The sequence below is a fragment of the Oryza brachyantha genome, chromosome 5, assembly GCF_000231095.2.
Source record: "Oryza brachyantha chromosome 5, ObraRS2, whole genome shotgun sequence".
Taxonomy (NCBI): domain Eukaryota; kingdom Viridiplantae; phylum Streptophyta; class Magnoliopsida; order Poales; family Poaceae; genus Oryza; species Oryza brachyantha.
Genome location: NC_023167.2, coordinates 11,450,953 through 11,511,900, shown reverse-complemented (window position 1 = coordinate 11,511,900; position 60,948 = coordinate 11,450,953). Strand labels below are relative to the sequence as shown.

The window sequence follows — 60,948 nt, the reverse complement described above, 5'->3', positions numbered from 1 at the left end:
ATAACTTTCGCTTTTAAATCGCTATAGACACGTATATAAAAGTTTTAACTATAAATTATTTTTCGTTTGTAAAAACACGTTTTCGCTTTTTCGAAACGATGGATGCATAATCTCTCGAACAATATATATCATCTAGAGACTCAGGACATGTACAAAGATAAATCTAAGCATCGTATCGTAATCAATACACTATTTTTTATTTTCATTCTTTCCTTTTTATCTATATTTTTTTATAAATATTATGAGTCAACTTTGAACCATTATTATGCATAGCAACAATATTTCTCTTTCCTCCTCTTTCTTTTTTTCATGTCATCATATTAGTTTGTCTGACAATAGAGATAGTCAGCTGATAAACACTTTGTACATGCTCTTATGCCTTACAGGATTACTATTAGAGATTTTCTAATGACTTCTTAATTTATGGAAATATTTCATCCCAAAAAATGGCGCTTTACTCTGAGTTTACTCGGCCGCCCCCTTCTTCTCCCCCTCTCCCTTCCCGCGCGAAATTCCCCGCCCAAATTTAAAGCTCCAAACCCACTCCCCGCCTTCCCCTCCCCAAATCTCGCCTCCCGAGGAGAGCACGAGAGATCACACGCCGGCGCCCGAGCTGCTCCCATTCCCCCCACCACACCGCGATCCATCCGAGCTAGGGATCTCATCTCGCCCTTCTCCCTCTCCGATGGGGCGGCCAAGGAAGACGAAGGCCAAGGCCGCCGCCGCCGCCTTCTCGATCGGTACGCGACCGGAAACCCTACCTCACCCCCACGCCTCAATCCAGCTCCAGTAATGTTCGCCTCTGTCGGGTCCGCGTGATAACGGAAGGCGCGGGTCTTGGCAGGCAACTGCAAGGTGGAGATCCATGGGGGCTCCATGAGGTGCCGGTCCACGGAGCAGGCGCTCACCGTCTCCGGGCCCGGGGGCGCGAAGATCGTGGTGTCTGGTCAGTACGCCGTGAGGAAGATCACGCCTCGCGCGTGTTTTTTTAACCTTTTTTTTGTTTTGGTAGTAGATCATCTCGTTGTTGACAACATTTTTTTTTTCTTTTTGTATGATCTTTGTGCAGTCGACGGGGCCAAGAGTTCTGCAGTTGGTGAGTGATAGAGTATCCGAACTCCAGGGGGAGTTGAATCATATTTATATTCATTGGTGTGGTGTAATATTTGAGTTTTCTGTAGGTGAGGGTTCTGATTTCATCCTTCTCGGTCCGAGTGATGTCGATGAGCGAAACAAGGCTTTGCTTCAGGTATTTGTTTTTGCTGGTAGAGCACTTGCTCGCACATGGCCACATATTGGCTGGGTGCACTACTGTTAGATATATAATTCATTTTTCCACAAAGCGGTTTATGAAAAAGAATAGCTTTAGCCATGGTGGCAGTAGGAGTTTCGAGTACTAACTCCCAGTTTGTGGCTGATGCCATATTTTGCGCGTTAAGTTCATTGAAAAATCGTTGATCATCATATATTCATTTCACAAATACTAGGCATAGGATAATTCATGAGCGTCCTTTTGCTCATTTTCAGGAGGTACTGTTGCTTTATAAGCAAGAACTTCCAGCCATGGATTACGCTGCTAATACTGGAAGGAAGTCAGGGTTTCTTGAAAAATGTGTAACAAATGGGTATAATCTTGTTCTGTTATTTTTCAGGAACTACTTCTATATTCAGATATATATTGATGTTGATAGTACTTTTAATTGTGTATTTTACACAATTACTGCATTTTGGTTGTCAAAGTATACATCATAGTTGCATGTCATGTCCCCAGGAAGTACAAGACTCTAGTTCTGAACTCTACCTCTGCTGCAGGGCATGAAGAGGTAAGCAAAAGCACCATTAGCATCCAACCATGTGCATCTATCTGGTAGCACAATTCATAAATACTACTGAGTATGGACTGATATCTCAGATCGCTTGTTTGATGTTAATAAATATCTTACATTTTTAAGAGAAAAGTGTGGCAAAAAATGATTATGACAACAGGACTTAGAAGATTTGAAGTGTCATACCTGATTTAATGTAAGATGGTGTTGCTTTTAAACCTTGTGTATGCTGTTTTCACTTTGATTAATTGACTGTCGACTCACAAGTAGGCAGTAGCACACATTTAATGATTACATCAGCACCAGGTATGAGGTGCTTACATGGCAATGAGGAAAACATCCATACAGGGGAAAGGAGATAAAGAAGTCTCTTAAATGATTACAGCTTATGAATCTGATGTTGTAGTTACCCACTATCTAAAAGATCTGACTATAGTGATTGAGCCGTCAATTCAGCAGTTGCATTTTTCACCAGTTACTGCACTAAACTTGAAGTTGGTTTCTAATGGCAAGTTCAAATCCAAGTATTCTTATTTTCCTTTACTCTTTCATGAGCATCCTACTTTGGTAGCGATGAATTTTCTGTTTGCTCAAAGACCTTCCAACTAACTTATATTTGATTAAAGCTAATTAATCGTTGGCACAGGTAATAGCTGCTGTATCATATCAGCTAGTGCCGGCCGACACACAGTATGCTGAAATACCTCTGGCAGTCGTGCGATCTCCTTATCAACATGTGGTATGATCAATGTAAACTGGTTTTTAGTATTAAAACTAGCATCCATTGCAAGCTTTTCCAGTCTTCTTTGCACTGAATAGTGTTAAATGTATTGCTTCTGCAAACTTTATTGGTACATTGCTGCTTTTCCTACATGAGACCTGCAAGACTGCAACACCCAGTACCAAACCTAAAATTAATAACTTTCTCCCCGCTAGTTGCTTATACTCTCTACTATGTATTTGCAGTCATTAATAAATGAAATTTATTGTCTGTTTACCTCCTAAAACTTCATAACATTGTAGTTCTTTAAATATTTATCTCAGGGTATAGGTCAGCTCTTGTACAAGGAGCTTAGCCAAAGGCTTCAAAATGTTGGCGTCACAACCATTTTCTGCTGGGCAGATCATGTCTCAGAAGGATTTTGGCTTAAACAGGCAAGTCAAAAGAGATATTTAAATAACTCCAATTGTTTTCGTTTTCATTTCCATTTGAATAATTAATATGCCTTTATTACTAGTAATATAATGCTTACATTATTGTAATGATCATATGCCACTTGCGAAAGAAAGCTACTGAGGAAGTGTGTGTCCTCTAAGCATCAAAATTTGGAAATAAAATAATGTGAGTTTTCTTATGGAGTGTTCTGCCATCATGTTAATGGATGCCTGACTAGTGTTTGTTTATGTATTCTGCCGATCCCTAGCTCCTACAATGTTATAATCCATCTATCATGAGTTAAAATTGTTGCCAACCAGTGCCACCAGTAGTCATACCTAATGGATATTTGGCTACCTACAAGCGATCCAAGTAATTTCAACCATGGGCAACTAATCTTCCTCTTTTTTGGCAATTTAGGTCCTTATTTGTTAGTGAACTCCTTTTCTTATAAACAGATATATCCTACTTAATCAGCACAGATAATCTATCAAGACTTGGAAGACTATGCTAACGAGATGTTTGGCTTTTGCTTGTGAGTACATTACAGGGTTTTGAGTCAATTGGAGAGGTAGACACTAAAGGCAAAATTGGGCGAATTCCGTTAAGGGCTGACATCAAGAGAGCATTATGTTTTCCAGGTGGTTCAACGCTTATGGTTTCACATCTTAAGGGGTTGCTAGCTCAACAAAAGTGTGTATTGTCATCTCAGCAAATGTCTCAGTTTCACGTGTTTGTACCAGATAGTAAGTATAAATGACTCGATATTTCTATGTTTCTTTTTCAGGTTCTGCTATCAGAACCGTTAATTCCTGGAAATACGTATCTAGGCAACTAAAATTATGATTTGTGATAGACCCACACAATGATATACTTCCCTCTGGTTCCATAATACTTGCCGTTTTGGATAAGGTTATGGTCAAATTTTTAAAAAATGACTATGAATAACTTTTTAAAATATTCTTTAGAAGCATAGAGACTATGTATAGATTAATCTTGAAGTTACTTCAATAAAATCATATATTCATTGATATATCTAGATATACTATAATAGGAAATAGTGATCAAGGTTGTTTTTTGGAGACCATGTCCTTGTCCAAAACAAAAGGTTTTATGGAACTGAAGGGGTGTGTATATTATACATGTTTTTGGCCCTATTCCTTGGTTGCAATTTTTTATAACTGCATGAATATAGTTAACCTAAGCAATTATAGTCTATAAAGAAGTAAAGAAAAACCTGCTAGTCTAATATGCCTCACATGGTAGACCAGTAGCCATTTATTATTCTCTTCATTTGTGTTCACATATTAGTTTTGACTTACCAATCAAGTATTGATCAGCAATACTTTAAGATGTCTAATTATGTAGCATAAAGTTGGTATCCTTAGATTTGTAACCAAGGTAAGTTTACTAAAATATTTTTATGCTTAAAAATGAAGAGTCACATATCCGCCAGTCTCAAAATTGGTTTATAAACATGTGAGCAGAGGGATTATTTAAAACACACTACAAGCCTAAATTACAGAAATTGCTAGTGAAATATGCTTTATTTATTCAATCTTGAGAGGAAACACTACCTGCATTGAGCTTAATGGTATGAGCACCATCCATTTGCAGAAAAATAAGTTCAGTTGATCTCTAATGATTCTTTGCGGTGTTTTTCAGGCATCTCTCCAAGTGATACTGGTACTTCAATTCCCTCCTCCTGTGAAAAACTAGTTCCTCTAAAGATTGCATGCCACAATGTCAGCAAAATGGCACCAGTGGAAACAAATGAAGATTTCCCTGGTAGCGGAGGATGTTCATTTCCTGATCAACAAGCAAAGAAGCGGGCACATGAAACCTCTTCGTCTTCACTAAAGTCAAAAAGAGTAAGATGTTCGCAACATGCTGACCATCATCAAGATATGAATCAAAATGAGATCTGTTGCAATCCCCTTTCTATAAGCAACCCTGTCAGACATGAAAATTCACTTCATCTGATTCCTGAAGAACTTTCTAATCCAAGTGCCGTAGCTTTTGTCAAAAGAAAAATATCAGGAGATGCAAAGGCCAATATCGGTTCCATTGGAAGCCCTTCTGTTATGCTCATGAATATTGCAGATGAAACGAAGAAAGCACAACTTATAGAGGTAATGCCTTTAACAATCTTACTCATCTTTGAGGAACAAAAATAAGCAACACGTATAAATTAAGGAATTATGAACGCATGAGTATTTACTCACTGTCTCATTTCACAACCCGGCAAACTTTGGTGCATTGAATAAAATGCATTATTCTCTTTTCCTCCTTTTCTGTTAGTACACTGCTATTCCCCTTTAATATGTGAGTTGTGAATCGTGTTGCAGGTAGTTGAGATGCTTGGAGGAGTAGTCACTTGTGAAGGAAACTCATGCACACATGTCATTACTGGAAAAGTTCGAATGACTTTGAATTTCTGTATTGCTTTGTGCTCTGGGTTAGTTTTTCATCTAACTTATCCTTCAATAACCCTTAGATGCCTGGTGCTTCCATCTTGTTTCAAACTAAAAGAAGAAATATGGTTCATTGTGTTTACACTCGCTTAATTCAAAATTTTATGTACGGATGTTCAAAAATCGTACTCACAGAAAGAATTTTGAAATAACTAAAAACCATATACTCCTTGCAGAGCATGGATAGTTTCTCCAAAGTGGCTGAAGGAAAGCTTCAAAAGGGGGAAATTTATAGGTGAGTGAAAACTGGGATAAAGTAACTAGGTTTGATGTGTATTGTGCAGTCAAATACATGGAAAACATGAGCAAGTATTCTCTCTTTTCTTTACCTCCTAGAGACTGGAGCTCTTATTGAAAATAGGCACTTAAACCCCTAGTATTTAATCCAAATGGAACAAATGTACTTCTTGAATGTTTAAAATGGAAAGCAAAATATTGCTTAAAAATCCCAGTATAAACAATAACTTACCACCTTCCATTCTTTTTCCACTTTTCTGTTTTCTTAGGTGAAGCAGAATATGTTCTGGAAGATGAAGAATTTAAGGTAAAATACAAGTCTGAACTGAGGGGTGCAGTTATGAGAGCTAAAGAGAGGCCTTGCTCATTATTTTCTGGCTACACTTTCTGCCTGACGAAGTACATCCAGCCGTCCGTCAATGTTCTCTCTCGCATCATTGAATCTTCTGGTGGCAAGGTAACTTTATATTATCAAGCTGTTTCAGAAGCATGTATGTCAAACTTTTAAAGATGGTACAATCTAGGAGATCTTTTTCCATTATTATTTTAGTGGGAATTTAATGAGCTCGCTGCTACGGTGTAGTTTATGTTAAGGGTATAGGTATAAGGACAAAGTAGCCATTTCCCATCTAGTACGTACACATATATATGCCCATTGGCTGTCGTCAATATACTGTTGAAATCCCCCAAAATCCCTGATTTGTAAGAGTTTACACCCTGCACCCATGCCCTTCATTTACGAAGGATTTTTATGGATAGATCTACAAAAGCATGTTTGTGTTGCTTAAGGATTTGCATTCTCTGCGCATGTGCTATCTAATATAATGTGAATGGGATTTTTTGGTACCTTAATTTTAGACGTTGCTGTACACAACTACATATTTATTTGAGATTCATCATGTCCCATGGGAACAACTATTATATTCCAGTGCCAGACATAAATTTTTGCAATGACTATAGCTTGTGTTACCAGTGATGTTCAAATGCAAAAAGTCCTGTACATATTGCAGTTACATAATGGTATAAAGTACTTAATAAAGATGGCATTTGAACTGAATGTGTGCTTCAATGGTTGAAATGTCACCATTGTTAGTTCTCAATTAGTAAATGCAGTTATACTATCATTCAATTATATTTACTTTACAGATCATCAATAAACTGGCTGACATAAGTGAGCCCTCGAAAACAATCTTCTTGGCGTGTGAAGACGACATGGAACTTTCGTTGGATGCTGCAAAAAGAGGCATCAAGACATTCAGCAGTGAGTGGTTCTTGAGCTGTGTCATGGCACAAGAGCTTGACCTCGAGGCACCTCAGTTTACTGAATCTCTCTGATAGGCCTGGAGTAAAGTCAAGGTGCTTAGACTGTATCTTCACCTTCTCTAAGTTGATACTTGGCCAGTTGGAACTGTAAATTCTTCTTTTGGTATCTCAAAGGCTAATATTTCTGTGTAAATATGCACATTATATAATCCCCTCCAGCAACTATCAACTATATGTATACTCAGAAAGTTTGATGCATTGATGCATCATTTGCATGAATATTCTTAGTTCTTACCGGGCTATTCTAGTAAATATAAATGCAAGAAGATTTCAGTTCTATTGCATATTGGGGTTTGCAAATTTTTTTGGGGCAAGCCATAGCTTTTGTGTTGCTAGATTAATCGGTCGCTTGGAGGGCATAAGGGAAGAAATTGCGATCTGGAGGCAAGCAAACATTTTTGGGAGAGAGCAGTCCTAAGGTGATAGGGTAAATGTCGTTGTGAGTGTACTGGTCTTGGGTGTGGCCTTTTCAGCCCACCGTCGACAACCTCTGTCGAATTTTCCGCTATGCTGCAACAGAAGGATGGTCGAAGAGGCAATGCAAGGATGTCGATGGATTGGAGACATCCAGGAAACTCCAAGCCTTGCTCGAATGTCTCAACCTTTGGGGCCGGGTGAATTCTACCATCATGGAACAAGAGCATGTTTAGCTGTAAAGATATGTCCTTTTCACTAGATTTTTTTTGTCAGTTTTCCCTTGGTTGTTCACACGATTTTCGAACTGCTGAACAATGTATATGTTTAGCTATAAGATATGTTCATTCGATCGAGTTTATCCAAAATGTACATGCTTATATAAATGGGTGGCAGTTGGACCATGTGCCTCTGGCTGTTTGGACTGATCACATCTAGAACCACCAGAGTGTTGGAAGGGGGAGGTGGCAATCGGACCACCTGTCCCCAAGGTGTGTACTGGTTAGACTGATGAGCTCATTTAATACTCCCCACGGTTATTTTTTAACTTGTTGAGAATGATCTTGCGTGGATTGACCTCTTGCCTACGGTCAATCTGGAAATAGGTAGAGTTGGGGCCAAATTTCACCCCAACGCTTAGTTGTGGTCGGTGGGAGTGTAGACATTCCCTTATCAACCACAATTACTCTCTCTTAGAACCCATATGAACACACCACGAGCTCTAGAACTCTCCTTCCCACTCATTGAGCTCCCTCTCTTCTTTTGTAAATGTTTGAGGATTGTTTTAGCCAAGACAAGTGCATTGTATCATTTGTTTAGCTTGGTGTGGTTACTTATTACTTTTAGAGGTTACTGCCTTCTAAGAGTTTTACGGTGATCTCTATGGAAAGATTGTGGAGAAGACCCAAGTGATCAATATGTCAGTGGTTTGGAGCTCAACACCTCTAGTGATTGAGGCTCGTGAAGACTACTTTGAGGTCCACTCCTAACCTTAGCCATCCTTTACAAGGAATTATAAGGATCGTTGGTTTGAGCGGTGAAGTTAGGCTCGTCTCAACGAGGAGTACAAAGCCATACCTAAGAGTATATTCAACATAGTTGTCGGAGGCTCATGCCCCGTGGCTATTGAATGCTCATGTAAGAAGGGTGAGAGGCAAAAGAGGAGAAAGAGGGGAGTAACAAGATAGGAGCTAGAGGAGGAAAAAGAGAATGAGCCCTTCTCCTCCTCCCAACTAGATTTGCCACTAATTATCATCAAGATATAAGACTATCTACTTAAAGTCATATATAATTTTTTTTATCGTGGTGGTATAGAAAGCATATTTCACCCTCTTAAAAATGAGTTTGCTTTTTAAGAGATGTGACACTAAAAAGAAATCTTATACAATTGACATTATAAATCTTCTTATTATTGAACTACGGTTAAAATGACTCATTAATCTAACGTAAATTTTGAGAGAAATTCGTATAATGGTGCTATGATTTTTAATTTAGCTAAATGTACAAAACTATAGCTATTTTTGTCAAAGCTAAACGTCGCGCAGGCCGGCAAAGGCTCAGCTGCCCCGCCCTCCTGCATCTGATCCTTTCGCTTCGTATATATTCTGAGCGGAGAGGCGAGCAACGAAGCAGGTGGCGTCGTGGCGCGCGTCGGCGAGTAGAGTAGGCAGGCAGGCAAGCTGCAAGCGGCTGGCGCGGGGTGGGGCTGCAGGTGGTTGGAGTTGGCCACCCGATCAAGGTCGCTGGGGAAGATAGGTGACAAGTGCAGCAGCAGCAGGCGGCGACACATCCAGTACAGTCGTCCAAGGTGAGTGACGGGTCAACGGCGCATCCAAGGTGAGCAACGATCACTGGTTGAGATTTGAGTGAGAAGAGGGATAAGAAAGACGTAGATTTGAGAATTTTGATAAGAGAAGGAAAGGGAAGGGCATTTTTTCTTAAAAAAATAGAAGTGGCAAATGCAATTGCTTGATCTTTATTCTTTTATGGTACTTAGCCACAATTTAAAACTTATTTCGGCACGCCTTTACGTTTCTTTTATATTTCTGCATATCAATATATCTATCTTAAATGTGAAAATACAAATATGTTGTTGTTTTTTTGCCTTGCAGGAGCAGTGATAAATTATTCATATATTTATACTCCTCTCCTCTAGCTCTTAGTGTTGAATCAGGTATTTTAAATTTAAGTACTCTTTGCAATTTAAATATTGGTTTTTTTATGAACCAGTCTCATCTTTTCATTTATGTTTATATTTATAAGCTAAAATTTAAAAATTTTAAATTTAAAGTTTATTTTTAATTTTTTAATTATAATTTATTTTTCGGTATTTGGTTCTTAGTTCGGTAAGAACAGCAGTGTATCTGGAAAGCAGCCTCCTAGTCGCCACCGTGGTAGGCTACTGGTTGCCCTCACTGCAGGTCTGCAGTACTACACAGGCGCACAGCTGCGCCTCGCTACCTCGGCGAGCGACCGACGAGCCGGCCGGGAGCCATGGCCACCACGGAGCCGCAGCAGATCGAGCACGTCCACCTCCCCGTGCGGGGGCTCACCCTCCACGTCGCGCAGGCCGGCAAAGGTTCGGCCTTGCCCACCCCGCGTCTTCTGATCATTTCGTTCCGTTCTCGCTTCGCTGCTCCCCTCCCGCGCCGCGCCGTGGCTAGGTAGCTGTAGGCGGCGGCGGCGGCGGCGGCGGCGGAGGGCGTTGCCTGAGGGGATCGACCGGTGTTGTTTTGTTAATTGTTGCAGGGGAGCTCGGGACGGTGGTGTTCCTGCACGGGTTCCCGGAGATATGGTACTCGTGGCGCCACCAGATGCTGGCCGTCGCCGCCGCGGGTTACCGCACCGTCGCGCCGGACTGGCGCGGGTACGGGCTCTCGGACCAGCCGCCGGAGCCGGAGGCGGCGGAGTACGACGACCTGATTGAGGATCTCCTCGGCATCCTCGACGCCCTCGCCGTGCCCAAGGTAAGAGCTTCAGCTTGTCAATCCGTCGCAAAATTTTAACCGCTTTTGAGTTTTGTGACTCCTAGTTCGGTTAACTGCGTAAGGCCTTCAGGCTTCTTCAGCTATAGCATGTAAATGGAAGGCATGATTGATAATTTGAGGATGATTTGTTTCTGCTGTTAGGTCATCAATTGATTCCACTATCATTTCTATCGAATTGATCTGAATTTTGTAAAAGGCTATGTTTTGTAGCGTCAATAATCAGTGCTGGTGCATTAGAGATCTGAAAAATACCATTTTTTTCTCTCTATAAAAGATAAGGACATCAATTTTACCATAATGAAAGTTGCGGGTAATTGTCTTAAGTCCAAAAAGAATCAATTTTCTTACTCCTGATAGTTTATTTGTTTATTGTCTAAGGCATTCCTTGTCGGAAAGGATTTTGGAGCCATGCCAGCTTATGATTTTGCTCTCCGTCACCCAAACCGCACATGTGGTGTGATGTGTTTGGGCATCCCTCTCGGTACCGCTGGTTTGTCCTTCAACACATTACCAGAAGGATTCTATATTTTACGTTGGGCGGTAATTCTCAAACTGTCATGCCAAAATATTAAGTGCAAGATTTGTTCAGAGTGATCACGAAGAAACTCATCCTGTAGCAACCAGGAAGAGCAGAGGCTGACTTTGGCAAGTATGATGTCAAGAGAGTTGTACGCACCATCTACATACTCTTCTCTAGAAGTGAAATCCCTATAGCTAAGGAAGATCAAGAGATCATGGATCTTGCAGACTTGTCAACACCCCTTCCACAGTGGTTTACCGAGGAGGATCTTTCTGTCTACTCATCCCTCTACGAGAAGTCTGGCTTTCGATATCCGCTACAAATGCCATACAGGTTAACATCTATCCATCAACTATCAATACTCAGCTGTACTAAGTTTGTCGATGTTTGATAGTTTAAGATCTGCATTATGCTTGCTAGGTCTATGCATCAGAGGAAAGCAATTGGTGATTCAAAATTCCAAGTCCCGGTGTTTGTTGTCATGGGGGAGAATGATTATGTCTTCAAGTTTCCTGGTATTGAGTCTATTATGAAAGACGGTATTATGGAGAAGCATGCACCAGACCTAAAGATCACCTACATCCCTGAAGGGGGCCATTTTGTGCAGGAGCAATTCCCAGACTTGGTGAATGAGCTCCTGCTCGGCTTCTTGAAAGACCATCCTAATATTTAGATGCCTCTATCATGGCACTCTTCAACCATACTACAATTTCGCCTGAAACATTATATTGTACGGTACAAATTATGATATTAATTATCAATGAACGATCTGTTACGGTCAATGTTACTTTTAGTTATGCTAGTTATGTGTGAACTTGTTATACCTTGTTTGTGTGGCTAGTGTTGTCAGCAATGGGAAGACAATACTAATTATTTTGTTCTTAACATGGTTGTTATGCCCTGATTCTATCAAGTCAAGAAGTGGGTATTTTAGGACAAAAAACTGTGTAGTGACCCTTGAGCCGTACTCCTCTTAAAATATAGCTACTTCTAGTATTTAAATTTGTTTCAAAATTTAACTGCTACCTCACCTGTTTTCTCATCTGAACCAACCAATCGTAACCATTTATCACTTCAACCTTAATCCTCCAAATAAAGACATTAGTCTCTGTTTTGAGATGGAGGAGCAGGATTCTCATAATCCGGGTGGTTCTAATGGCACAGTTTCCTGCAATTTTGATTACTCCGGAATTTGGTATTCCTAAAATTAACATTCCATGTGATTCTACGAAACATAGGAGTTAACTAAAATTAGCATTATTGCGTGATCCTTGAAAATCTAACTAACATCACTTCAGCTAAATGCACCTTAAAAGAACTAGCAATATACCCGTGCTAACGCTACGATCTAATTTGCAATTTAATAATGTAAATGAGATATTATAAATTCATTTAATGCAATCATATATGAACTAAACATTCGAATTTGTTTGTCTATCAAGCATTTATTAATTTGATTATTTAAACAAACTTTGACAAAATAGTAGCAAACCACCGGTTAACGGTGGCTATTATAGTTTTACATAATTAATTATATGTTGGACCATATAGTAATAAATTAAGAGTTGAAGTTTGAACAGTAATCGCAAAATATGTAATTACTAATTTCCGAATCACTTCGATATCAACAAATTGCAAGGATAATTTTAATATATTGCAAGGATAATTGATACACTAATTTCATAATCACTACAATACCAAGTTCATATATTACTAGGATAATTTTAATTTAATAATTTACTTACATTATTTGATATTAACATAAAATTTGAACTCTATGAAATTTAATGTAAACAACTTTATACAAACATGACTTGTATCACATACAACTTTTCGTCTTTCTATAATAAATGAAATTTTGCTGACGTTGTATATATCAAAAGTATAAAACAACTGTGCAACTCTCGAGTTTAAATTTATTATGAGTTTTAAAATAAATTTCTTCGTGTCTTTACATGAAAAGATATTTAAATTAAATGTTAAGTGATCATGAAATTCCTAGCAAATATTTATCACGCGAGTTCTTTGGGGTTTAAAAAAAATATATTGGTAGTTTAAAAATTTAGATTTAATGCATTAGATTTAATGTGGGAAAGATAGATGGAATGTTGCGTAATGTGGGGAGCCGATAAATAGAAATATGATAGATGAAACATGGACTGTCTGATTTGATGTAGATGATTTGAGCAGTTAGATTTGTCCAATGAATAAGACAAGTTTGTGTAGCGTAGGAAAAATAAACAAAATATAAATATAAGATAAGATAAGAATAGATTAAAAAAAGCTGTGAATTTGATTGTAAATTGCGAAATCTCTCATTTATTTGGAACAGAAGAAAAACGAGAGAGAAAAGGAACAGATGACCAACCTTCCTTCCTCCCTCACCTCCACTCTCTCTCTCTCTCCATCTCTCTCGCTTCGCCTACGTGTTCCGGCGGAGGCACGGCCATCCTTCTCCCCCGCCTCGCCTCCCCTCCACGGGCGCGCGGCCGGCGACACAGGGCTTTAAGTCCTCCTCCTCTTCCCCGATCCCGCCCCTAGCCTTCTCCCCCCTGTGCGTGCGCGGACGACGGGCATCTCGGTGGTCGAAATCGGGTCGAAGGTATACAAACACTTTTCCCCCTTGTAGCCCTCCCCCCTTCCTTCCTTCCGCGTCCTCCGCGTCGCTTCATGAGCTGGAGCGGTCGTAGATCGGAGATCCGTTCGGATTTGGATTGATCTCATCCCCACCGATGTATCCATTTAGCCAGTGCTAAATGACCTAGTAATACTGCTAGAATCAGGCATATCAGCTACAGTTTTTTTTGCAAGTTGCTAATGGAATTTGTTTAGGTCGAGCGAACTTACATTGCCCCTGTGTTCGAGTAGTTGTTTTGGGTATGTCCTCGATTTAGTGATGCTGCTATAATATTCAATCATAATAGAGCTCTTCTAATGTTGTTGAAGCCTTATTAAGTACTAACCGAGTGAATCTTACCATTCTTTATTAGCTCCTACCGTGAGCCGAGTGAGATAAAACATCGACCTGAGTGGAGACTGCCGATTCAGCATCAGGAGTGACGGAGAGGCTTGGCTCAGTGTGCCGTTCCTTTGGAAAATATTGCTCCGCAAAGCTTAAAATATCAAAACCAAGTGGAGGTTGCCGATTCAGCGTCAAGAGTGACGGAGAGGCTCACATTCGGGTGCATTTTGTTCGGGAATATAGCTTCCTCAACATTGGAGTGATCCAGGGAGAGCCCCCTGCTCATCACTGCAGGACGTAGATAGGGAGTTTTCTTTGCTCCATAACAAGAGGGCTGCGTAGTGGTAGCATGGCTTCAAAGCTTGTGGTTAGTGACTAATTCTTGTTTATGAGATTTTCTTTTTCTAGGGATGCCTTTCTTGGCGAGTAATAAGGCTGAGCACTTCATGAGCTTAGGTTCTTGGAATCCCCTGGGATGTGGATACAGAAGGATTAAGAGAGTACATGAGCAAGTTTGGACCCCTGGATGATTGTATCGTTATGAAGGTTTGTCAATTCAATGTTAATATTGAATTCGATGAAAGATGCTCTTTGTTATTTTGTGCCTTTTACTTACAGCTCTGGGGCTTGATATATGCTATGTTTATCTATCTTTAAGCCCTACTAGAAGATGTAACTACTTCTCATTTGATTGGTAGCCCATCACCCAAACTCAAATTCAATCTGTACTGTTAAAGGTACTGATTAATATACTTCTAATCATATGGTGCTTCATTTATCCTTTATATTTTTATGTTGTTTTTTTATCTTAAAGAGGAAACTTTGGTGTATTTTGCTGGCTTTTGATCAGCATAGTCGTTTACTCATGCAATTTCCAGTTATTTATTTGCTTATTTCCACACCAACTTACTAGAAGTTTTATACCAAAAAAATAACAGGAGCGCTCGTCTGGTCGATCTCGTGGGTTTGGATATGTGACATTCTCGTCGGTAGAGGATGCTAAGGTAAATCTCATACTTTTTGTTACAACTCCAACTATTTATGGTTTTTATATTTTGAGGGCATGGGAACACAGTGATGATATAACTTGGTTAGATGCTTACTTGCTAGCCTTTGCAGGACATTGCTTGGCAATTTACAACAACAAAACTTTATTTCTGTAGATTTTATTTTTTTTGACAACGTACAGAATCAGTCTTTTGGTTTATTCTGGTCAATTTGGCTTCCAGTTTGCTGATCTCTGAGTGCTTACTGCTTAGAGCAACATCGAGAAAATTCGGACTTATAAATTCCTTTGATTCATATTTAGTTTTTACAACTAATGCAGCAATTCATAATTGTTTGCACCATTATGAGCTACATCAGTATTACTTTGTATCTCACAGGAATCTAATTTACAGCCTTGATTTTATTTAACAAAACCCAAGAATTAAACATGGCAACTAGAGTACATATATATCAACAATAGTGTTGTTTAACATTTTTATTGTGACAAGTAGTTAACTAAGACTATTTTGATTATCAAATGATTTAATGATATCTTTTTGCCTAATTTAATTACACTTCAGTAATTTGGTTGTCTCCTCTTACCACCTCCATAAACTCTTATCAGAAAGTTCTTAAGGACGAGCATGTTCTTGGAAATCGAACTCTGGAAGTGAAGATAGCAACTCCCAAGGTAAAGTATGGAGATAACCATCCATAGGTGCACCAATTCTTCAGTGACAAATTGAGCATGTCTTCTCTTTCTTGGTAATAATGTAATAAGTTCTTAAAACAGGAAGAAATGCGAGCTCCAGGGATCAAGAAAGCTACTAGGATATTTGTTGCTCGAATTCCACAATCTGTGGATGAGTCAATGTTTCGGAGGTGAGATTTAGTTTACGTATCTAGCAGGACATCAATTAATATTTGAATTTTGGCTATAATGGGTTCTGAACAGGCATTTTGAAGGTTTTGGAGAAATAATTGATCTCTATATGCCAAAGGTGAGAAAGTTAAACTGATTTTAAATTGTGTTGAGATGTACTATCCTATATCTAACTAAGTGCTGTCTTCTAATTTTGATTTCATCTTTTCGTCCAAGTATTGACAATGCACACATAAAACAGTTTTGAAGTTCATTTTCTAAATGACATCATTTTGTTCATTTAATATGTAACTCCATTTGATATATCAGCCATTTTCTTTTCTTCTTGTACTAGAGCACTAAAAACAATACTCCCTCCATTCATAAATACCTGTCACCTCTAACCAACATGGATAGCTAGGCAGTAATTTGTTTTATATAATTGAACTATGTTCCTCCCAATAAGGAGACCAATAAGATTTATCTTGGTTTTATGGGATCAGTTTTTTTGGGAAATATGACAATGAGCCATGTGTCTAGTGTGAAGTACTGAAGGCAAACAATCTTCTTCTTTTAACTCAATCTTGAGTGGCATCTATTAGAAATTAGAATGTTTTTGTTTGATCGGTTATACTCTTTCTTGAAGCATTAAAATTTAAGCACTGATTCATATCATTGTAGTAAATATGCATTGACCTAAAGGTATCAATGAAAACGACATTAATTTTGGAAATGGCTGCACTTAATGACTATATAATTCCTGGAAAATGACTAATTACTTCTTGGAAAACTGTGAGCTCATACAATGATAGAGGGGTAGTTTGGTCAACCATATGTGCATTACATCAGTTATAATTGGGAAGGTGGGCAAATATGGGACCTCTACATCCTCAAATTCTGATCTAGCCCTTGTAGTTACCAAAAGTTCCATTGTTTGCTGCAACAACCTCATCATTACACATGAACTTCCAAGCTATCCTGCAAGGGCTTGAGCCTTTGGGATGATTAACCTCTAGTAATGTGGACACTGTTTTCCCCCTATCTCATGTAGGAACTGGGTTCAAAAAGCCATCGTGGAATTGGATTTATCACTTTCCGGAGTGCAGGTATGTGTATGTAATACTTGAATACTCATTTAGATTACCAGATTACCATTGATCCTGTAGATGAACTTACTAGTGGTGGTAATAATATAGCTTGTGCCCTTCCATTCAATGAGCATAATGCTCTCACATTCGGACCACTGGCATGATAAATATGGTGTTTTTGATGCTGGTAGCGATGGCAGTGTGGCGCACCAATGCCCTGCATGTGCTCATTTCCATAGCTTTAGACCCATGCATAGGGTTGGCTCTTGGCAGTAATGGGCAGCTGTTGGGTGGCAAGGCTGTGCAACCTGTGCTTGTGCTGCCAACTGCAGGTGGGAAATGTTTAGCCATTTACCAATTTCGGCATGTAGCATGCCCATCCAAAACTGCAAATTCCCCTGATCTGTTAACCAAAATGGTGGTTGCAACAAAAGCCGCCCAGTTTTGGGGCTCGAATTTTGGCATGGAATCTACATTCTACAATTAATTCATATATGTCCTGTTCTAGGTTTACTTTCTAGATTTTTTTGTCTTTCTGCTTATTTTTTTTTCATAGGTTTCTTTTGCATGTTATGCCATGATGCCAATTTAAAGTGTGCTTGCAACTTCCATTTTCCACTACATTTTTCGAGCATGTTAACTTTTTTTCAGCTTCAGTTCATGTATATTTTCCTAATTTTGATTTTTGAACTATAACTTACAGAATGTGTGGATAGTATCATGCAAGAAACACATGAGCTTGATGGTACAACTGTAGCTGTTGACCGTGCAACTCCAAAGGTGCATTCCTCCTATTCACTTATCTTTCAAATGTATATTTATCTTCTACCAGGTTTTATCTAATACTTATCCTCTATTTCATCATAATTCACTGGATGCCCTGTGTATTTATGATGATGCATTTGTCCGTACTAGTAGGATGAAGATGTTAGGCACCCCCCAAGGAGAGTTGTTCAGGGTGGTTATGGTGCATACAATGCATACATCTCAGCTGCTACAAGATATGCAGCTTTGGGTGCGCCAACATTGTATGATCATGCAGGACCAGCTCATGGAAGTAAGTGTTAAGTTCTCTGATATTAAACACAGGAAGACATTTGATATTGACTGGATATTGCATCTTAATTGACTAGGAGGACACTTAGGTGGGTCACTTGGAACAGGCAGAAAGATTTTTGTTGGTAGACTTCCACAAGAGGCAAATACTGATGATTTATGGGATTATTTTGGCCGATTTGGCCGAATTGTGGATGCATATATTCCAAAGGTTGGTGGTATCTGTCATTATTGGTCATGTTCTTAGCTTTTCGACCTCATTTTCCTAGCACTGTTTTAGGATCCTAAAAGAAGTGGCCACCGAGGTTTCGGTTTTGTTACTTTTGCTGATGATGGTGTAGCAGATCGTGTTGCACGGAGAAGTCATGAAATTCTTGGACAGGAGGTGAGACAAAAAGAGTAGCAAGATCAGCAAAACCTGTAGACATGCATGCGTGCTAGAAAACTTGTGTGAAAATTATAATATTGATTTTTTTTTCTTTTTCATGTGGTATGATTTCTCCCCCAGGTTGCTGTGGACTCAGCTGCTCCACTTGAGGGTGGTTCAGGTGGAGGTTTCATGGAACCTACAGAGGCATATGGAGCATATGGAGCGTATGGCCCAATGTTGCCACTGCCTTACGGCAGATTCTCTGGTAGCCTTGATTATGATGTAAGTAACCACCAGCTTTTAACACAGCATTAATGCTGATTACAAATGCATTTTACAGAACAAAGGCTTGTTGATCTGTTGACTTAAAAACTAGTTTTCCTTATCTCCTACCAGTTATTTTCCTGTATAAGTGACGGCAATGCTTTATATCGGTGTCTCCGTTGGGTGCTGTGGTTGCCATCATCCTTTTCATCGGTTGAGTTGTGGCACATACTAATAATTTTTTTTTTTCTCATATTGCAGTATGGTTATGGTCCCAGTGGAAGTAGTAGCAGGTCAAGAATGGATTCGCGATACAGACCGTATTGAGGCATTCCCATTGCAGCATGGCAAGGCATAATTTTACCGCTATTTTGATAACAATTATCTGAAACTGGGTAAGCTTTTGGGGATGAATATTCTGCTCACTTGTCAAGATAATGCATGCAGTGTTTGTCACTGGTTTATGCCATCTAGAGCTTTCTAATGCCTCTGCCTGGTACCGGTTGATATTCTTTTGTTTGTGAAGAGTGTTGGCGCTGCATTTGCAAACTGGAAATCCCAGCGTGCGCGTGAACTTTGTATGTGGTTTTCTACCAAATCTGAATCGCTAATATAATTATCTGTTTTTATAAGAAAAATGTGCTCTTGCCCAATTCATCCTGATGAAAATATATGTGGGCATAAATTTTGACGGGCCGCGGTGAAAAAGTTAGGGGAGTGTCTATACAACATTCAACGGTTTTTTTTTATGCTTGATACGCCTACTTGATCCTATAGTTGGGTCCATGCTCTCAATTCACCGTAAACTATTAATTAATTTGCAAACTAGTTCTTTTGTGTTAAATGGCTAATGGATGACTAGATGAATCATTTGTGATAATTACTTGTTGGTACAAAACAAAGGATTTGATTATTACTACTCGTCCTAAAAGTCGATCATGTTTGCACCATCTTTATCGGGCTTTGTTATAAGCCAAAATTTGAATTTTTAATATTTAACTTGGATTTGATTTTAAGGTTTTTATTGTAGTTTGTTTTTCAACCTTTGTTTTCATGTTGCTAAGAATATACTTACATATAAGTTTTATTTATAAATTTATTTTTTTTTGCAAGTATGTCATTTCGCTTTTTAGGGGAAAAGCCAACCGATGAGCATCCTAATATAAGTTCGTTTTAAGCAATCATTGTAAGATAAAATGGACAGCAATTGCATTACAATCATTGTAAGAGTATTATAGTCTTTTTGTTTTATATTGATATGTGTGGGATGCATAAAAAATAAATGTTGGATGGGTAAAAGAAATAAAATTATTTTAGGACCGATGAAGTACAAATTTAAAAAGTTGCAAATCTGTTAATGGTTGTGTCGGTTGTGTTATGTTGACGCCGCAGGCAGTTTTTACGCAACAGGGTTTAGCAAGCAACAGATGACCGATTTCCATGATGATTTTGGCACGAGTGATATGCCGACTGTTGCAAGGATAGAGCAGAGACTAAAAAAAAAATCTAAAAAAATCCATAGTATTTCCATTCGTACCCGTAAGTTTTGGTCATTCTCCCTTATTCATATGGAATAAGTTCAGTAGAGTTTCCTCAACTTAACGTCCAGCTGAGTTTGCCTAAGATCTCTTAACCTCAAATAAAAAAATATGTCTCTTATAAAAACCATTTAAAAAAGATCCATTGGCAGTATCCAAGGATGGATCCAGGCGTGAGGTAGCCCAAGCTTGGGCTTGAGCCCCATGCCTGGTTGAAAAGATGCATTACAAAAGTATTAAATTTTAGTTAAAATTTATTCAAAATGTATAAATTCAATCATTAAGCCCTAGGCTTAGAAAATTTCTGATTCCGCCTCTAGCAGTATCAACTTATTTTTTTATCCGGTTTTGCTGATGTGGCATAGAGTGAACTCCTCACGGTTTTGCTGATGTGGCATAGAGTGAACTCCTCATGTTAGATTTTCTCTTTTTTTTCCTTTTTCTTTCTTTTGTCTGCCTTCCTCCCTCTCTCCCTCTCTTCTTCCTCTCTTCCTCCCTCTCTCCATGTCTTCTTCCTCTCTTCTTCTCACGTGCAGCTAGCTCACAGCACAGAAGGCAGCCGTAAACAATAAATCTTAGCAGTAAACAATAAATCTACGTAAACATAAGTTTAAATTTAACTTGTATAAAACAGAAACAACAAACTGAACTCTTAGCAGTAAACAATAAGAACAAATTACAAGTCAAATTTGAACTTTGTGGTGTGATATATTGCTATTAATACTCCTAATTCTTATTGTTTTGAGCAATAACATAGTATTTAAAAATTAAAATCTATCTTTAACTATGATTTTCTATTCTAATATACAAAAGTAATAAATTTTTGCTTTTATTAAAGTATATTTTAAGGCTTAACTACACATGTTGTTCTATTGTTTTTAAACTAAATATCTTTAAAATTATTAAGAGTCAAAATTTTAAAACATTGACTTTGAATCTTATTCAAAACGAATATCTTGTCAAATTTTATCGATCTTTTAATAACTAAAGTCAAGCTCGAGAGTTTAAAAACGATTCCCCTTCAATGGTGTGACCAGGGTAAGCGATATTTATCGGGGACATCGCCAAACAGTTGAGAGGTCAACTATTACAAGTTCAACCATCCATCAAAATACAGTGTTAGTCCGAATGGTAAACGCGGTTACCCTGTTTGGCGTTTAAATGGATTAAACGTCATTTAAACGGATTAAACGTTTTAAACGGTTTTTCTACTTTTTGCATAAAAATACACGATCTAAAATAATATTCAATGTATTATGTGTTTTGTTCATGATTTTAAAAAGCAACAAATATGAGAATGAGGTAAGGCATACCTTATTCTGCTATAGAAATGTAAAACATCCAAGAAAATGTAACTTCCATGTCCAAAAATCCCCAAACATTGGAATTTTTTTGGCTCCTGCCCTTCTTAGCGCGACACGCGTTCTGGGCTACGAAATTTTTGTTCGTTGAATCGGCATTTACTCCTCTCTCCCACCGTCTAAACGGGCCGAACAACGTTTCGTTTAGCCCGTTTAAACGGTTTTGGCCCGTTTTAAATCACTGTTTAGGCCCTAAAAGTTTGCCTCTGTCTACTGTTTAGACGCCGTTTAAACGGTCTAAACGCCCGTTTAGACGAGCACTGTCAAAATATCATCACATTTTAAAGCCTCCATCGTCCAGCATTCCAGCTCCTTTTAAAGCCAAGAAACTGCCGAGTTGTTAAGACTTAGACAACCAAGTGATCAAGGTCAACCATCCATCGAAATACCATCACATCACCTGCCTCGCCGTCGCCATGGCGAACCCGGCGTTCACGGTGGAGCTCGACGTCTCCAGGGGCTCCTCCTACGGCGGCTTCATCTCCGGCGTGCGTGACAAGCTCGTGCGCCACGCCGCCGCGACGCGCCACCTGGAGCTCGTCTTGCTTCCCGTCCAGGAAGAATACCCCCGTGACGCCCCCCTGGTTCCAACTTCCAAGTCGTGCTCCGGCGGCGACCCGGTGGCGGTGCTCCTCCAGATACGCGCGGACAACCTCTACATCCGCGGCTACCGGAGCGGCGAGGCCGGCCGGCGGTGCCGCGGCGGCGGGCAGCTCTCCTTCGGGGACAGCTAGCTACCAAGAGATGGGGAAGGGAATGGGACTCGACGAGCTCATCCTCGGCAAGGTGGAGCTCGAGGCGGCGGTGCATGCAGCAGCTCGCCGCCGCCGGAAACGACAACGCCCGGCAGCCAGCAGGCGACTGCAAGGTCTCTGATGACGATCTCAGTGATGATCTGTGAGGCCATCCGGTTCAGGAGCATCGCCGGCGTGGTCGGGTACATGCTGTCCGACGCGTCGCGCCGTGCGCGCCCTGGCACGCAGGCTTGAGTGCTTGACAGGGAAAGATACTGAGATGAAGTTTTATCACTCGGTTGGATATCTGTTTGTCACCTAAATAGCCATCAAATAATTTGCAAAAATGACGAGATATATCACTACACATACACAAAACTTCAAATTCAATTTCTACAAGCTTTAACAAAAAAAATACTAAAATTATTATGCACACATTCAAAGTTAAATGTCAGTTTTGTTATAATTTGTAGAGGTTGAATTTAAACTTGTATGTTTGTGAAGTGATATATCACATATTAATCTAGCTTATTAATTATTTTTCAAAAATTTTACTATTTAGATGACATTAAGAAGGAAGTGCATATCCAATTGAGTGATAAAAATACTTTGCCCGACTTTAGCCGCGTTCGGCAGCAACCCCTTAATTAACTTATCTCTCTCGTTTTTCGCGCGCACGCTTTCCGAACTGATAAACAGTGTATTTTTTGTAAAATTTTCTATAGGAAAGTTGTTTTAAAAAATCATATTAATCTATTTTATATTTTTAATAATTAATAATTAATTAATCATGTACTAATCTATTAGTACGTTTTCCGTGCCAAGACATAAGTTAACTTATACCTCAACGCCGAACACGGCCTTTATCACATCATGTATGATGAATCATGAAATTGCTCTCTTATATACCAAGAATATTTATAGCCTTTTAAGGCTTGGGATGTGGCCCATGTTTGTTACAGAATTTATCCTTTTGGTGTGGTGTGGTATGTATCAGAAAAATATAAGGGATATTTTTAGAGTTGGAAGTGATGAACAAAATGGATCAGATGTTGGCATCTTATGATCTTGGTGTATCATCCAAGTCTTGACGTAATGCGACCTCTGATGAAAGGATCAATGTCACCTTCCAGGACAGAGTTCAGCTCTGATAGCTGCAGGCCTGTGTTGAGATCATGAACCAATTTCTGAGGCCCAAACTTGTATCTTCTTGTCTCTCGCCTGTACAAATCCTCCACCATCTGCCTCTTGATCATCTTCACGTCAGACACTCTTAATTCTCTTGATATAACAAGGAGCTTCGCTTTGAGCCTGCTTATAGCTTTCAACTTGTTTGCGAAGGAGCTTCGCTCACCTGTGGAGACATGAGCATTTAGGTCAGAGCTACATGAGGGCTTCACAGTGCATAAAACATCTGGTGATTTAAGTATTACCTGAGCTTTCAGCAGTAACTCCAGTTGGTATGTGTTGAATCCTAACGGCTGAATTTCTGTGATCCTGCCTCTTATGGTCACTGGGGGAAGGAGAAATCTCCAGATCATTGTCATCCAAGTGAAGATTAGCTGGTCTATCTAAGAAGAGAGGAATTATATCGACTCTAGCTGACGTTTCCTGCAAGCTTTGGTTAACTTTGGGTTAGACATTGCGATATAATGCGGCATAAGAAGATCACGACAGAGTTCTGTAAACAATCTGGGTGTCGAAAACTTCTATGGAGTTTATCCAGGAGGTATGTACATGGCAAAAAGGAATTCATTTCAGAGTTTTAGCGAGTGAACACCAGATTTAACATGTAATTAGCTCTTTGATCACAGGTCAAATTCAGTTGACCTTGTCACCCTTTCAACTCCCTTTGCTTAAAAAAATTTGGATGACCAATATTTTGAAAGAAAAGGGACCAAATTATTTGAAAATCATATGTATAATTCTGAACCATTTTTAGAAAAACGTGCATCAAACATGATAAGCTGAAACTTATACGACAGAATGTGCTGTTACTTTCTCCATTGTATCTCAATGGAATGACATATAATTCAATCTTTTATTCAGTATTTTGCTGATACGATTGTATATGTTTGCCATAATTCAATCTTTTATTCAGTATGTGAATATCAGTCAGCTCTATTAAAGTAATAATTTTTAAATATTGGGAGTCCAGGTTTTTTATTTGGTACTACCTGTCTAACCAATTGCTTGTGGTTCTCTATGAAATTGTATTAGGGAATAGCAAGGAATTCTAATCTGATAGTGCCATTCATCTCTAATGGGCAGAACAGATTATTATAGCAATTAACAATAGAAAATGTAATCACCTCATAAGTGCCAGAATTATTGACAGAAGGATAGATCATTCTGTGAGTTCCTTTTTCTCCATAAAGGGTGCCAAACATGTACTCTGATTCAATTTCCATGGCTGCAGTCCACACTCGACCACTTGTTGATGCAATCCTCTCAACCAGTCCATCCTTGCAACCTTGTTTCCGTGCCCAACTTGAATACATGCAAAATATCTTCTCTGCCCATAGCTGCAATGGTAAAAACCCTTCTTTATAGAAAACTTAAAAGGTGGAAATGGTTAAATTTGCTCAAAAGAATTCAGGTAAACGTCAACTTCTATATAACAGCATCCACAATGCTAATAAAGTGGTATCTAAGAATTGGTATTGGAAAGAATATTTATGATGGCCCTCCAAGAGCATTTTATACCCTCATTCCCAGGATTCTTAGGCATATTTATTCCTTGATTTAATAAGCAGAATTTCAATTAACACAAATTCATGGAAATGAATTAGGCAGTAACATTGTGAAAAATATAAAGGCAGTGTTATTGTTACTTTGCTTTATAATGTTGGTGTTCTTTTATTATTCTCACATTAAGATCGAATAAATAATTTCCTTATCCAACATTCTATAATTAACTTGCCTCAGAAGCAACATCCTCTGATCCAGCACTGACGATGATGCAGGCTCCTTCCTTGACATATGGACCCTTAAGAAGCTTGTACATCTGATAGCGATCAAGATACTCACTGGCATCCACAGAAGTCTCGTATGCTTGCTTAAATAACTCGACATTGATGACATCCATCTCCGCTAGTTGACTGATCAACTTAGCTTCTTCAGCCTGCACAACATATCTTATGACATCAACAAAAAGGACTAAATTCTAATTTATATGTTTAGATAATAAATTAAACTAAAACCTGGCCTCTACATCCTGAACGGATGTACACGGCCAAACTAAGTTCTACTTCATAATTTCTTTAGTGCAAGATCAAAGGAAAAAGGGATGAAATTTAAGTTGTTCAAGATGGGTGAAGGTAACAGACAATGCGCATAGTTTAGTCCATACTGTCAAGAATTGCGCATCCACATGAACAATAGAACTAAAGGAAGCTCTACTTTGTTCAAATCGAGGGAAATTTCTGAAGCACATTTTGCAACGAACATTTTGCAAGAAGGAATCAAGAGAGCACCTTATACCGAAGGTCTTTGAGATGATCGACTACTCTGATAGCATCAGCCAGAGCAGAAAGTGTCTCATGTGACTTAGCTGGATTGTCCCACAAATTGCGCCCCCTCAACACTTCTTCCTGTCTAATTCTCCTTGCTTCCTCCATCTCCAATGCACTGGATGTAGTCGTTTCGACCCGGACAACTGCATCTTCAATCCTCTTTTTCAAGGAGTACAGACCTTGGAACAGTCAACAAAAAGCGGTTAGTATATTGTACAGTTTCAATTTTCATGGTTTCCTCACCAAAACCGACAAACTGAAGGGGAAAAACTCTAAAAGGGGGAACTTTTTTCTCTTGTGCAAAAACCTTTTTCATGGTTTTTGTTTGCTGTTTGCTCAAGTTACTCTTCAGTGCTTTCCCTATGTTTGACTTGTGAAATGCTCTCTCGTTTAACAGTTTAGCACTTATTCCACACAATTCATTTACATGAAAACTACAGACTTGTATTTATGGGTGCATTCAGGTTTTGCGTTTGACTAAAATTGAACTCTGCACATTCAGGACAGTTCTGATAAGTTACTAGTACTGTTATCTATTGAAAGGGCAGTTCTTACTCAAGACAAGAACTGGTAGTTTCAGGACCATAATCTTTCCAGTGAATTAGGCTTTGATCTACAATGGTTTCAACTCTTGGTGTTGCTGGTAGTAAATTGCTAGGAAAAAAAAAAGGAATTTGGTTAGCAAGAGCCCCTCTTACAACCGATGAGTATATGATTCCTTTTGGTTCACCTTTCAACCCTAGACATTGGCAATGCACACAAGACGAACACAAAACGCGAGGGGGCTTCCCATTTCCACAGCCTACAATAGCGGCGAGCGGGGACCGCGGGACTCACCGAGCTCCTTGTAGGCGCCGTCGCCGCCACGGCCGTCAGACGGGAGGGCGGCGACTGGGCCGGCGCCGGATCGGGAGCGGCAGCGGGCCGAGGACGCCGCGGCCCGCACGGAGCGCGCCGCCGTGGCCGGCATGGATGGCGAGAGAGGAGGGGCGCGCGGCGTCGGCGACTCGGGCCGGCCGGTTAAAGAGCGGCGGCGGAGGCTGGGTGGCGCGGTGTGGCTCACACGCGCCTCATCCGCCGCCCAATCACCGCGCGCCAACGACTCGTGGGGCTTTCGATTGTACAGCGCCGGCCAGTGGGTAGGAGAGGCTGAAAAGTGAAAGGACTATTGCACATGCTGCCTACTAAAATGATTTTGTTTTTCGTATTTACTTCTTTGATCTTGCTTTTTAAAAATCAAGTCGTCATCATCTGTCTATTCGTTTGGTTTCCAGTTTAGAAAAATAAAAAATAAAATTATAAAATGACGAAACTACTCCTAGAAAGTCTCTCAACCTAACCCTCCCTCCATCCCTCTCCTCGAGTGAGGCAAAACGGTTAATTTATCCCCTAAATCACAAAATTAACTACATTTCACAAAACAGGGTCAATCGATAGCTATTTTTAAAATACAGGGTCAAATGAGCAAACTTAAAAAAAATGGTCATTTCAGTAGTTAGCATTTAAACAAGGGTCAAATGACGAATTATCTCAAAGTAAAAGGATGATTTTTATCTTTTAATTAAAATGAATGGTCAAATATAGATCTAAGATTTAACTACGTTAAATATGAAAAAAAAATGAAAGTCATGTTTTTCGTACTGCTCAGCGTATGGATATGTGTAGCGAGGAACTTGATCTCACTGTACCCTATCTACGACTAGCTACTCGAAGAGTCGTCTACTCTGTTCCATCTCCGGGTGGCTAGAGACTCCATTAAATTAGTTCAAATGGATAGCTCAAATGCATGGTTCTGCCAGGTACCAAGAGCTATCAAGGATGGTAAAATTCTTCAAGGCGAAAATGGTCGAAATTTGATGAAAATGTCAGTGCTCTAAGTTTTTAGAGTGAATCGCAATTTGGATAAGGTTTTCTTACTTGTGTATAGGGTGGGCACAAAAAAAACTGAGACCAAAATAATCAGGACTGAACCCAAACTGCTTGAAGTTTTGTTTATCTATATTTCAATCATGTACTACCTCCGTTTTACACCTCCATTTTACGTTATAAGATTTTTTAGCATTATCTAAATTCATCAATTGATGAATATATAATTTATATGTATATCTAGATTCATTAGCATCTATATGAATCTAGACAAGACTACAAAGTCTTATATTGTGAAACGGAGGGAGTTCATTTATTTGGTTAGTTTGCTTATCCCTCTTGGGTACCCTGAACAGACTGAACAAACTGCTTGAACTAGATAAAAGCACAAGGCCTGGCCTGTATCCCATCTGCACTTCGACAACCCATTAGCACACACAATCGTATTCTACCGTTAGGCAAGTTGTAACTCACAAAATAGTTAAGAGAGCAAAAACACACTTTTTCCTTGTAACTGTCTAGCAAGAATCCTAGTATTCCGGCCCAGCCCACCAGAACAACTAGTATTAGGGTATGTGTACCCCGGCCCAAGCGTCTAAAGGCCCATCATGCAGCCTCTTTTGGGCCCGATCATGGTAGGACAGGCTCAGAGCGGAAGGCCCACCTATCATAAAAAAATTAGCCCACCAAACTCGTCCGGTTCCTGAGAGACCAAATATGGCCCATCATCTAGCTAGCTAACAACCTCCACTTCAACAAAACAATAAATAATAATGAAAAATAAATTAATAAAAAGGAAAGTAATTAAAAGCAAGCGATGGCTGCATGTGGGGGCAGATGCAGAGTCAGCAGCAGCAGCGACCCCCCGTGTCGTTTATCTCCTCGACTAGAAGGGTGTGGCCCAGTGAGCGGCGGCGCCGGCCGGCCGGCCGGCCGGCGACCGCGACTGGCCGATCCACCCACGGCCATACACGCACGCACCACACGACACGACACGACCAGCCGCCTCGATCGACGCAGGAGCAATGAACAGCTTGGAGCGATTGTTCGAAAAGCCGGACGGTATATTAATTTGTAAATAGAAATTTATTTACGAATAAAAAACTTGTATATCAATTTTAGTAAAAATCAAAAATCAACTCTAAATTCAATATTAAAAATTAAATTCTGGTTTATAAGTATAAACAGAAGCGAGGGAAGACAAGAGTATATATATAAATTTTTCTTCTCTTTTATTTTTGTTGTCTGTTCCGATCCTGCATAGTCATGGGGCCACCGCCCGGCAAGGTCAAGCCACGCGTGCTGCTGCCGGTATCTAAGCTAGTAGTAGGTCGTAGCACGTAGCACGCCGGCCGGGTTGTGCTGGCACATGCAGTAGCGGCCGCCGGCGGCGGCGGCGATGGAGGGATCCGGCCGGGCGCGGCATGTTGGGCAAGTTGTGTGGGCAATGGATGGATGGATGGATGGATGCATGAACGAACGTGTGCGTACGCGATGCTTTTTGCAATTTGTTTACTGCTAGCTAGGTGCTGATGCATGCATGGGCATACATGCTTAATTCGGATTAGTTCTTTGGATGAGCCTTCTGCGGCCGGCGGCAGGTTCATGCACGAATACAACGTAGCTCTGCCTACGTACTCGCTACATTATGATCTATTTTGTGTGTGCGCGCTTGCCGATCTATCCAAAGATTAACCGCAAGCTTGCCGGCAGATTAAACCAGTCTTAATATATATTTTATAGGGGTGTCATGCATATTAAATGAGATGCTACATCAATAAAATTGATGACTTGACAGAGTCAGATTTTATAAGATGAGCGAGAGGAGTTTCATTCTTTCATTTCCATAAAACTCATCTAGCTCGATTACATATTTTACAATCTTATTAATTATTAACTATATCATAAAATTATACATTAAAACTTGGATTAGTTCGTTCCAGTCAGTACTTGTCGTCGTCGCGTGTCCATGCATGCGCGAATCTCTGCGGCCATACATGTCAGCCATGCAAGTAGCAGCTGCCTACCGAAAAATCTGGACGCGCGCGCGGACGTAGATGAATCCATCCATCGCTCTGCGAGCTAGAGGCTGACGAACGATCGAAGAGAGGAGAAGAAAATTAAGTCACGTGTAGTGTACATCCTTTCGCTTTTATTTCTATTTATAAGATCAAAATTTATATTTAGAATTGATTTTAAGGTTTATTACTAAAATTTAATTATCAATCTTAAAATTTAGATCTGTTAAGAGTATACATATAAAACTTTTGGCTTGCAAATTATTAGCAATCACCCCGTCAGGTCTTCTGACGATGAGATTAGCACGCGCACACACCACACACGAAATCACGCCCGGATTGAAGCCGGCTAGGCAGGTCTGACCAGACCAGACCGCCACAAATTAAGCACGCAAGTGACGACGCACGTAAAGCCCGGCCTAATACTTTCGGTAACCGACTAATTTAATCATCTCTTGGTTAACCGGCCAGAACGTCTATCCAGAAGGCCCCAAATTTAAACTATGACCCATATATTTAAAATTAATCCATGGACAATTCCAAATCGATCCGGTGAGCATCGTTTTTGTTGAAGTGGTACTGTTTTTCGCTGTTCCCGTTTCTAGCTACCTATCTACAAAATTTGTTTCTTCTTTTTAAATTCTTGCAGCGGCGCCATATTGTAGTCCACACTCAAATAATAAAATCGGTAAAATATTCTCTTTTCTAACAATATAAAAATTATTGCCCTAAAAATATATTACTTTTGACTGTTTTCATCCACTTCAACCTATTACTAGGAATTCATGCAATGTGTTGCTTTTGTGCGATTATATACGTGAATGAGAACGTACGTAAAGGCCTAATATATAGTTGAATAATTGACTTTATATTAATCAGTAAATTAACTTTCTAGTCTTTCCAAATCTAGGGCGATCCCTTTGTAGAAATGGTGCTATTTCCTGCCTCCACCGTGGCCGCGTTCGCAACTGCATGTTACAGTTGGGTTGGTTAACCGGCGCATGCAAAACTATAAAAGTTATTGGCGTATAATTAATTGAGTATAAACTATTATAAACTTGAAAATTAGATTAATCATATTTTAAAGTAACTTTTTTTTTAAAAAAAAGACATGCTCGGGAAGCGTGTGTATAAGAAGGACAAAAATTAGCCTCAATATGCGGTTGCGAACGCACCCTGTGTGCCGGCGTTTATGGCACATGATGTTGTTTTTTCTTTATTTCCTAACTATAGTCTCTCAGGAATGTAGTCTTGTCATTTTTTCCATGTTATATTAGTATAAAACTTAATTTGTACGGTCTAGTGTGGTTTGTATATTCTTTTGACCCGCTAAAATTAATTAAAATCCATGGACAATTTACCTGTACTTCACAATTATTACTACTTTGATGCGATTATAACAAATAATCATTATAAATGAGCGCCACGTACACATCAGCGAGGGCTGCTAACAGTTTGGATATATATGGATTAACCTATGCATATAGGACACCTACTCCTGAAATCCATGCTTAGTTTCTTAATCCTCTCCCCTTTTGTCTTTTTTTTGTTAACGACGCATGATTAGAGGTGGGAATGAGCTAAGGCCCGTGGGTTCTTTCACAACCCTATTTAATTCTTAAAAAATTTTAGCTCAAAACTTTATATAATTTTATTTTTATCCGATTTTAAACCCACACTTAAATCTTATAGCCAAATAATTGCCCCGTTACCCCCCAACGCATAATATATCAACGCATCGGCCGTTTACGTCATTCTTTAAGCCGGGAAGCCTCTGTCGTCGTGTCTCTCTCTCTCTTGCACTCAACACAAAACTTAACAGTTGAGTCCTAAAGCGACCGGCCCAGTATACAAATACCTACTATAACGACCTTGATGTGTGTATAAATAAATATAGCAAGGTGTACTATAGTCTCTAATCCCAAAATAAGATATACAACCTCCGTCCCAAAATAAACGAATTTCTGAGTTTTTGATAGAATTTTTAACTTGTAGTCTTATTTAAAAATTTTTTATAATTACTATATTTATTGTTACTGTATGATAAAACATAAATAATATTTTAATTTTTTTAATTTTTAATAAATTTTTCAAATAAGATGGATGGTCAAACGCTCAAACTACAAAATCTAGAAATCTTTTTTTGGATGGAGTAGTATCTACATAGATATTAATTATCTTCTTGTCCAATGATTAATCGATTAAGCATCATATCGATCGATCGGTCGCGAGTGCAGTGCTACGTGTACGTACGTGTGCAAGCTAGCTGACCTACCTTGTGATATATATGCAAAAGTATTGCACATGAATGTACATATCGCGTGTCATATCATCTCTGCTTGATCGATCGATCGATCTCCTGCATATATGTATGATGGATATATAGGCCACATACGTAATTGAGAAAGCTGGATTTGCAAGACATTAATTAATTATTACCATGATCGATATTGAGAAACCAAAGCAAGGTATAGACATGTACAAATTAGGGAGAACATAATTAAACTCGATCAAGCTAGCTACAAAAATTAATCATTACCAATCAATATATGTGGTGTGTGTGCATCGTATATCTGCTTTAACAATTGGAGCTCATGCATATCCTGACCAATGGTTTAGCTAGCTGCTCATCGAGAACATGCTAAGCTTACACGTACACGATTCACTAGGTTACACACGATACATACATAAAAGCCGAAAGTAAGGTTAGATGCCTCTCGTGACAGCAATCCGTTTTGTCTCCATACACGTAATATATATTGACAGACTAATTCATATATATATGAGATAAATTCATCTTCTAGAAGACCATGCATGCATCATGATCACCTCGATCGATTGATATGATGCAGTCGTGCACTACTTACTGCTTAAATGTAATTATAATTTTGATAGTATATATCTATCTGATCAAGCTTCAGGCACATACAATTAGTATTTTAGTGGTGAAATCAGTCCATGATATACGTACCCAACAACAATTAATCAGTATATATAAATTAAGGTTTTGAAAAAGTTGTTTCTTATGAGGTATGTAGTGGCAAGTTAAGAGATCAGATTGTTTATAACATTGTTGGCATTATGAGATGTGCCACAATGTTTGACTTCGTATACGGATTGGATACGACGTCGTCAATGGGATCAAAACAACATCGCCGACTACTCGTACCTACTACTACTGCTACTAGTCACTTAATCAATGGAGGAGATGAGTGGCCGAGTCTTGTAAGCAATTGAATCATGAGGTAATATTGATGTTTACACCTTTGGAAAAAAAACCAACTCATGCATGCATCCTCCAGCTATCCATCTAGCTACTCCCAATAAGCTTAATTTCTCGCATTATTACATTATAATTATTTTTTATTTGCTTTTGTAGAGTGATGATGAAGAGGTAGAGGTCTTTAAGTTTGGCAAGTGTGTGATGGTTTGTCAGTCAGACTCAAACTGATTAAGTAGTCTAGTGTTGAGTCGTTCTACCTGCACCCATTTCTTTTCCTTCACACTTAATTCTTCCCTGAATAATTGAGAGTTACACTTCTGCAATAGGAGACGTATTAGTATTATTTTTCGTTAGTTGTTTCTTGGCCTTGGTATATATATATATCAAGAGGAGAGAGGAAAATTGTAGCAACAAACCTAACCTACCTAGGGACTGATGCGTATCAAGCAGCTGCATATTCATTTTTTTTAAAGAAAATGTGTCCTACCAGAAAACCTATATACCTAAACAGTGCAACTACTGATTAATAATTAAACCTAGCTAGTTAATCTCTCTCACCAATGGAGATGATGGGAGTTTTAATTTGTACGGCAACAGTGCTCTGTGACAATTTGCTATGGACCAAATATAGTTGGATTGAGTCGTCCTGTGATAAATATATAAGGGGTATGTCTATTTTTTTTATGGATTTCGATCTTGAGGATTTTTGTCGTGACAATATGCTCATAATATAGGTCAAGTGGATTAATTTGTTAACTAACAACACACACATCGCTTCAACATCGTTGTATTGCTTATCATGTGATTTTTCATCTTATATATATACTCTGTATCTAACGTATATCCATGCAAGTTGCCTGTGCATAACTTAAGGTTTGCAAACAAACCACTATCTATGCACACTGCGATATAGTATTGTTAGGAACATATATAGCTGCCGGGAAAACAAAACTAACGTTCATGGATAAATTGTCTACCAGGAAAACAAATCACACTCGTGCATTGATAAACTACTTGTAGATGAAAAACTGATCACTCTCATGGCCATGGACAAATTATTCAATTTTTAGAACGATTCTCCGACAGTGATTCAATGCCATAGCTGGACTTGTAGTACGTAGTGTATAGCTAGTTTATTGACATTAACGTCTAAGTTACCCAAGGTCAAACTTAGTGAACTGCCATGCATCCAATTTTAAGAAATATGAATTTAGTTGGTTAAAGAACACCAACGAGAGTGACGACAAAGGGTCGCAACTACCCCAGTATACTACGACATAATACTACTAAAGATATATATCCAAAACAATTGATGTTCATGGACGATCGATAAATTGTCTGCTGGGAAAAAATCATGCTCATGCACAAACTGTATATCCGTTGAAAAAATATTGACTCTCGTGGTAATGGACAAACTATCTTACTCTCAGAAAGACTTTCTTATAGTGATTCTAAGCCATAGACGTCTAAATTACCCATCTTCAGCTACGGAGCCAACTCCCGAGCAGGTCGGGCGACCACCCGCTATCACCTCCATTCACAACAATTGTGAACGTATGAGAAAATTAGTCGATGACTGAATAATGATATTAGCCATCCGAAAAGGTTCGATGGCGCTGTTGACTCCACCACTACCCATCTTATAAAACATTAACTGTCACTAGTTTTCAATTACTTATAATAGTCGAACTTAGGCTGCGTTCGTTTGAGGGGAGGAGGGGTGTTAGTTATCCGGTGTGTAAAACGTAGTAATACATTAGTACATAATTAATTAATTAATAATTATTTAAAAAAATAAGGTAGATTAATATGATTTTTTAAAACAACTTTCCTATAAAAGATTTCTGCAAAAAATACACCGTTTAGCAGCTAAGGAAGCGTGCGCGCGAAAAACGAGAGGGATAAGGTAACTTATGGGGCTCGCCGAACGTAGCCTTAGTGAAATTAGCCACACGGAATATATATATATATATATATATATATATATATATATATATATATATATATATATATATATATATATATATATATATATATATATATATATATGTGGGATGGATTTTCATCCCTTATATAGACATACACTTCTTTCTTGGATGTTACCTATATAGTTATTAATTTTTTTATAAAAGAATTGATAAGATGGATTAATATGAGATATATCACTACACAAATATAAAGTTCAAACTCAACCTCTACAAGTTATATAAAAAAATTAAAACTAGTACAAGTTATTTTTATTACAACTTGTATGAGTCGAATTTGAACTTGCATGTTTATGGATTAATAGATCTCATATTAATCTATCTTATTAATTATTTTTTAATAACTATTTAGTTGACATACAAAAAAGGATTGAATATCATCTGAATAATGAAAATACCATCATATATTATGAAAATATTTTTCAACATGGATGTGAAGGAAGTAAACAACACAACATAGAAAAGCGACATCTCTGATGGTGAAGCAAAGGTGTGGTCACTACTACTACTACTCCCATTCTTCTGCTCGATCGAATAACCGAGGTGGAGGGGGTTGCGTGCGTGCACGGGCGCGTCCTAATCCGCTGTGAGCCCCCGGCCGATCCACCATTGCCTAGGACGCAGACATGTGGCATCCATTCGACTCCCCATACAAAATAACAAACCCCATTATGAGTTGATGACAATCTCATGATCTAGCTATAGCGTGCTAGCTACAAACCAATATTTCCATATCCATACAAATATATACACATATGTCATTATTACATACACACACGAAAAATATATGATATATATTTCTCTATCAATATATATACACATCTCGATTTCATTTATTCATTTATTTGTTTGTGAGCGCGTAGCTTTCGGTTGGAGGCGATGCCCATACACAAACACAAAGACCTACAAAATAGCCGTCCGTGTCTGTCAGCGACCTGCCTGCTGCGCGTGCGTGCGTACGTACGTGTCAGTATTAGTCGTCACCGGCTGCTTCTTCTTCTTCCTCTAGCGAGACGTCGTGTTAGTTGCAGCTAGCTTTCTTTCCGACGTGGCCATTAATTTCACACACACATTGCGTTCGGTTCATATGCGTCTAGGCAGAGATCGATGCATGGGTGACACGGAATTCTTATCCGCTTTTTATATTATTAGTGTCTCTCTCTGTATAAAGTAATTTTATAATCCAATAAAAAGTATCTCGAGTTATCGGTACCGGTACCAAATCGTTTGTAATCGTTGGATCTAATAGCGCAATCCTACCAAGTTAGATCCAATGGTAAGAAATAATTTAGTACCCTGAGGTACCGGCACTTCGAGGTGACTGGAGCAAATCCCATATATATAATATTATATATATATATATATATTTATATATTTATATGTACACACACATACACCATCAGTGTTAGAAACTAGCTTAGCTTGATTTTGCTTTGTTTAATTTGTGTTGCTATTCAACCACGTCCACATCGTGCAACAAACCCCATCAAAAATTTCTGTGGAAAATGCCTGGAATATATAATGTGTGTAATGGTATATGTACGTAGAAATCAACGTTCTGTAGATGTACATATATACGTAGCTTACGGTATACCCTCTCTCTGATATGTTTCATATTGTAACTTATTTAGTATAATTAATATAGAATGAAAAGAGTATTTAATTAATTTATTATTAGCTCATATATATTCTTTCTAGTAGAAAACATTGGACGTTTGTCATGTTACACAGTTACGTTTATTAGCAATTATTTGTGTATAATAAAAAGTTCTATCTTTTTTTAATTTTTTCAACCCATTTAGATAACATATAAAAATGAGAGAAATATCCTCTCAACGGTTTAAACAGTTTCTCGTGTATAACACATATACATGTAGATGAACACATGCACATATATTCTCATACATACATACATGCATATAGAATTGTACGGTAAAAACAAACGGCGTGGAAATCTTATCTTATCTGGATCGAAACAACGTTACAGGGGGCTTCACTTCAGATCACAAGTTGTTCTTGTGGCTGCGTGCCTACGTGGCTTATCCACTGATCGACCCCTCCTCATACACAGCTGGCCACCTAGCTGCATCGATCCATCTACTATGTGTGCCTCGATCAGCTATAGCTAGCTAGCTAGCCGCCATGGAAAGCATCGAGATCAAGGAGACGAGAAGAAAAGAATCGAAGAGATCGATCCATCCATCGAAGAAGCTCGATCAGATCGAAGAGAGAAGAATCCCTGGAACTCTCTCTCTCTCTGTCTCATCATCGCCGCCTTACCCATCACACTGAAGGTGATAGGAAAGAAAAGATTCTGTGCAAAGTAAACCATCCATGTGACCATGACATGATCCGTCCATTTTATCCATCCCACTCATCGACCACCGGTAGAGATATGGCCAGCACACGTTTAATTTATTTTTATCCTCATATATATATATATATATACACACACTATACAGCGCTTTGAGCGCTATGTAATAAACGACGCGTGACACGTCATAACCAAACCAGACCCTACACCACCCACCAACAGAGCAACCATCCCACCTTTTCATTGCAGTTAAATTTTAACTTTTGAATTACTTACGGGGTGCGCTGAATAGAGTAAGTTAAGTTTTGACTTCTTTCAGTTAAATTTTAACTTATTGAAGCACGAATACAAGCCAGTGAACGTGAGTTAATTTTTTACTCAAGAACACGTTACACACATTGAGTTATTTTTTAGCTGACACGCCCACCAGCAAGCGCGCACAACACGCGTCCAGTTTTTCTCATTTCCCAATTTATCCTGAAGATTAAAGTGTGTGTAGCTCTGGATCAATTAGATTGAGAGAGAGATAGATGATGACAAATATCCGGTTAATCCGGCAACTGGGGCTGTCGATTGATTGATCTTAGCCATTAACTGCTGCAATTGTCAGGCAACAGTGGTGGGGTGGTCTTGGTTAATCATCAACATGCATTTGCAGGCCCCCACATGTTGTTCCAAATTGTGGTTTATCCTCCTAGCTAGATCTCCATGCAAGTAGTAGAGGTGTGTGTAATGTCTACGTGACTTTTATTCCCACCTGTGATGCCGTTTTTTCCCCTTCAGTTCACGGGCCTCTTGTTTTCTGAGGCCAAGAAGACTACCAAAATGCGTCTTGATAGATATGTATATGACTGCATATATATGTTGTGCTAAAACAGTGTTAAATGATATTACATCCATTTCATAACGTAAGATGTTTGACTTTTTTTAACGTTTGATTATTCGTCTTATTTAAAAATTTAGTACGAATATAAAAATGACAAATCGTGCTTAAAATTCTTTTGATAATAAAATGAGTCACAAGCAAAATAAATGACAATTTCAGAATTTTATTTTGAATAAGTATAAGCCAAACATTGCAAGCAAAAAAGTCAAACATTTTACGTTATGAAACGGATGGAGTATATAATAACGTGGCTATACATGTATGTACATACCCCTGGAGCTATCTCTACTTAACCCTGATGTTGTTAGCATTCTACAATAATTTAGCTGCTGCACCAACTTGCTGATGCGTTAGCTAGCTAGATGGAGCCTGGAAGAAGCACACACAGATACTCTTTCTTGGATAGCTAGCTACTCTTTGGCTCATGACTTTGGTGACATAAGCTAACACACATTGACCACAAATTAACAAGGGCAAGATGACATGGAAAAACATCGAACTCATGTAGAATCACAGTCCAAGAAGATAACCACTTCCTGGAGTTAGCCTGCAGCCGCCCAAGGGCATTAATATAAATTAAAACACATGAAGAGAATTCCAGCAAACACAAAGCTAGGTTAGCATAGCAGCAAATTGCTGCTAGTATATATCAACTGCCTGTAGCGATCGATCTGCTGACAGGACAAGGTGGTGTTCTTGCGTCCACATAAGCAAATCAAATCAAACCAAGCCAGGATAAACATAAAACGACGACCTTTCGATCATTCGATCGATCGAGTATATGCTATCTAGTATCTTCCTTGTCATATATTTTTAATTTTCATTTAATTTTTTGCAGGTCCACTGCTAACACACACATCCTTGTTTTGATACATCACTCTGCACAAATTAATTATTCTCTGTCCAGGCTGGTTCGATTGACTCACACGAAAATTAAGCTTGCGTGGGGTCATGCAAATTTGAAACTTTTTTATTAAAAAATAATACTTCTTTTGAATTTGACGAAGTAGTAGGATCAATCGATGCTATAATTGATTAAAACACGCTACATTTTTTTCTTTGCTAGATGGAGATAGAGGTCGATCATCCATCAACCAGTAGCTGCCTCCAATTAATTCTCAACATTTTAAAGTCCGCGTATGTATTGTTGTAACAGGAACCTAACTTAAGTCATTGCCAAATTGACAGATAACTAGTACCAACATATATATAACAGCCAATAATCCAGATCGAAAAAGAAATTAAAAAATAGGTAGATGCAGGAAATTAAGAAAAAAGAAGTGTATATACACTCGCCACAATCTATATTTATAAACATCCCTGTCCCAGCTACGACGGCGACCCTTATCTTATGTGATATAAATCCACATGTATATACGGATGGAGGCAACACATAAGCAATCTGATCATCATCGTCATCATCGTCTATAGCTAAATTAGCCACCTTTGCATGGAGGCCATGTATACGCAAACATAGCTGCTACCTAGCTACTGCCATCGATCTAAAATATAAGCGTCGTTTCTAGTTTATTTAGCAGAGATTAAGATTTTAAGAAAAAAAATACTATGTTACCCTCTTAGGATAAAATGAGAAATTACCGAGGTGACAAGTCTATACCGTAAATAATACTAGAAATATTTATACTTTGATATAAGGTTTAAATATTAGAAATAATTATATTTTGAAATGGAGGAAAACTAATAAAATCATCATGAAACACATCGGATGGAACAGGCCGTTGATGGCCACTGTGCCACAAATGCTGACGTGACATGGTGGCACCCGTGCGTCCACATAAGCAGGAGGCAGTGGATAAAGCGCACTTTCCAGATGGCCCCCTGGCCTCCATGTATCCGACGAGGCAGCCGGGCTCGCTCACATCCACTCAAGAGAGACCAGCAACGGGACAAGGGGGTGACCTGGTGTCCACGTAAGAGCCAAAAAGCGCAGGGTAACCAACCTGATGGGGACATAGTGAAATTGCTAGGGGGAACAAACTGATCAAACCACAGCGTTTATATTCCTTGCGTTTTGTGCGTGTCAGTCGTCTGGGTTACGTTTCGGTGAGATTCGAGCAACCCGAAGAGTTTTAACTTTTCTGGAAATAGTTGTAAAAAATGTTAAAACCATGTAACGAGCTACCAGTTTACAGTTTAATCGAGGACAACTTTGACATGTACCTGCTACAAGGAGACGAGATTAGTTAAGTTGACAAAATCCAGTGACTGAAAAGACAAAAAGTATATGTAGGTTGAAATTTTGGGCCAGGTATGTATGTGTCACTTGCCGTGTACTTTCAGCTGCCAAGAGGTCAGTATGATGCTGGGATCAAATACAAATGTAATAGTCCCTTTCCAAACAACTGATGGTTGTGGATTGGCAAAGAGAGAGGCTTTTGACATCTTTTCAATCTATTTTCAAACATTGCATATATTAAGCCATTTCTTCTCCTCCATGTCAAACATTCCCCCTTTTTTTTTCATGTGGAACTTGCAAGTTTGCTTTGGCAATGTTTTTCAACGCATGCTTATCCTGTGTTACTTTACCTACACTTTGATCAATACAACACTCCCAGCACATGCCAAATTAGAATTATTTTAGCGTGTATATACATGTAAAAAAACTAGGGACGGCTGTCAAGCCAATAGGAAGCTTCTCGCATATACCTATATTAATTTATATACAAATGTGCCTAGCAAAAGATGAATTTGACCTTTTCTCAAGATGTTGATCAAATATATATATATATATATATATATATATATATATATATATATATATATATATATATATATATATATTTGCGCTTTGAGCGCTACGTAATAAACAGCGCGTGACACACCACAATCAAACTAGACCCCACACCACCCACCAACAGAGCAACTATCCCACCTTTCCACGTTGCAGTTAAATTTTAACTTTTTTAATTAGTTGCGGGGTGCCTCCTAATAAAGTGAGTTAAGTTTTGACTCCTTTCGATCAAATTTTAACTTACTGAAGCACGAATACAAGCCAGTGAACGTGAGTTAATTTTTAACTATCAAGAACACATTGAACACATATTGATTATTTTTTAATTGACACGGCCACCACCAAGCACGCACATCGCGCTGTTATACTATGCAGTTAAAGTTTAACTTATCGAAGAATACAGCACATGCTAGGCATATGAGTTAATTTTTAACTAACACACTGGTAGTGGGGTTAAATGTGTGATGAAAGATAATTTTTAACTCCTCAACCAGTAAACGCACACATTTCTTTTATGTTGTCATCAGTATTTTAATTCCATAGTATATCGTAGTAAATACCCTATACATATATAAGTTATTTTTTAACTCAACACTCGCATCTGTCAGTTATTTTTTAACTCCACCTATTTTTTGTTGGGGGTGGTGGTGGTGAGAGGGGGGTGGGCTGACGTGGAGGTTGGTTGGTTGATCGTTGTGTGACGTGCTACGTTGCTTCGTAGCGTGCAGCGTTTCTGTGGCGCGTTATATAGCGCCATCGTGTATATATATGTGTATATATACACACACAAGAGTAGCCGGCTAGTTTATGTGAACACATTGGTGCACCTAATAATTATTTCTTCATTAGTAGTTATACTAGAAAGCAGTTGCATAACGGCACTCCACTGATAGCAACACCATGTTCCTCCCTATCCACACAACAGCTCTGCATTATAATAAGATCAACGGCCAGATACATCTGGATTCTCCAAAAACTGATGATTAACAGTAGAATCAGTGGGAGCTATAACTAGCTATAGATAGCTAAGGGTGCTTATAATTTATTACTAATTTAGAGAGGTTGGAACAACACACAAAAGGATCAAAGCTACGCGACAGGACAAAGCTCATGTATATGGGGGGGAACTTAGAGAAGAAGTTGTATTGTGTATCTTTGATAAGCCCAACAAAGGGGTAAGTGGAGTTGGTCCAAGAAAAAAAAAGGTGCAGGTGTAAATATATATAGGAGACCATAAATACCTAACATGTAATTAAAGTGGTTCAAGTAATTGCAAGGATTTATTAATTAGGTCCACCAAGAACACATGTTTTATTTTGTATGTCTGCCAAGGAAAACAAGTAAACAACCAATTTTTACTATTAATTTTTATTGTGGTAAGTCAACCAGTTTTTATATTAATTTATTACAAAAAGACTAGAAGAGAAAGTACAAGTCATGATGACCAATTTCTACCCTTTAGATAGACTGTGACCACGCGTCAAAATATTTTTCTTTTCGTACATGACTACACAATCTATAAAAAATACCTAAAAAATAGTGATGTCGATTCTTCTTAGGTAAGCCGTGTCAGCTTCCGAAGAACATAAAGCCTGTCGTAAAAAGAGAGACACGCAACGAATGTTCTTGAGTAAGACGTGCGAATTCTCCGACAACTAAATTACCTATGTTGACACCAAAGAGAACTACTGTTACGACGCGCCGCTTCCCTCGTTGACCTAAAAACTTCTCTTTCATCGAACATCACGCGTGCGGAAATCATCATCATCCAAACTTAAACCCCCACACCCCCCTATTTCTTTTTTTTTTCAAAAATTGTTTGGTGTGGAACTATTATCCCCTACCTCTCTCTCTCTATCTCTTTCTCTCTCACACACAACAACAACCTGTGTGTACCGGATAACTTGTGGCCACCAGTCACAAGCCATGTGACGCATGCAACGGCTGCCCTAGCAAGAAAGCTGGTCAATTGGAAGTAGGCTAAATGAATGAATGTTGCTGGGGACAAACGACGGACGTTGGGCCAGCTACAAGTGGCAGAGATTGGAATTTGGCTCTCTCCCTCTCTCCTCTGCATCTATATAAGGGAGGGCCTCGCAGGCAGTGGTTGTCTCAGCAGCAACGAAACCCAGCGAGAAGAGGCGTGTTGTTCAGCTCATTAAGCTTGCAGCTAATAGCTAGCATCAACACGCACACACACAACGCAAGAGCTAGAGAGAGAGAGAATGGCTAGGCAAGGTGTAGCCTCCATGTTCTTCGCTCTCGCATTGCTCCTCGGTGCCTTTGTCTCCATCCCTCAAAGTGATTATTCCAACCTTTTCCTTCCCCCTCTTTCTTGTGAATTTCTATCTCCCTCTCCATCTTTCTCTCTCTTTCTCTCTCTTTTGTGTTTTGTTTGAATGTTTGTTGTTTGAAAAATTATGATTAGGCACGTAGGTTCTAGTTCTGTTCATCAGAAAAGGTTTTTTTTTTTTCGTTCATGCACGTCAAGCATGCATGCATGGATGGAAGGATTATGAAACTAATTAAAACGAAAATTAATATTAGTGGTAGAATAATGGGCTAGCTATAGATAGCTACAGAGATTGATGGATAGCACAATAGTAATACACAGTACTGAAGGGTCACAAACACACAGATATACATCGTGTTCATCAACAAGGTCATGCAGAGAGATAACAACTCTCGTTAGCTTATTATTAGGTCTCTCGTTAAATACTCTTCCCTGCAGTTTCGGTGCCTGTCGCTTTCATATTACGAGTTTAATTATTCTGTCTGCCTGCTTAATTTTGCTCCTGCTGCTACAAGGGTTAATTAAGCTTTGAATTGAAACAACGGCGTCGTGCCGTCTCATTCTGCCCCATCACTCACACGCATCGATCCATCGATCGATCGTCTTAATTTGAACCAGTAAAAAAATCGCATCAATCACTTTCTCTAAAAGATCAAGAAAAACCTCAATTTTGAAGACCCATCTTTCTGATGACTCACCTCTCTGAATTTCTGCTCATCGCGTCGTTCTCATCTCAAAGAGAGATACATATATATCCTTTTCTTGAGTGGTGGTACCTCACCAAAAAAGAATATATATAGTATGTGATTATATATATTTACTGCAGTTGAATTAATAGGAAATTTTTTGTTTACTGCGAGTAGTAATTAGTTTCTGCAAGCAAAAAGCTAGCTAGTATCTTGGGAGAGCATACTGTGCTTATCGAAAGGGATGTATCTGGCTAGCAGCTAGCACTTAAAGGCACATTTCGTACAGAAATTAACTAACAATCTTGCAGATGAAGTCTTTGCATGTTTGGTGCCCTAGCAGCTTGGTCTTGTATGTGCATGCATGTCATCTCACAGTTGCTTCCTGACCATGCACACATCTTTTTTTTTTTTTTGGAACTTTAGAGTGTTTCAACACATAGCTAGCTAGCCTGCCTAGCTACATCTTTCTTTCTATCTTTCTACATCTCTCATCAAGTGTCATGTTAGGCTAAGATACATAGCCTTTTTTTGTGTTTTTGCCATGCATCAAAGTTAATTTTTTTTGGTTAAGTGCTATCTCTCTCACATGTACCTTTTTTTTTCTATCTCTCTCTCTCTTTGATCGATCCCTTTTGGCCATTGTTGACACGAGTCATGCCCATCTCTATTTGATTCGGTTGCAACTACTGCTTAACCACCCCCCAAAGCCCAAACACCATATCTCATTATCTGTCTTGTAGTCTTCTCTCTCTACATATATCTATCGCTTGACATCTTATTTTTTTCAAGTGATGCATGATATGGCACCTGCCAGTCCAATGGTCCTCCAGGTTGACACAAACACCTACAGATATATCTTGTCCCAACACTGTTCCATTCTTTAAGTAAGATATATGCATGTTGTACTCACTAGTAGCTAGTAACTAACCAACTCACTAACAATATCTAACGATGGATTAATGTCGTACTATATTTGAATTAGACAGCTAGTCTAGCTTGTTCCAACATACATGCATGCAACTAACATATATACATGCATCCGTAATATATCAGTAAACACATGACACACAGCCAGAAATTAATAGGGATATGTTGTTGCATCTGTTGTCGTAAAGCACATATATGTACATGTGACCTGACAAACTGGAGCAATTAGTGTATATAGCAGTGGTGTGCTTCATTCAATTAGACATGTACGTTTCTTGAGTTAGTTGCATCGATCTCATTACTTGCACTAAGACTATTAGCACACGGGTGGTCTCTAATTAACAAGCTAGCTAGCTAGCTTGATTATGCTTTGCTTTGGTTAGTTAGCCACATCGACCTTACGTGGACTATCCAACGGTCGTGCTGCTGACGTTGGACCAAACCCCTTCCATGAACACATCTCTCTTGATTTCTCTCTCTAGCTGATGTGTACATTCCTGGTCCATCTCCGAATTAAGCTGACAAGTGGATCGATCGATGCATGCGTGCAAGTACATGCTACATGTTGTAGCCTAGCTAGAAATTAATTTTACTACTCGAGCTTAATAATATATATAGTTCCAAATTAAGTCCAAAGTTCATTGGATGATGCCGTGATCAGGGGAGAGTTTTCAACTGTTAGACCTAATTTTCAGGGTTTGGTAGAGTGAGTAGCTAGCGAGTGATTAAGAGATTAACTCAACCACTTGGGAGTACTGTCAAAGTTGATCCCGTTGTTTAAGATTAATTTGTCGCCGTTGGTCACGAGCTAGAGGCTAGCATTTCTTACACTCTTAGTGACAAGTGACCACTAGGTCAAGCTTTAGGTTAGCTGAAGAGTAAAGAGAGGCAGGAAACCTGCAGCAATCAAGCAACTGATTAATTAAGCAAGGAGGCATCATGCAAGCACACAACATTATTCCTCGTCAGTAGTGTGCGTGCACTTGACACCAACTTAATTATATAATATTTTTTTCATCAGTAAAAACGACGCTAAAAACATCCATTTTGTCTGCCAGTGGTACTAGAGAGAAGGAAAAAAAAATGAAACATATTTAAGCGATATTTTTAAAGCTGGCTAGCTGCTGCGTGCACCGGCGTCAGTCCAAGCGTGCATACAAATTTCAGTTAAATGTCATTTTCATGAGATTAAAATTTATTAATCCGAAATGATAAGTCAAAAGGATGTGTATATATGTGTACTATACTCGAGAGTACTTGCATCGCATTCTGTCACTTTTCTAGCCGGCCGCCCTTTCTTGCTTCGTGTACCCCTTTCCCAGTTTATAATGAGATAATTAATATTGAACAGTGATATGTGTACTTATGCATTGTTCATAACAGTAAAAATCATAAGAAATTTTATAAAGATTTATTAAGTAGTAGTGTAAATTAATTAATTAAGTAGTTGGTGTAAAAAAAGTAAAAGAGAATATTTACTGATGGTGATGACGATGATGATGGTGCAGAGGCGGAGGCGATCGGGGTGTGCTACGGCATGAGCGCCAACAACCTGCCGCCGGCGAGCTCGGTGGTGGGGATGTACCGGTCGAACGGCATCACGTCGATGCGGCTGTACGCGCCGGACCAGGCGGCGCTGCAGTCCGTCGGCGGCACGGGGATCAGCGTCGTCGTCGGGGCGCCGAACGACGTGCTGTCCAACCTCGCCGCCAGCCCGGCCGCGGCGGCGTCGTGGGTGCGGAACAACATCCAGGCCTACCCGTCGGTGTCGTTCCGGTACGTCGCCGTCGGGAACGAGGTGGCCGGCGGCGCGACGTCGAGCCTGGTCCCGGCGATGGAGAACGTCCGCGGCGCGCTGGTCTCCGCGGGGCTGGGCCACATCAAGGTGACCACGTCGGTGTCCCAGGCGCTGCTCGGCGTGTACAGCCCGCCCTCCGCCGCCGAGTTCACCGGCGAGTCCCAGGCGTTCATGGGCCCCGTCCTCAGCTTCCTCGCCCGCACCGGCGCGCCGCTGCTCGCCAACATCTACCCCTACTTCTCCTACACCTACAGCCAGGGCAGCGTCGACGTCAACTACGCCCTCTTCACCGCCCCCGGCACCGTCGTCCAGGACGGCGCCTACGGCTACCAGAACCTGTTCGACACCACCGTCGACGCCTTCTACACCGCCATGGCCAAGCACGGCGGCTCCGGCGTCACCCTCGTCGTCTCCGAGACTGGCTGGCCCTCCGCCGGCGGCATGTCCGCCTCCCCCGCCAACGCCCGCATCTACAACCAGAACCTCATCAACCACGTCTCCCGCGGCACGCCGCGCCACCCCGGCGCCATCGAGACCTACGTCTTCTCCATGTTCAACGAGAACCAGAAGGACGCCGGCGTCGAGCAGAACTGGGGCCTCTTCTACCCCAACATGCAGCACGTCTACCCCATCAGCTTCTGATCCCGTATACCGTACGTAGCTAGGCGCCACGTGTACGTATATTGCCGTACTGTACAGAGCTTGCGACCGCTGGGGGGTACGTATACCAAGTGTACGTACGCACATCTCTCAGATGCGTGCGCGATAGTATTTTATATTGCTATACGTATATATATACACCGTATGATTACGGTGTAGTAGAAGGGAATTAAGCTACAGCTACAAATACGTACGTACGCTGTGGTTAGGCTAATTAGCCCCCATTAATTTTCCCTTCCTAGAGTATTATTATTATTGTTATATATAGAGGTTGCCCTATACATGCATGTACGTGTGTGTCGTACGTACTTAGGAGGTATATTTTGTACGTACGGTACGTACACAGATTGTAACACTGTACATTATACGGCCGTACGTCGAGGTATTTTGCCTCACGTACCGCCTTGAGAAAAAAAAATAATAATAGTACTACATTTTGTAACACACACGTTGCATGCATGGCTGCGCGCGCGTGTTCACGACGGCGTGGAGCGATCCAGGCCGGACACGTGTCCCGAACGGGTGGTCCGGATCGGTTCGCGAGCGGGTACGGCCGCGAGAGCGACGTGCGCGGCCGGGGGGGGAGAGCGCCATTTTGTTGGAAGCCGCAGAGAATCCTGGCCACACGTAATTCCTGGAGAAATTTACGTATTTAAATTAAATCTGAAAATTGATTTGGGCCACTAATTCGGATGGGGCCTTATCTCTGCGCAACGTATCCGGCGTCATCCATCCACTAGAAGAGATATGTACACCCCATCCATGTATGCTGGATCTTCTACACTACGATCTTTCTTACGCAACTTACAAAAGCATCGGTGTTAAATAATTCGGTGCCCAAAAATTTCGAGTAATCAAGGAGTCATATTTTCTCTTTGAAAAACATATTTGTAAATGAGAAATAATTTATAAACAAAACTTTTATATATATCTTCTAAACGATTTATAAGTAAAGATTAAAAATTTAAAATTTGGCTATAAGGGAAAAATATGATTGATAACAGAACGAATTATTGTATTGTAGATGCATATTATTATTTTTTCTCGATTATTCTCTTTTTTTTTTTGAGTGAGTTGGTTGCTAGAGCAACTCAATCAAACAAGTTCAGTTGATTGGATGCTCATATTATTATCTTACTGGTAGCTACTTGCCACTAATTATACCAGCTTTTAATTCCAATGCATGGGGTGTTTCAATTTGATTAAACTTTCTATGGGGCAGGCTAACAACACCATTAAGCTAATGATTTTGACAGACATATGTATTAGTAGTATATGGTTTTGAATGGCTAACTGGAACCGTTGGCCTGGTCTCTCCTGATGGCTTAGGCTCACCTAAAAGTACTACTAATGTTAGCTGCTTAATAAAGCGGCTAGATTCTCAAGCTAGCTGCTACTGCTGCTGCACATAGCATGAATGAATCGGTTGTGAGGAGAAATATTGGTGCCTGCCTGCTATGTTTGTTAGTTGTAGATCGATGAAATTTTGATCAGATATCTCGATCAGAGCTTTAGCTTTAACACCTTTTTCACCCAGCCAGGTACATATATACATCATTGCAAGTCTCACCGATTATGAAAGTGACTATCCTTTACTGATGAACACGTATGAACTTTAGAGATATTCAGGGCCTAAACATGGATCAGTAATAATATCTACAATCTCTGAAGATCTGAAGAAAATCAGTAGCAAAACTTTAATCTAGTCACACTGAAATTATGATTCTTGAGAGCTGGAGTACCTAGCTAGCTAGCTCCTTTTTTTCTCCTCTTATCTCAGCCCTATCAGCTTCAATAATTAATTTAAGACTACGATATTTGCAGTAGACACGCAAGCGATTATTTATTTTCAGAAGCTGAATGCAATCAGGAGTTTGTACTGGTGGCTGTGACGAAGTGGTATATATTTGCTAAAGAGAGAAGTCCATTTTGGTCCTTAGCTATGGCTCTAGTCTAACATTGATCTCTCAACTGTAAAACCGTTTACTTCTGTTCTCACGATTCTGAAAAATGTTTACTTTTGATCCCTTCTGTTAAACCAAAGTTGGACAAAAGACGTACGCCCTCATCTTTTCGCTTATACCTATGCTTATGAGTCAAAATATGATTTTTTAACATTAAATTTAGAGTGGATTTTAGGTTTTTTTTATCATAGTTTATTTTCCAACCTCTTGATGCTTAGATCGCTAAAAACATGAATATAAAAATTTTATTTATAAATTATTTTTATTTGAAAATATGCCGCTTCGCTTATCCCTCCAATATGCAAAAGAGGAGCACCATAGTTAAAGAGATCAAAAGTGAACCTTTTTTTTCTTTCCTTATGACTTAAGTACACGAGCAATCTTTAAATTTTTAGGGATGTGCCATCTGGGTCTCCAAACTCTCAAAATACGCATTCAAATATCCAAACTTATCAAAGTATAACATTAGTTCTAAATTGCCATAGCCCTTTCAGGATCATACATTATAGTACTAGTGTATGAGGAATCATTGCTCACTGACAAACATGATCCACTTAAAAAGGAATATAAAACATTTTAAGCCGGTCTCATTTGGTAGTGAGTCATGATGCCATGTCAATGTCCATGTGGCATGCCACACCTATCGTCACGTAGGATCACAAAGAGGTTATGCCGATTTGAGACTTAAACGACACACCCATACAAATTTAAGAACCACTCATACACCAACACATAACGCATAGCCTATGATCGGTATTGCCATAATTCTATTTGCCTAACAATGGAGAAATATAATAACATATTAATATATATATATAATTCTGAATATTAGCGGTTCTAAGTAATGTTCAATTTCATCACCATCTATATATGATATATCCCCCACACGAAGAGTTAAAGGATAAACTATGAGGTGGGCGTAGGTAGGAGATGAAAGATGACGAGCACGCCACTACAACATTAATAGTAGTGTCAACGGTCATTGTTGTCTGAGTCCCATTGATAGATGTGTTAATTTATTATTTGGGACTCATAATCTTATTTTGCTCATGAAATTCAAATCACAATTGATGGGCACTCATAGTACTCCACCTAGATACATAACAACAAATGTACAAGCGGCTAATTAATTTAATTTGGTCCCGAGTTTTTTTCTGTCAATTTAAAATCACCAGCCTGAAGAAACCAAATTAATGGTCCAATGAAACGAACATCATGGTCTCTCCCAGACCAAACTGAGACTAAAAGCAAAAGTTGAGAAAAAAATAGTATTCCTAAAAAGAATTTGTGAAGCCAACCGTTATTAATCAGTAGCTTATGCAAGCCTCGTTAGTTTTTCTTAATTACATTTGATATATATGCATGGTACACAATAAGTTGCCGGTGACCCTACGTAGCAGCCATACGTTTCTATTGCCTTTTATGTCACCGTCTTTGTCATCTTAAATTATGTGTAATGATGTAACCGTATGGTATGTGTCATCAACAACTTCGGCTTTAAGTTTAGTGCACGCATGATAATTAGATGATGCGTCTAACTATATATACAGGAGTATCTATCATATTATCAAGAGTAGTAGAAAAGAATAATCCACTTTAATCAAATAAAAATAGATAAGAATTGCATCGCCGAGTTGATCAAGGTATATCTTTGATCATGTGGTTCACCGCTAGACCAAATAGTACTTTCAATTATTGAAGAGAGCATAATTTGGTGCCAAGCAAGAAATATCTCGTAGAAGGGTAACTCTCGGATGTATTTTACTTGTAGTATTATACTAACAGTAGAAAAAAGGTATTTTTATATTTTTTAGTTACTTGATTAACATTATTTTTTAATTTTGTTTTTTAATAAAGATCACGATAAAAAGGACGATATGGTCCTTCAAATTTTTACTATACCAAATATTGTTAGTAGTATAATTTAATCATAATCGTCCAATAAAAATAGATCAACTATATGGATTAAATTCTACTACCAGTAATGCACCAGAGTCAGCCCTCTCATAGAATAGTTACCTACACTTTGTATATGTAAATGCAAACAATCACAAGAGTTGTATATCCAATCTCAATTTAATTCTAAAATCTAGCTCCGTGGAAAATTAGGCGAAAAACCTACTACTACGCAGAAAAACCCAAATTGCAAGGCCGAAAGTCAAGAAAAATTAGGACCGTCTCTACACCTGAGAAAAGAAACTGAGACCATCTTATAATTAATTTATGCTAAATCCTAGTGGCCCGCCATATACCAAACAAGTTGCACCAAGCACTTGTTTACAAGGAAAAAGGTTAGGCCAAACCGGTCATATATAGAACGCAACTATATCTGCATTTACTTCTCTTTTTTTCGTTCTCAGTGGAAAACGATTTTTTTCCATCTTTCTTGACAACCCAGTACACTCTTTTTATCCGGGAGGACTTTTCTAGCCAAGCAGTGTGTGTATATATATATATATATATATATATATATATATATATATATATATATATATATATATATATATATATATATGATCAAAAACTAAGACGAAAAATAAACTATGATTAAAAAAACACATTAAAATTCAATGTTAAAAAAATTTAGTTTTAGCTTATAAATCGAAAAGAATGGGTCATAAGATTCTGCGTATCTGTTCGGACAAACTTGTACTCATTGTTAGCTAACTGGATATGTACCGATTAGTCATGGCGTATAAGAATTGAGTAGTCCATGCATATGCATCAGAACGCACTTGGTTAGTTAAACTACCGGTCGAATCTCTGCTAGTTGACAAGATCATTGCTTATGCTATTGTTTTTCAACGGTGTGATCTTCAGCTGCATAACTCGATCCTACACTTGTAGTATGAATGTAATGAGTGATATAACCTGGCCTATTCTTCTTCTTTATTATTATTCTTGTAAATCACGAGGTGGCGACAGCAGTTGGGGTTTCAGCTAGGAATAATGCAATATGAATTTTTCATTATGATTCTTGAATTGTCAGTTAGACTATCAATTTGATTGCAAAGACATAAAATGAATCAAATTACACAAAAAACACACACTGCACCAGATGTGAATATCCATGAGTAACCTTTCAACACTCATGATTTTACTGTACCTTTGTACTTTAGAAGATACATGATTTATCATATTTTCTAGTATAACATTTGAATAACGATACCTTCATATTTTTGTTTATATTTATGTTTATGATTATAAGACAAAAAATTAAATTTCAAACTAAAATTTGGAGTTGATTTCAAAGTTTTCTTATCGCACTTTATTTTCTAGCATTTACTTTTAGATCGCTAAAAACATTTATATAAAAAGTTTTGAACATAAATTTTTTTAGTTGTTAATATGCCATTTAGTTTATGTTTATAATAAGAAAAAAATATGGGGCTCTAGATATAACAAAATTTGATATTTAAATTACATCCTCAAGGACCATAAAGTTTCTCTTTAACACATTTCCGAATAGAGAAAGATGGAAAGAGACGACCTCACAAAATATGTACCGGCAACACAAATAAACACCAAAGTTAATATTTGGCATAAACAAACAATACAATGAAGATAGGTAGCCTGGAAAAGGTTCTCGAAGGTCCCTTGCAGCCTAGCCTCTAGGAGCCGTCATCCACCGTTCCATCAAGATGTTTTTTTTTTCTTTGTTATGGGTTTTTCTAGGATGGGTTTCCAAACAGATGCACATGGACACTGTCGAGAATCAATGTTTTCTAAAGAAGAAAATAATTTGAAGGCAAACTATCATATCATTATTTTTTTTTCTTTGGTTTGTCTCTTAACTAGATTCCATTAACATTGTTTCTTAATCAAAATTATAACAATCCTTAGTTAAATTGACCAACTTAATTTTACAAATTATAATATGTATTGTTAGTCTATCCTGAATCTTAGTTTATATATATATATATATATATGAAGCCTCTATCCTACTACCAGGAGTAGCTACTCCCTTCACGTCTAAAGTGTAGAAACACCTCTATACATATTTCTTCTTTCTTCCAATAGAAAGAAAGTACAAACTCTATACATGTAGTTGTATCCTTTACATGAGATTTAATAATGTCTATATTTTCTGTTGGGTGAGAGCAGAAATAGTTATGAAAATGTTTTTCATCATGGACGTGCAGGGAGTAGCTACACCTGGCAGTAGGATCTAATTTTCATATATATATATATATATATATATATATATATATATATATATATATATATATATATATATATATATATATATATATATATATATATATATATATATATAAATTTAAAAAGAAGTCTTCATATTATCTCTCACGGGTTATAAATTATAAAATTAATCGAAGAAAAATAGGAGAACAAAGAAAAGATATTTTTTAATCAGACAACTAATAGAGAAAAAAAAGAGAAAAGAATGGCCATCCAAGAGCGTTTTCCTAGGGTGAGATCGTCTTGCGATCTCTCACATAACTGTGTAATTAGTTTTTTGTTTCATCTATGTTTAATGATCTATTTAGGTGTCCTAAGATTCGATGTGATGTTTTAGGTCTTGTTCGTTTAGTTGGGATTTAATCCCCAAGAGCAATCTATCCTAGGGGATTGGGTGAACCACTCCCCTGTCACCCAATACCTGTAGGGTTTGAATCTCCAATTTTTCCATAATCCCTTTCATTAAAAACATTTGTTCGTTTTGGTAGAGATTTACAGAAAGTAGTAAGTTGAGATTTTACCATTATCACACAAGATAACGTGATTTTTCCAACACCACCGATAGAGAGGATTAATTCCTCGGTCAACATAATGGAAAAAATATCGGGATGGACCGAGCTAGAACCCCAAATGGGTTTAACCGAACAACGATTTTTCTGAGGGCCGGGATGTATTCCGCGGGTGAGAAATTCACGGGGGTTGTGGTCCAATCCCCTCCAATCAAACAAGGCCTTAGAGCATCCCCAACAGTTCATCTAAATTTGGTCATTCATATCTTCGATTGGATGATCATCTAAAACATTTTCATCCTTTATATCTCTTTATACTCTATCGGATCATCCATATATGATATCCTCTATATCTTAATAGAGATAATATATAGGATGGAGAGATCATCTAAATATGAAGGTTTCTCTTCTAATATGGATGACATCTAAATAGATGATAGGATGACCGTTCTATTGAAGCTTAATTTGTGGTATTCATCCTCTATTTTCAGGATAGAGAATAGGATAGATGAGCTGTTGGGATGGTCTTATGTCACGCCCTGAGTTTTACCCAAGCCAAGAAATAATTAAATAATGTATTAAAAATAATTTGTTAATTAAAGTTCAGGAGAAACTCAGTGTAATAAATTAATTTAATTAATTGGAAGCTTTTCGGAATGTTCTAAAATGTCCCAAAAGCATTTTAAATCATTAACATGATTTATATTTGAATTGCAGTCAATAAAATTTGCTCTAATAAACTAAATAAAAATCGGCAAAATTGGAGGCAATTTCTTTTCTTTTCCTTCCTTTTTTCCCTCCTTTCTTTTTCCCTTTTCTTTTTCTCTTTTCCTTTTTCTCTCCCATGGCCGAACTCCACCTCTCCTCCCTGTACGATCTCCCCTCCCCCTCCAAGCCCTGCATCTCCACCTCCACCTCACGGTAAATCTATTCCTAATTAATTAGGACTCTAAATCTTATCCCCTTGAAACCTTATCTATTCCTTTTTAATAGGAGATGGGTAACAAGATCTATCTCTAGCTTCCCCCTATAAATACCCCCCTACACCCTTGCCTCTTTTCCCCGTCTCCCTCTCCTGTGCACCTCCAGCTGCCTCGCCGCCATGATGCCGCCTTTGCTCGTGCCCGCGCTCCACCGCGCCCGCGCTTTCCGCGCCACATCGCCACCGCCGCAGCTGGGCAACGCTGCCGCTCACCCGCTTCGCGCCTCCCTCGCCGTCTTGTTGCGCCGGAAACGCCCCGCCGTGCCGCGCTGGCTACGCTCGCGCCCGAGCCGTGCAGCCACGTCGCCCGCAACCGCCGCCGCCTAGGCCGCGTCGACGCAATGGCCACACACCACCGCCGGGCCACTTCTCCCAGCCGCAATTCAAGCCCGCCGCCAACAACCTCTTCTGCGTCGCACACGCCGCCTTCAACTGCCGCCCGGTCTTCCCGGCGCCCGCAACGGCCGCAACAGCCGCACCGCCGCTAACATCCTTCGCGCGCCGCCGCTAACCTCCTCCCCGTCCTAGCCGGCGCCAGCTCCCCTATAAAGCCCCACTGCCACGCGCGTCTTCGTCACCGTCTTCGTTGTCTGCCCGATGAACTCCTCTCCGCTTCCTCTCTCCCTCGGCGCTCGCCGCCGCGCCGCGTTGCCCGCGCCGTCGCTTGCCCACGCCGCCCGATGTCGTGTCGTCGCGCCGCCAGCACTGCCGCCCCTCCCCTATAAATCTCGCTTCCCCGCGTGCAGCCGCCTCCCTTGCCTTGCTATCGCCGACGCGACCCTGCCACCTTCGCCGTGCCAGTCCCCGTCGTGCGCCGCCACCCATTGCCCCGCGCCGTCGGCTGATGTTCTCCCCTCCACTCCGCCCGTCGGCCGCCGCCCGTCGTCGCCCGCTTGCCCGCGTCGCCGTCCGCCGGTCGTCGCCCTCCGCCGCCCGTCGTCGCCCGCTTGCCCGCGCCGCCTCTCCCCTCTATTCGGCCAAGGCCGCCCCGTCCTCCTCTGTTCGGGGCCACTGATGAGCGGGCCCCACTCGTCAGCAGGTCAGCCTCCCCTCTCCCTCTCTCTCTCACCGCTATGTGGGTCCCGGCTGTCAGCTTCCCTCTCTCCTATGCTGACGTCATGCGTCCGATTAATTGCGCAATAAATCATTAAGGTTTCCTATTTAGTTTAAAAACACAGTTAATGTTCTAAAATTCACGGTTGATTCATTTAGTCTCCGTTTAGGTCCATTCAAGTTTCATTAAATCCAGAAGAATGCCAAGAATCCATTAAAAATAGTTTCTTTCTCTATTTCAGTAGTTTTATAGCCTGTTTTGTTTATTTTGCCTTGTTTCTTGTAGGTTTTTCCCCGTCGCAGCGCCGTTCGTTCTCGAAGTCGTCGCTGAAGTTCCTCGTGGGTCTAAGCAAGGCAAGTGACACCCTTCTTTGATCATATTGAACCTATGTTTATAAAATTCCTCGTTTTACATTCACACATGCATTGTTTTATGCAAATCTATTTATTGTATTTATGTATTGGACACTTACCAATATATCCGTTGATTCCCATTCATTATTATTGTCATCCCAGGGTTAATTTGACTAGAAATAGGGTTAGAAAATGCTTAGCCATGCTTAGTTCAACTTGCTCACCAATAATTATTTAATTACTGTTACACTTTGATAGACCTTTAATGGTTGTAATCATTATTAATATCCCATTGAGGATTAATACAACTAAATTATTGCTTATGCTGGGCTGTGGGTGCATGGTTTTGAGAGTCGTGCCCATGGCAATTAAGGACCGGTTCTCAGGAAACCCTAAAAGTCTTACACGTACTAACCACAAGCCAGAATGGGCAACGGTGAGACTCGTAATCTAGCTTGTCCCTATTCGACGTACCAAGGTAAGGGTGAGCGTGATGGAGTATGGACGGGCAATCGTGGTGTAACGAAAGCCTCTGCTGCTTCCGGATTCACCAAGGCACAAGAGGAGACTGCCCGACTTGGTCTAAAGGAGGGGGTGAAACCTGAAGTGCGGTGCGATTGTCTAGGGAGGGTTAGGTCAAAGGTCTTATCATGGTTTCCGTACTGAGGTATCGTGGTGATACGTTGGGGCATGGTAACATGCTTGGGAGCCATGTCTTGTGGGTAAAGTTGTACACCTCTGCAGAGTAAAACTATTCGAATAGTCGTGCCCGCGGTTATTGGGCGAACTGACAGATTCACTGGGATTAGTTGAACCATTAATAACTCGATTAGTTTGGAACTGGTTTGACCCTGCGCATTGTGGTGTAACGTTGGCAGTGGTTTGGGTCTGTCGCAACGTGGTTTAACGTTGGGCAGAGGGTTGACCCTATCGCTACGTGGTGTAACGTTCGATAGTGGTTTGAGCCTGTTGCAACGTGGTGTAACGTTGAACAGTGGATGATTATTTTAAATGTTTACTTTACTTCTATTTTAGTCTATTTTATTTATTGCTTTGCTAAATAACTGCAGCTTTTGTGCAAGTTAACCTTAGCCTATCCTTGTTACCCTGTTACATTCATTATTCTCCCTCTCTGGGGTGTTACTTGTTGAGTACGGTAGTTTGTACTCAGCCTTGCTTAATTTTTCGCCCACCAGAGCAAGTGCCAGAGTTTCAGTTAGAAGTCAGAAGAAGGTTATTCCCAAGGTTGAAGTGAGGTTTAGGCCGCCGTCGAGAATGTCTGTGGTGTGGAGCCGTCATCGCCAGCTGAAGCTGAAGATTAGTTGGTTTAGTTTGTTTCCTTTTCCACTGCATTTCGATAGATAATTGTTTTTATTTGTTTTTAAGTCGTGGAACTGTGTATTGATTTGTCACAGTGTGTACTCGAGCTGATGCCTGGACCGAGATTTAATACATGCTGTTGTTCAGAAATTTGGTGTAAATTTCTGGGCGTGACATCCTATGTGAAATTTTTGGCAACTGTTTAAAACACATGGCATTCGACCGCGCACGTGGCCTCTCCTAGCTGGCCCAGGCGCCGGCAGCGCCCCGGCAACATGCATGCATGCTGTTTCAATTCTCCGATCAGCTTAACTCCCGGGACCTGGCATGGGGAGACGTACGTCGCCGTCGTCCACGATCTGACCCCGCCGGCCGGCCGATCGATCGACCATCATCGTGGGAGGTTGCAACTCTCGCAACGGCACGCGCGCATCGCATGTCCGGTACGCCGACCGATCGGAGGAACAGGAGATCATCGTAGGCCGGCCGGTGAACTGAACCGATCGATCTGACCGAGCGTTTGATTCGTTGCGGCGTCGCCGTCGTTCCATCGGCCGCGCGCTCCGATCTGCTCAATAAAGCTGTACGTGCTAATCAACCAAACGGCCGGCCAACCGAAGCAAGCAAGCCAGCCCTAGGAGAGATGGCGACGGCACCGAGGAACAGCGAGTGATCGATCAGTTAGTTCGTCACCAGCAACCAAAGCTGACATTGCATCGAGCCAGTGTCAGTCCGTTGTTTGCATTTGCCTGACGAAAAGGGCACCACACTAGGACGACCTATCAATCATTCATCGATCGGATGTTCAGGTTTGACAGATGATCGATATGTCCATGATCGAGCCGTCGTTGGTTAAGGGCTATCTGCTTTTCGATCCATCCATACGTACGTCCCCGTTAAAATTAAAATTGTTGCTTACGACGACTAATGCATATGGGATCGATGTCGATCGATCGATCCAGCCAAAGCAAAAAAAAGTGCTACTTACTGAAAATGCCAGTTCGCTTTCACCTTTTCTTTTATTTCTCTCTTTGTTTCCGTTCGGGTGATGAGCTCCGATCGACTTTGTTGATTGATGTCAAAATCTCACCCAACCATGGCCTTTTTCTTACCCACACATGCCCAGATAACGCACTCGTACGTGTTCTTGGTTACTTTAATAAACGTCATAATAACTCTTCTTGTTGTTGGTTGGAATGGACGGTTTTCTTTCCGGTGGGCTGGGCCAGGCTGGTTCTTTGCACGGCCCAACTCGCGGCTGGAACGTCACCCGTTTGGGCCGTCTACCTCGCTGGGACGAAGGCCCACTCGAGGAGTTTTTTGGGCCCAACCCGCGCGGAGGACCACCTCAACGCCTCCGCAGCCCAGTCATGGCCCAGCAGGCATGCATGACGCCGGCGACGATGGCCGCTGATCGGCGAGGTGCTCGCGGCGGCGGAGTAGGAGGAGGGCCGGCGATGGACCAGGTCCACGGCCACGGGGGGTAGAGAGCTCTGACAGCAGCAAGCGGTTAACCGGGAGAGAGAGAAAGAGGGGGCGTGACGACGCGGACTAGGGCCACGTTCAGCGTGATGGGGATAGGTTAACTTATCTCTCCCACGAAAAACGTAATGATAAATTATTATAGTATTAAAAAATATAAAATAGATTAATATGATTTTTTAAAATAACTTTTATGTAGAAAATTTTTATAAAAAATACGTCGTTTAGCAGTTCGGAAAGACGGAAAATAAGGGGATAAGTTCACTAAGCGGAGCGGCAAACACGGCCTAGGTGTATGGTGCACCGTTGGGGTCCACATGTCAGATTTTCTGGATGACCGGTTCGCCGTCCAGGATTGGAACCGGCTGTGCTGAATTTTCCCGCAGAAAAAGAAAAAAGTTCATCAGAGGTCCTAAAACGTGAGTTTGTTTGTTTTCCCTTAATTGTAATAACAGAAATGTGTACCGCTGAACTCACATAATCTGTTTGAAAAAGGTCCTTCGGTAGTATTGACCTATTTTTAACCGGTTTTATTGATGTAGCATCTGGTGGGTCCCACATATCAGATTTTTTTTTATTTTTTCTTTCTCCTCTCTCTTTTCTTCCTCTCTCCCAGCGCTCACAACCCACGGCCACTTGGTCGCCGCCACGCGGCGGTCCGTGGCGTGCGCCGTCCGCCATCTGCTCGCAGCTAGCTCGCCGGTCGGCGGCAGCGTCGAAGTGGGAGAACCTCGCGGGCAGCACGAAGGTGATGATAGCGTCCTCATCCTCCTCGACTCTAGCCCGGCTCCGCAAGAAGCCGCAACGACACCGCAGAAGCATCATCGTCCGTGGCTTGTGCCTTGCTCCTGGTGGTGTTTGCATGTAGACTCGGTGCCACATTTCAGAAGCGCAGCGTGCAGCTCCCAACCGTGATTCAGCTGAGCAAGCTCTGCACAGATCTGTAGCACACCAACAGCTGTTTAGGAATTCATGCTGAAGCCAATGCTCTGCATTCGTCGAAACAGGTCGAGAGCTTCCAAGAACATCTCGTTCTGCAGGCATGCTCCTGTCAAGCCGCGCTTCACCGCCAGCGCATGCACCTCACTCCCGCACCGCTCGTCCCCCTCCGCCCTGCATGCTTGAGCACCGAAGCGAGCGTGCACACGTCGGGCGCCGGCTCCGGCTCCGACACCCGCATCGCTCGGTACACGGCCATGGCCTCGTGGGAGCTCCCGGACAACAGACACGCCCCGGTAAACGCCCACAGCCTCGCGGGAGCTCCCAGATGCTGGAGAGCGAGACGCGGAGGTGGGCGCGGCCGGAGGACGGAGCACAGGCGGCGCTGATGCGGTCGGCGGCGGACGGGTCGGCGTGGCCGGCGACGACGTGCAGCGGCGGACGTGGGTGGGCGACAGATCCGCGGGGCAGCGGCGGTAGCGGACGGGCCGGCGTCGATGTACGGCGGCCGATGCGGGCAGTCGGCCAGCCACAACACGCATGCCACCCTCAGCCATCGCCGCCGTTTCGCCTCCTCGATCGTCGACCGCCGCTGCTCGTGGGCGTCGTCCTCTCTTCACCAGGAGAGAGACGAAAGACAGAAGAGATTTGACGTGTGGCCCCGTTTTTTTTTTCTTTTTGCCATCTAAGCGCTTAGTCAGCTTGAACATACCTAGGTCAATGCCATGTCAGCAAAACCACTCTTCCATACTGTCCTAGGGTCTATTTTAAACGGGATTTAAAAGTTTAAGGTCCAACATTTCTGATATTGCGGTTTATGGATGATTTATAAACTTGTGTTAAGTTAAGGGACCTTCGGTGGACTTATTTCCCTAAAAAACGATACTGCTCTTTATGGGCCCAGTCATGGCCCATCAGCAATGGGCTGTCATCCACTAAATCTTACGAGGCCCAGTGTACAACAATTGCTCTTGCAACAAAGAATATCGTTGCAATGGTTTTGCTATAAAACTTGCAACACATTCTTTAGGATGAAACTCTCAATTTCCTGGCCGGATGA

At 40.2% G+C, this 60,948-nt stretch overlaps 5 protein-coding genes across 6 annotated transcripts; 4 read left to right on the top strand and 1 right to left on the bottom strand.

Moving 5' to 3' along the window:
* The first annotated feature begins 670 nt into the window (after nt 1–670).
* On the top strand, nt 671–7,250 carry LOC102720432. Its single transcript, XM_006655196.2, has 14 exons — nt 671–740; nt 845–946; nt 1,070–1,096; nt 1,182–1,249; nt 1,528–1,625; nt 1,772–1,823; nt 2,473–2,565; nt 2,871–2,981; nt 3,533–3,728; nt 4,648–5,114; nt 5,331–5,440; nt 5,633–5,691; nt 5,963–6,150; nt 6,840–7,250. The coding sequence occupies exons 1-14, from the start codon at nt 686–688 to the stop codon at nt 7,026–7,028; spliced, it is 1,815 nt and encodes a 604-aa protein (XP_006655259.1). The 5' UTR covers nt 671–685; the 3' UTR covers nt 7,029–7,250.
* Nucleotides 7,251–9,803: 2,553 nt separating this feature from the next.
* On the top strand, nt 9,804–11,853 carry LOC102709563 (AB hydrolase superfamily protein YfhM-like). Its single transcript, XM_006654271.3, has 5 exons — nt 9,804–10,008; nt 10,179–10,396; nt 10,796–10,957; nt 11,035–11,270; nt 11,358–11,853. The coding sequence occupies exons 1-5, from the start codon at nt 9,924–9,926 to the stop codon at nt 11,608–11,610; spliced, it is 954 nt and encodes a 317-aa protein (XP_006654334.1). The 5' UTR covers nt 9,804–9,923; the 3' UTR covers nt 11,611–11,853.
* A 1,429-nt stretch (nt 11,854–13,282) lies between these two features.
* LOC102709078 (heterogeneous nuclear ribonucleoprotein A1, A2/B1 homolog) lies at nt 13,283–19,194 on the top strand. 2 transcript variants are annotated; one of them, XM_006654269.3, is made up of 14 exons: nt 13,283–13,539; nt 13,928–14,266; nt 14,356–14,445; nt 14,838–14,903; nt 15,512–15,577; nt 15,680–15,768; nt 15,842–15,887; nt 16,800–16,854; nt 17,540–17,616; nt 17,755–17,893; nt 17,970–18,103; nt 18,173–18,277; nt 18,401–18,544; nt 18,788–19,194. In XM_006654269.3, exons 2-14 carry the CDS (start codon nt 14,249–14,251, stop codon nt 18,851–18,853), a joined length of 1,095 nt encoding a protein of 364 aa, XP_006654332.1. In that variant the 5' UTR covers nt 13,283–13,539; nt 13,928–14,248; the 3' UTR covers nt 18,854–19,194. The 2 variants fall into 2 exon arrangements, with proteins under 2 accessions (XP_006654332.1, XP_006654333.1); XM_006654270.3 differs by lacking the exon at nt 13,928–14,266 and having other exon boundaries at nt 13,284–13,539; nt 14,308–14,445.
* A 3,818-nt stretch (nt 19,195–23,012) lies between these two features.
* LOC102720150 (peptide chain release factor PrfB3, chloroplastic) lies at nt 23,013–27,950 on the bottom strand. Its single transcript, XM_015837092.2, has 7 exons — nt 27,908–27,950; nt 26,512–26,823; nt 25,636–25,853; nt 25,083–25,283; nt 24,472–24,684; nt 23,593–23,770; nt 23,013–23,513 (listed from the first exon to the last, which is right to left on the bottom strand). The coding sequence occupies exons 1-7, from the start codon at nt 27,948–27,950 to the stop codon at nt 23,236–23,238; spliced, it is 1,443 nt and encodes a 480-aa protein (XP_015692578.2). The 3' UTR covers nt 23,013–23,235.
* Nucleotides 27,951–42,815: 14,865 nt separating this feature from the next.
* On the top strand, nt 42,816–47,529 carry LOC102708799 (lichenase-2-like). Its single transcript, XM_015837532.2, has 2 exons — nt 42,816–43,019; nt 46,136–47,529. Exons 1-2 carry the CDS (start codon nt 42,944–42,946, stop codon nt 47,065–47,067), a joined length of 1,008 nt encoding a protein of 335 aa, XP_015693018.2. The 5' UTR covers nt 42,816–42,943; the 3' UTR covers nt 47,068–47,529.
* Nucleotides 47,530–60,948: the final 13,419 nt, after the last annotated feature.

Coding starts and splice junctions, on each gene's coding strand:
- LOC102720432 (XM_006655196.2), top strand. CDS start 686: ATGGGGCGGCCAAGGAAGACGAAGGCCAAGGCCGCCGCCGCCGCCTTC. Junction 947..1,069: donor CGCGAAGATCGTGGTGTCTG/GTCAGTACGCCG, acceptor ATCTTTGTGCAG/TCGACGGGGCCAAGAGTTCT. Junction 1,824..2,472: donor CTGCTGCAGGGCATGAAGAG/GTAAGCAAAAGC, acceptor TCGTTGGCACAG/GTAATAGCTGCTGTATCATA.
- LOC102709563 (XM_006654271.3), top strand. CDS start 9,924: ATGGCCACCACGGAGCCGCAGCAGATCGAGCACGTCCACCTCCCCGTG. Junction 10,009..10,178: donor CGTCGCGCAGGCCGGCAAAG/GTTCGGCCTTGC, acceptor TAATTGTTGCAG/GGGAGCTCGGGACGGTGGTG. Junction 10,397..10,795: donor ACGCCCTCGCCGTGCCCAAG/GTAAGAGCTTCA, acceptor TTATTGTCTAAG/GCATTCCTTGTCGGAAAGGA.
- LOC102709078 (XM_006654269.3), top strand. Junction 17,617..17,754: donor TTGACCGTGCAACTCCAAAG/GTGCATTCCTCC, acceptor CCGTACTAGTAG/GATGAAGATGTTAGGCACCC. Junction 18,545..18,787: donor CTGGTAGCCTTGATTATGAT/GTAAGTAACCAC, acceptor CTCATATTGCAG/TATGGTTATGGTCCCAGTGG.
- LOC102720150 (XM_015837092.2), bottom strand. CDS start 27,950: ATGGGATACAGGCCAGGCCTTGTGCTTTTATCTAGTTCAAGCA. Junction 25,284..25,635: donor TCAAAGACCTTCGGTATAAG/GTGCTCTCTTGA, acceptor TATGTTGTGCAG/GCTGAAGAAGCTAAGTTGAT. Junction 23,771..24,471: donor ATAATTCTGGCACTTATGAG/GTGATTACATTT, acceptor CAAAGCTTGCAG/GAAACGTCAGCTAGAGTCGA.
- LOC102708799 (XM_015837532.2), top strand. CDS start 42,944: ATGGCTAGGCAAGGTGTAGCCTCCATGTTCTTCGCTCTCGCATTGCTC. Junction 43,020..46,135: donor CTTTGTCTCCATCCCTCAAA/GTGATTATTCCA, acceptor ATGATGGTGCAG/AGGCGGAGGCGATCGGGGTG.